This window comes from Schistocerca cancellata, chromosome 2 (genome assembly GCF_023864275.1).
Source record: "Schistocerca cancellata isolate TAMUIC-IGC-003103 chromosome 2, iqSchCanc2.1, whole genome shotgun sequence".
Lineage (NCBI taxonomy): Eukaryota > Metazoa > Arthropoda > Insecta > Orthoptera > Acrididae > Schistocerca > Schistocerca cancellata.
In genome coordinates this window covers 612,937,192-613,009,280 of record NC_064627.1, presented here as the reverse complement: position 1 = coordinate 613,009,280, position 72,089 = coordinate 612,937,192, and the positions used below count along the sequence as shown (strand labels likewise).

Sequence of the window (72,089 nt, the reverse complement as noted above, 5' to 3'; positions counted from 1 at the left end):
CGAGAAAAACTTTCTACTCAGAATTGAACACTTAGTGCAGATGATTTGTGTTATTAGTTCAGCAATGCACACGTTGCCATAAAAAGCGTAAGGAAACGTTGTCCCAGTGCAGATCGTTTTGCGTCTGGAATTTACTGATGGATATAGCCCTTACTTTTCAAATAGTGAATACTATCAACAACTAATCCCATAATTGAATACTTGTACAGGGATGAGGGAGTCAGAATTCCGAGACATGTGAACAACGGACTACACGAACTGACAAAATAGGTTTGACTGATCGCCTTTCCTGGGCTGAGAATATTCTTGATGACAGTGCAGAAGTATCCCAAAATGTGGTGCTATGGACAATAGTAGAGAGTAAGGAAGTAAAGTAAACAGGCCAGTGTCAGAGACAGTTGAGATCTTCCTCATAGTACAGATAGTGGCATTCATCATCTTCACAAGATTTTTATCGTGATACTTACAAGAGGCAATACACGTGAGGCAATACTGACCCTACGACTTATCTTAGAAGCTAGATTAAGGAAAGGCAAACCTACGTTTCTAACATTTGTAGACTTAGAGAAAGCTTTTGACAATGTTGACTGGAATACACGCTTTCAAATTCTGAAGGAGGCAGGGGTTAAGTACAGGGAGCGAAAAGCTATTTACAATTTGTACAGAAACCAGATGTCAGTTATAAGAGTCGAGGGACATGAAAGGGAAGCAGTGGTTGGGAAGGGAGGGAGACAGTGTTGTAGACTCTCCCTGATGTTATTCAGTCTCTATATTGAGCAAGCAGTGAAGGAAACAAATGAACAATGCGGAGTAGGTATTAAAATCCATGGAGAAGAAATAAATATGGTTCACCGATGACATTGTATTTCTGTCAGAGACAGCAACGGACCCGGAAGAGCAGTTGAACGGAATGGACAGTGTCTTGAAAGGAGGGTATAAGATGAACATCAAGAAAAGAAAAACAAGGATAATGGAATGTAGTCGAATTAAGTCGGGTGATGCTGAAGGAATTTGATTTGGAAATGAGACACTTAATGTAGTAAAGGAGTTTTGCTATTTGGGGAGCAAAATAACTGATGATGGTCGAAGTGGGGAGTATTTAAAATGTAGACTGGCAATGGCAAGGAAAGCATTTCTGAAGAAGAGAAATTTCTTAACATCGAGTATAGATTTAAGTGTCAGGAAGTCGTTGCTGAAACTATTTGTATGGAGTGGAGCCATGTATGGATGTGAAACATGGACGATAAATAGTTTGGACAAGAAGAGAATAGAAGCTTTCGAAATGTTGTGCTACAGAAGAATGCTTAAGATTAGATGGGCAGATCACATAACTAATGAGGAGGTATTGAATAGGATTGGGGAGAAGAGGAGTATGTGGCACAACTTGACAAAAAGAAGGGACCAGTTAGTAGGACATGTTTTGAGGCATCAAGGGATCACAAATTTAGCATTAGAGGGCAGCATGGAGGGTAAATATCGTAGAGGGGGACCAAGAGATGAATACACTAAGAAGATTCAGAAGGATGTAGGTTGCAGGAGGTACTGGGACATGAAGAAGCTTGCACAGGGTAGAGTAGCATGGAGGGCTACATCAAACCAGTCTCAGAACTGAAGACCACAACAACAACAACAACTTACAAGAAAGCTTTCCATCTACCCTTAATCCTTCACTGTTTGTTCGACCATCTAGGGACAGCAAAATTTTGCTTTCACATGAGGCCCGTGTCAGAAACTGTACACATTGCTCCTCCTCCTTAGGGAGACACTCGGTGTTCCCTTGCTTCAGGTGCGATTGGAATGATAAGGAACATTAGCATCATCCTCTGCCACACGCAATACAAATCGTCGTTTTTAAATGAGCAGTTTGAAGAAATCAATTGATAGATGGTAATTAGCATCATTTTACTGAAAACATTAAGCGATTATAAAATACCGTGCCACTCTTGCGATAAAGAAAGCGTTATAGGTTTTCGAAGTGACTTGTTACAAACACGCCTGAAATATATGTAAACGACTCGATCATTTGTGGAAGGTATAACTGTCAACAACTTTATAACTTTCTGTTCATTTCAGTTAAGTATATTTATTTTTTTGCAATGTAACTCCTGTAGCAACTGAAGAGAGAAGAAGTACTTTTCTACTCAAAGGCAACAGATGATAGCCAAACCCAGTGAGCAGATGTAGCAAGCCACTTATTTTTAAAATTGTGAAAAACTTACAATTTTGTTGTTCGACTTATCGGGAACAACGTTAAAAGGACAAGAAGAAGAGTAAAAACAAGTATACAGTAGTTCAAGTTGATAAAAGAACATGAATAAAATAGAGTGAAGCAGTGTGCATTAAGTAACACGATCAGCAGATATCCGTCGACAACGTAGCAACTCGGTGGTTAGTTTAGAAATGGCCAGTAGCCCATATACAGCTTGTAAGTCGGCCCGTGGTCTACGCGCTCAGCGAGTCCTCTTCGTCCTCGGCGTCTTCCGGCGTCAGCACAGCAGCCACGCGAAGAGGGCACTTGTCTCTGAGAGCGTCCCGGCACAAGCTCATGTCCACCTGCGTCAGGCCTGCAACACCGCCGTACCGAAAGTGACATCTCCTACAAGCAAATTACACAACAGCGTGCCGTATCTCTTACTGTACTTCGTATCATTTATGTATGCTGTTAACTGATTTGACAAGAGGAGGACATTGCAATGTGTACAGTCCACGAGAACACAATGATAATAAAACAGTAGCTATGGCTCAAATGGCTCTGAGCACTATGGGACTCAACTGCTGTGGTCATTAGTCCCCTAGAACGTAGAAGTACTTATACCTAACTAACTTAATGACATCACACACACCCATGCCCGAGGCAGGATTCGAACCTGCGACCGTAGCAGCAGCGCGGCTCCGGACTGGAGCGCCTAGAAACGAACGGCCACCGCGGCCGGCTAACAGTAGCTATAATAATAGTAATAATAATGATAATAATAATGGAGTGTAATAAATTTATGTCTTCTTAAAACTGTGATAAACTATTTCTTCATTACGATTTTGTTAAATGTGAGGTAATTAATGCCTACTAACGGAAATGAATGGCAGCAATACGAAATAAATCAAATTGTATACGGTGACTGGACGGATGATGAACGAGAAATAGTGGGAGATAATTAGCAGACGAAATGGAAAGCGGAATCTGGAAAAGGACAGGAATAAGAAAAGTATGTACAGTGTTGACAATGTGGTAGAGATATAGATTGACTGTGACAGACAGAAGGAAAATCATTGGATAAGCCGAGTGGGGAACTAGGCCAATAAAGCTTTAATCTACTGTTGAGTGCAATGTGGGTTTGGATAGGGTGAACGTTATCGGGTAGTTTGTTCCAAGTTGTGTGGTTCAAAAGGCCCAGGAGATGAAGGAAGGTTTTATGTTATGCAAAAGTACATCCAAGATACTGGACGTATCCGACTTGATGTTCTAGTATTGAAATAAAAATAGATATTCAATGAACTGAAGGTGAAGTCCAACCAACAGGCATTACATGCATTGATCATAAATGGTAGTGCATTGAGAATAGCTAGTTTCTAGCTGAAATCTAGATCTGCCAATAAAATTTAAAAAGCACGACTGATATCTGAAATTTATTATTTACAAGTCAATATAACAGTCGCTGCGTGCAACAGCCTTCTGAATGGAACCTAAACTGATGGAGATATTTAACATTTAGGAGAGGTTTGAGGACGCTAGCGGCTAGGAAAGTGATGGAGAAAACAGTTACTGTTGTTTCTCCTGCTGTGCTCTTCAGTATGGTTTGACGCGGTTCTTTCCTTAGCGTATCGTGTGCAGTTCTCTTCATCTCTGCTCTACTACTGCAACACTCATGCCCTCTAAAATTTATAATCCTCTCCACCATATAGTAACTCCGCCATTAGGAAACTGACAATTCCTTGACGTCTAACGAAGTGTCCTATCAACGAATCCATATTGATCAATACGTTCTTCCCTATGCACATTCAATGTGTCCTCATTGGCGATCGCTTCCATAACCGAGTGGTTACCGTCACTGTCTCAGTTGTGGACACAATGGAGTTCGATTACCGTTACCTGGAGTTATTTTTCTCAGGCTGGGAGATCTCCATTGGGCTCCTCTCAGCACCGTGAGACCAAATGTGGGCTGCTCAGATGGATCGACAACACCCACATACAGGCATAAGCTGGAGATGACATGCTGATCACAGGCCCAACGACCATACATTGCCCGTCATACCGTCTTGTAGGCACCAGGTGGGAAACTGGAAGAGGGCTAAGGCCTGATACGTATGTTTACGTTTATCTCCTCGTTCGGTGTACCCAGCAAGCACTCTTCTGCTGACCCTTCTTTCCAAGGTTTCTCTTCATGTCTAAATTGTTTATTATTCACATTTCACTTCTGCACGAGGGTAAGTTCGAAATAAATATCTTCAGAAAACACTTCCATTCATCGAAGTTTATATTCCATTTTATCAAACTTTACGTTTCAATAAATGCTCGTCTACTATCTACAGTTGTCTCATTTCCTAGTCTAATTTCATCAGCATCTCCTGATTTAATTCGGAAATCTTTGATTACCTTGTTTCACGTTTGTCGATGTTCAACTCTTTTTTCAGTACAGTGCCAATCCCGTTCAGCTGATCATCCAGTTCTTTTTCCATTCCTGACATAATAACAGTGCGACATCAAATCTCATACACTATTTTTGTTCCTCTTGATTTCCTTTACTGCATGCTTAATGTACAGGTTGGATAATATCGGGAATAGGCTAGAGGCTTGTCTCGTTCACTTCTCACTTACTGCTTCTCTGTCGTGAGCTTCGACTGTTATAACTACAGTATGGTTTCTCTACAAGTTTTGAATAACCATTGGCTCCCTCTATCATCTCCCCGCTAGCTTCAGCATGTCGATGAATGTTTTACAGTTAGCATTGTCGAAAGCATCCTCTAATTATACGAATGCAATAATTGCGGGTTTGTCATTTTCTGGAATCCTAATAGATTTGCTTCGCTCTCGGTCTCTACCAGTCCTTTTTAATATATTTTGTGTGGGATCTAAGATTTAAAAACCTCTCTCACACCGGCCTGATTTAGCTTCACTGATCAGGATAGTAAAAACATGCGTATATTAAGGGAATTTTCATTGACAAAGCAGGCTTATCACATTCACACAGTTCAATACTGTTCTATCCTGATTAAATTGAGCTTAACTTAAATTCCATAAGGCAGTGAAGCCATTTCGAAGTCTCGGTGCGACGAAAATTGTCAGTCGATCTCCTGGAAACATTTGTAATAATTATTAACTTTCGGTGATCACATGGGGAAGGCCGGAGATCTACTGGTAAGACCGTGTTAGCCTATTTATTTGAAGTAACTGGATATCTTGAGCATACAAAACGGAAGGTTCGTCCAGTGTAAATCAGACGTTCCCCACGCAACACACTCAATAATAATCAGTTAAATAATACGCGAACACACTTACTTTAGTCTAGTTCATGTATTAAATTCCTTCTCATACAGAATCTCATCAAGATGGCGACTAGCTCAACAATACATACATATACATCCTCCTTCTTTCACGACTTATCGGCAAGAATTCCTTCATTCTTTTCCATAAGAGAAAACATAGATAGCAGAGAAGCTATTCCATGGAGTAAATGGACGCTCCAAGGAATAATTGGGCTGGAAACTACTTTGCATTGATAATCGGTAAGATAAGAAGAGATATTTCGAGATATGTACTGAGTTATATAATTTACAAAATTTCTGAAAATATCGTGGAGAGACCGCTGCAAGAGACATTACACCTTCCATTCTTCTCCAATCAATTTGTGCTCGTATTTTAAATGTGTGAATTATTAAACTAATAGTAATACTGACATCACCTACCGTCTTTGGATTTAAGATTCTTGCAATTTTCTTCAATAATAATTATCCTTTCATATATCCAGCAAAACAGGTAGAACAGTTTTGCAACGGGTCTCTCTCCAAAAAGCCTGAGAAAATCACGTCGGATATCCAGTCGCACCTATCCTAAATGAAGCCCTCCGCCAGCAGAAGTTACGAGACTGAAATTATTCCTGGCGGACATGCGACGGCAGCGCAGTGATCGAGTCGTCGCTCTTCTTACAGGTTTTATGCAGCATATCACGAATTCTTCCCCTGGGTCAACCTTTTCATTTTAGGGTTCCACGCACACATGTTATTTACTGGACGTGTTAAATCTCTGACTCCCCCTACAGTTTTACCCTCTCCAGTTCCCTCTACCATCATGAAGGTTAGTACCTGATGTCTTTACACAAATTCTGTCATTCTGTTCGTTCTTCTTGTCAGGGTTTTCCATACATTACTTTGTCCGCCATTCTGCGGAAACCTCCTCTTTCTTTACCTTACCAGTAATAGAGAGAAACATAACACAAAAATTGGCGGCCACGACGTAGACGAAGTTAAGGAGTTCTGCTACCTTTGAAGGAAAATTACCTACAATGGACTAAGCAAAGAGAACACAAAAAGCAGATTATCCCAGGCAAAAACCGCATTCCTGGCCAAGAGAAGTCTGGCCCAGAATTTTCAACATTCTTCCGTAGCACCACAGCTCAGAAACACCACATTTTAAACGCTTCAGTTCTCTTCTGTTCTGGTTGTACCACTGTCCATGATTCGCTACCATCAAAGCTGTGCTCCAAACGTACATTGTCAGAAATATCTATGTTGTATACCAGCAGACCTCTCTTCGCCACCAATGCCCTCTTTGCTTATGCTAGTCTGCTTATTATATCCTCCTTGTTTGGTCAATCGTGGGCAATTTCCCTACAAAGGTAGCAGAACTTCTTATCTTCCTGTATGTCGTTACTGCCAATTTTCGTGTTAAGTTTGACGCTATTACACATATGTCCTACTTCTCACTACTTCCGTCTTTTTCTGGTTTACTCTGAATCCCTATTGAAGGTAACTTTTATTTCCGTCATTGCCTCTTCGATTTTTCAATTGAACAGTAGCGGCGAATTACTATATCAGTCCGCAGCTCGTGGTCGTGCGGTAGCGTTCTCGCTTCCCACGCCCGGGTCCCCGGGTTCGAATCCCGGCGGGGTCAGGGATTTTCTCTGCCTCGTGATGACTGGGCGTTGTGTGATGTACTTATGTTAGGTAGGTTTAAGTAGTTCTAAGTTCTAGGGGACTGATGACCATAGATGTTAAGTCCCACAGTACTCAGAGCCATTTGAACCATTTGAAAGACTATATCCCTATCTTACACACTTATTTAATCCGAGCACTACGTTCCTGGTCTTCCCTCTTGATTCCTGTATGTACTGTAAAACACCAGTTTTCCACGTGGCTCTCAGAATTCCGACATTTTGCACGATTTAGCAGCGTCGAACGCTTTTCATGGATCGACAAATCCTACGAGGTTACCTCGATTTTTCTTCAATGTATCTCCCATTATCCAGAGCAGTACAGAACTACCTTTATGTGCCTTTACCTCTCCTAAAGGTAGACTGTTCGTCATCCAACAGATCCTAGTTTGCTTTTCCATTCTGCCGCATATTATTCTTGTTAGTAGCTAGGATTTTGCTCACTCTGCGTAGTTCTCGCATCTATCTTCCCTTGCTATCTGTGTACTTGTATGGATGATATTTTTTCGAGTCTGATTGTTCGTCTCATAGATTCCACACACCAACCTGAGTAGTCGTTTCGTTCCATTTCCCTAGTGATGCTAGAAATTCCGACGGAATATTATTCATCTTTTCTGCTTTGTTTGATCTAAAGTCTTCTAGTTCGTTTGTAATTCTGATCTACCCTGAAGCCCCAAAGAAACTGGTATAGGCATGCATATTCAAATGCAAAAGGTATATAAACAGGCAGAATACGGCGCTGCGGCCGGCAACGCCTATGTAAGACAAAAAGTTTCAGCCGCAGTTGTTAAAACGATTACTGCTGAAACAATGCCAGGTTATCAAGATGTTAGTGAGTTTGAACGTGGTGTTATGTAAGACAACAAGTTTCTGGTGCAGTTGTTACAACGGTTACTGCTGAAACAATGGCAGGTTATCAAGATGATAGTTAATTTGAACGTGGTAATATAGTCGGCGCATGAGCGATGGGACACAGCATCTGCGTGGCGGCGATGAAGATGAGATTTTCTCGTACGACCACTTCAAGATTGTACCGTGAATATCAGGCATCCGGTAAAATATAAAAAATCCGACATCGCTGCTGATGGAAAGATCCTGCAAGAACGGGACCAATGACGACTGAAGAGAATCTTTTAACGTGACAGAAGTGCAACCCATGCGCAAATTGCTGCTGATTTCAGTGCTGGTCCATCAAGAAGTGTCAGCGTGCGAACCATTCTACTAAACATCACAGATATGGGCTTTCGCAGCCGAAGGCCCACTCGTGTACTCATGATGACTGCAGGACACAAAGCCTTACGCCTTTCCTGAGCCCGTCAACAACGACATCGGACTGTTGTTGACTGGAAACACGTAGCCTGATCGGGCGAGTCTCGTTTCAGATTTTATCGAGCGGATGAACGTGTACGGCTATGGAGACAACCTCATGAATCCATGGACCCTATATGTCAGCTGGGCACTGTTCAAGCGGTTGGAATGGTATTTTACCACAGACACATTTACTTAAGAGTCTGACAACTGATACGTCTTTAAGCATCCTATGTGATCACATGCATCCATTCATGTGCGTTGTGCATTCCAACGGACTTAGGCAAACCCAGTAGAACAATGTAAAATTCCACACGTTCAGAATTTTTACAGAATGGGTCTTAGAACACTCTTCTGAGTTTAAACTCTTCCACTGGCCACAAAAACCTCCGACAAGAACATTATAGAATATATCTGGAACGCCTTGTAACGTGCTGTTCAGGGAGATCCCCGCACCGCCCCCCGCCCCCCGCCACCGACCGCTCCGGATTTATTGACGGCCGTGCAGGGTTAATGGTGTCAGTTCCCTCCAGCACCACTTCAGACATTAGTCGAGTCCTTGCCACGTCGTTTTACGGCTCTTTTGCGTACGCGTGTAGGCCCTACACAATATTAGGCAGGTGTACCAGTTTCTTAGACTCATCGTTGTATTATAGGGACACCTTTATCTTCCTTATCCACTCCAGCTTTTTAGTCTATCAAGTCTTTCCCCTAACAGCGTCCTTCAATGTATGGTTTCCATCTATCCGCTCTTGTCTTTGCGTTTATCAGAGCTGTTCCCGTTGTTGTCATGATCTTACCACACTCGTTTTTAAATTCACCGAAGGTTGTTTTGACTTTTCTGTATGCTCAGTTAATTCTTCGGACGATTATTTCTTTTTTCACTTCTCCACATTTCTCCCGCTGCCAGTTCGCCTTGGCTGCTCTGCAGGTGCTATTTATATGATTCCTAAATGATTTATACTGCTGAATTCCTGTCTTTCACTGGAAATATTTGTGCTATTTTCTTCCGTCCATCAGCTTAAGTATTTCTTCTATTTCCAAAGGTTGCTTCGCAGTTACCTTTGTTGTCTGACCAACATCCATGAATGCCGTCTTTGGAGATGTCCACCCCTTTTAAACTGAGCTACCTGCTGTAATATTCCTTAATCGCAGTATCCTCAGTGAACTTCAACGTGTACCATCATTCTTCAGTACTTCAGTATCCTACTTCGTCCTACACCGTTTCTTACGTATGATTTTCTTAAACTTCAGCCTACTCTTTATCATTACAAAATTACAATCTGCAGCTATATCTCTTCCTTTGGAATCCAATATTCGATTTCCGAATCTGTTAGAGCGTGATGTAATTTAGTTTGAATCCTCCCGTGTCTCCGTGTCCCTTTCCAAGTATAGCTTCTCCTCTTGGTATTCCTCAACTGTGTAATTGCTGTTACTAACAAAAAATTATTGCAGAATTTAATTAGTTTCATTTCTACTGAAAAGTCCACACTCTCCTGTGACTCTTTCATCTATTTCTTATTTTAGAACCATGTTCTTGTCCAAGATTACTAGATTTTCATCTCCCCTTACATCCTGCATTTCCCTTTTAATATCCTCACACACACTGCCTCTGACTGTTCATTTTCTGCTTGCAACGTCGTCGTGTATATCTGAACCGTCGTTGTCGGCGTTGGTTTGGGCGTTGTTTAGCCGTCGAATCTGATATTCAGAGTAGCTGACTCCTACCATACTTTCCTCCTCATAACGAATACTGTTTTCGTTACACCAGTTTCTGTTGCTGTTCATATTACCCTGTATTCGTCCAGTCAGAAACCATCTTCCCATTTGACTCCACTGTATCTAGCTTGAGCCTTTGCATTTCCCTTTGGGGTTTTCTGTCTCTCCTACTACGTTCAAACTTCTGACATTCCAAGCTCCGGCTCGTAGAACGTTGTTCTATTGTTGATTATTATATTTTTTCTCATTGTCACTTTGCAGGCCCCTCCAGAAGATCCAAATGGGGGCGAATTCGGAGTCTTCTGCCAGTGGAGGGACCACCATGACACTTTTTCAGTTACAGACCACCTGTCTTGTGGATACACATTATGTATCATTAATGCGGTGATCTGCATTGATTTCTGCACCCTTAAGCTGTTGATCATTGCTGATTCTTCCGCCTTTCTATCTCATCCTGAAGGTCGGTCCTCTGGTTCTCCGTCTTTCAAAAGTCCGTCGGCAGAACGTTGGTGACTTATTTTGCCAGAAGACATAGGCCAGCATTGCCGATGTTCCTTTTTCGAAACTTAAACAATATTTGGGTTCGAAAACTGGACCGAGGACAGTTTGATTACCAGAGAAACACGCTACCTTGTTTCTTTATTTGTTTTGTTTGTCGTCGTTCGCGTCATTTAATCCGTTTGGACGTCACATGAAACCTCTTCAAGTTGATCGTTGGGCACTTCACTCGGTATTTCATTACGAATGGTGGCTATCCCTCGGATCGAACACGCTGAGCTATTGTGCCGGCCCTTAGATCACGGGTTCGATTTAAAACTGACGACTGTGAGCAAAACATGTGCGTTCGATGAGATCTGAGCCGGCAGTGTCAAGTTGTGAATGGGGGACTGTAATCAGTTTTAGCTGTTATAAAACTCAATGGAGCAACATCTATAAATCAAGTCTCCAAGAGATTCGCCAGAATGTTTTGAATTGAGCAAAGTTTGTCCCCCACACGTTTGCCCCCCAAAGAAAACCAACGACACTGGAAACCGGCCGTGTCTTAATTGAAAGGCAAAACGAGGACAATTACTTTCAGGAAAGAAATCATCACGGGTGATCAATACGAACCTACCGCGAAAATACAGGGCGCAGAAATTGACATGAAGGATGTGAAAGATTTCATGACATGTTCTTAATCAACATTCCAGTCAATGAGACACGCGAGCTCACCAACATCCATAGACGCTGGACAGTTTCTGCCATTAGGCAAGACTAGGTGGCCGCCTTGGGTGAAAAAATTTCAGGGGTGGCAAAGGGGGCAAGAAAATAATTTCAAGTCAAACGGCGAAAATGTGACCCAATGAGGGCAAAGTATTAAAAAGATGAAAAATTAAAACACCGAACTGTTTTCAAAAGCGTACGTAGCAGTCCCTTAATAAGTTTGACTTACTTTGACGAAAGTAAACGCATTGTGTCTACCTGCCTCGAAACTAATGTAGCTGCTACAAAGCGTGAAACTGAAGCAAATATTACAGTGATGCACCTCTATCGAGCGTTGGAGTTGGGACGTGTGCAGGCTTGCTGCCATGTGGGGGACTCTGTACCGTACCTCACCAGTCCGTCTTTTTGTTTTCATCTCTGCAGATCTCTCAGTTGTATTAATTGTTTCTGTTAATATTTTTAGTTCTACTGTTATTTCCTGTCGATAATCCATAATGTATTCACAAGCACGGTGTTATACTTCCCTTTCTCCATATCTAAAAGGAATAAAAGGTAAATGCAGTTCATCGTACTAATACGTGAAAATGTGTTGGAGTCTCTGTAAGTCCGTATCTGGGTGTCCGAAACTCGCAGTACTAGAAAACCACTGCACCATCTTTTGTCACACAAATTGGCTGGCCTATCCTTAAAACTGAGAACAAAAAATAAGAAACTGGGGGTATTTCTTGTCCTCGATCGGTTTTACAGGAACTGATGACAAAAGCATGGATATTAAGGTTTTTCCGCAAAAATGAGGATTTTTGTTGCCTTAGTTTAATAATGAAACATTTAGAGTATTATCCCGTTGGATGTTGGTAGTGTGGTTGGGTGGAGGGGGGGGGGGCTGGGCTTATCAGGGAGATCTATGGTTGTGAAAAAGAAGGGGAGTAATTTTTCAATTCTCGGCTAGGGTGGCAAAACACCTAACAACGGCCCTGCATAGAAGGACATTTCTGTCAGTTTCAAATGTTTATATGTTCTATGCGTTGTACGCAAATAGAAGGAGACTATGTCGAACGCCTGAAGCAACTCTTAACGATTCTCTATTTCTTAATAGTCCAGTCTCGAGGCGATTTGGCATGATGGGGTAGTTAGGACGATACGACTCACTAGATGCAACAACCGAATGTTATACATATATTTCACGCAACTTTCATGACTTGTTCGAGTCGTCTAGAGTTTCCACTGTTGCATCGGGTTGAATTACTCCACAGAAACACAGATTTTACTTCGGGTAAAAGTTAGTGTGTTATGTATTGTACTGCCAATTGGTTGCAACGAGATTAAACTTTCCCTCATTTCGACATCTAGTAGATGTCTTCATCAGAAAAAGCCAAAGACAATTACGTATAAAAGATTACAAAGCTATTATTATAGAGGAAAAAGAAGGTGGTAGGAGCACTGAACAAATTTATGAGGTAACAGTTGTAAACAAACTTAGGAGCAAAATGCTCTCGTCACGTCAGACAACTTCTTAAAGTCATGCATAGAATCAAATAAAAATTACGGATGTTGAAACAGATATAACAATGGTACAGGGTGCCAATAATTGAACCATATGAAAAAAGCATAAATTAGATACAAACTATTGAGTGTACACACTTTATTCAACGTGTAAACTTCACTACAGTTATTCGGATTTAGGTTACGACATGTTCGATACGTCTACCATCCATGGCAATGATGTGACGTATACGAATATCGAATTCTGCATGATCCGCTGAAAAGCCGGAACATCGATACTGTCGATGACGTCCTGAATGGCTGTTTTCAGCTCAGCAATGGTTTGGAGTTATTGCTGTACACCATGTCTTTAATATAGTCCCATTAAAGGGTGTCGTATATGTTCAGATTCGGAGAATATGGCGGCCAGTCGAGGCCCATGCCAGTGACCTCTGCGTATCTCAGAGATAGAATGCCGACACTAACGTGTTCCTCCAGGACATCACTCTCCTGCTTCGATGGGGTCGAGCTCCGTCTTGCATGAACCACATCTGCTCGAAATCAGGGTCACTTTGGATGACGGGGACGAAATCATCTTCCAAAAGCTTCCTGTACCGTGCGGTAGTCACCGTGCCATGAAGGAATATCGCACTGGCTATTTCGTGACAGGACATTGTACACCACAGTCACCCGTTGAGAATGAAGAGTCTTCTCGATCACGAAATACTGATTCTCAGTCCCCGAAATGTGCCAATGTAGCTTATCGACGAACGCATCCAAATGCCGCTAAACCAAACCCATCAAGCGCATGCTAATTCCCATCATGCCCCGCGGCAAACTCTTCAGTTTGAATGTTCTAACGTTAACCGTTCAGAAGTTGTGACGATTTCATTTTATTTACTTCAATAATTGTCACCGTGTTTTTCCCACTACAAATTAAACCTATATGGCATAGCGCGCTGTATGCCTCTAAGGGCCGTACAGGGAAACATGCACTGGAAATGGCGTCAGACATGGCGGCTGACAGGCCGACGTTGCACAACGTGGGCACAAAACATGTGGCGCCATCTACTGAAAATCGAAGAAATCATTACCAAGACAGCTGATTAAGATGAACCCTCAACCTCCAAAGTTACGTTCTCAGTTTGAATTCTACTTTGTGGACTCCAAAATAGATCCTCCGAGTAGTCCCATTTCGAATAGTATAAAGAGTGCTTGTCAAATCCTAGCGAAGTCTACATGACACGTTTAAAAATCTTACGTTCTTCAAAATAATTATGCATTTTGTAACAATCATTTAGAAAAAATAAATGTAAGTCATTTAGTAAACTAAATGACTCACAATTTAATGAAAATACCAAGCTGCTATCTTTCGATTGTAAAAATTCTTACACGAATTTTACTCTGCAAATAACTTTAAATACAGAAGAAAAAATTTACAGCTGCATAAAAATGTGATTTCTGATAACTAGTTTACTTACTTTATGAATGTAATTCAGACTGTAGCTATTTCGAGTATAATTAACATTGGTATCAACAATCCGGTCGTCTTGCAGTGGGTAGTCCAACAGCTGGTATCCTTACAGACGTATGAAATAAATTCCTTAGAATTTTCTCCTTTTTTATTATTTTTTACCCAGCACTCTAGCCATTCTTTCATAATCTTGATATGTAGATAACATTTTGATTATTTACAGAGGGCACAGTAATATCATTCATGATCTCCTCAAAATACACTCCTGGAAATTGAAATAAGAACACCGTGAATTCATTGTCCCAGGAAAGGGAAACTTTATTGACACATTCCTGGGGTCAGATACATCACATGATCACACTGACAGAACCACAGGCACATAGACACAGGCAACAGAGCATGCACAATGTCGGCACTAGTACAGTGTATATCCACCTTTCGCAGCAATGCAGGCTGCTATTCTCCCATGGAGACGATCGTAGAGATGCTGGATGTAGTCCTGTGGAACGGCTTGCCATGCCATTTCCACCTGGCGCCTCAGTTGGACCAGCGTTCGTGCTGGACGTGCACACCGCGTGAGACGACGCTTCATCCAGTCCCAAACATGCTCAATGGGGGACAGATCCGGAGATCTTGCTGGCCAGGGTAGTTGACTTACACCTTCTAGAGCACGTTGGGTGGCACGGGATACATGGCGGACGTGCATTGTCCTGTTGGAACAGCAAGTTCCCTTTCCGGTCTAGGAATGGTAGAACGATGGGTTCGATGACGATGTACCGTGCACTATTCAGTGTCCCCTCGACGATTACCAGTGGTGTACGGCCAGTGTAGGAGATCGCTCCCCACACCATGATGCCGGGTGTTGGCCCTGTGTGCCTCGGTCGTATGCAGTCCTGATTGTGGCGCTCACCTGCACGGCGCCAAACACGCATACGACCATCATTGGCACCAAGGCAGAAGCGACTCTCATCGCTGAAGACGACACGTCTCCATTCGTCCCTCCATTCACGCCTGTCGCGACACCACTGGAGGCGGGCTGCACGATGTTGGGGCGTGAGCGGAAGACGGCCTAACGGTGTGCGGGACCGTAGCCCAGCTTCATGGAGACGGTTGCGAATGGTCCTCGCCGATACCCCAGGAGCAACAGTGTCCCTAATTTGCTGGGAAGTGGCGGTGCGGTCCCCTACGGCACTGCGTAGGATCCTACGGTCTTGGCGTGCATCCGCGCGTCGCTGCGGTCCGGTGCCAGGTCGACGGGCACATGCACCTTCCACTGACCACTGGCGACAACATCGATGTACTGTGGAGATCTCACGCCCCACGTGTTGAGCAATTCGGCGGTACGTCCACCCGGCCTCCCGCATGCCCACTATACGCCCTCGCTCAAAGTCCGTCAACTGTACATACGGTTCACGTCCACGCTGTCGCGGCATGCTACCAGTGTTAAAGACTGCGATGGAGCTCCGTATGCCACGGCAAACTGGCTGACACTGACGGCGGCGGTGCACAAATGCTGCGCAGCTAGCGCCATTCGACGGCCAACACCGCGGTTCCTGGTGTGTCCGCTGTGCCGTGCGTGTGATCATTGCTTGTACAGCCCTCTCGCAGTGTCCGGAGCAAGTATGGTGGGTCTGACACACCGGTGTCAATGTGTTCTTTTTTCCATTTCCAGGAGTGTATATTCAGTTGGGAAGGGCATACAACAGAATTGTTGAAGCGCCAAAACAAGTCTGCAGACTTTGCTTACATTTAATCTTTTATGCCATATTGGGATCATATTCTGGGCCAATTTGTCAAACCAAGCAAAATATTTTATAGTGAACATGCGTGTAATAAGACGTATTTCTGGTGTAAATTCAAGAACATCATATAAACACCTGTTCGAGGAACTGGGTATTCTAACAACTGATTCTTAGTATACTTATTCCTTAATTAAATTTGTTTCAAATAATATGTCTCTATTTCCAACCAATAGCTCAGTAAATATTATCAGTACTAGGAATATGAACGATCTAAATAAAGACCTAAACTTATTTACTTTGGTCGAAAAGGGTCCAATATTCAGGAACACACATTTTCAACAAATTTTCAGCAAGCATTAAAAGCTTGGTTTCAGATGTGCCACATTTTAAACAGAGTCTGAAAGACGTTTTGGTAGGGAACTCCATCTGCTCTATATCTTAACAGGGACAGTTAGGCCACCTTAAGCAAAAGTGTCTGTTATATTTCACAGTACTTGATTACAACAGTCAAGATTACGTATTTTGTGTCTGATAAAAATATTAAAAGTGCGTAACTATATTTCATTCTGACGTTGCAAGGGGTTCCAGTTTATTGTAACACACACATTATAAAAGGTTTTTCATCACCCCAGTTCCCAGAACTCTTGAAGATAGACATTGACCGTGGATATTGTATCACCGACACAGTCCCTTTGACTGTTCAGAGATGTCATTAAGCCAGCCCAAAGATGTAACGAACCATGCATCAGGAGCGCCTATTAGCTGGGGGGGGGGGGGGGGGGGAGGGCGGTAGACGATCAGTTCCAGTCATTCCACCAGGAAGGAGGTACACGACTCGTGTTGTCTGTAGTTCAACCATGCCTAGACGGTCAATACCGCGGTTCGATTGTGTCCGCATTGTTGCTTTGGGCCAGGAAGAGCTCTCAACAAGGGAAGTGTCCGGGCGTCTCGGAGTGAACCAAAGCGATGTTGTTCGTACATGGAGCACATACAGAGAGACAGGAACTGTCGATGACATGCCTCGCTCAGGCCACCGAAGGGCTACTACTGCAGTGCATGACTGCTACCTATGGATTAGGGCTTGGATGAACCGTGACAGCAACGACACCATTGAATAATGCTTTTCGTGCAGCAACAGGACGTTGTTTTACGACTCAAACTGTGTACAATAGGCTGCAAAATGTGCAACTTCACTCCCGACGTCCATGGCGAGGAGCGTCGTTGCAACCACAACACCATGCAGTGCGTTACAGATGGGCCCAATAACATGCCGAATGGGCCGCTTAGGACTGGCATGGCATTTTCTTCACCGATGAGTGTCGCATATACCTTCAACACGACAATCGTCGGAGACGTATTTGGTGGCAGCCGGTCAGGCTGAACGCCTTAGACACTCTGTCCAGCGAGTACAGCAGGGTAGAGTTCCCCTGCTGTTTGGGGTGGCATTGTGTGGGGCCTACTTACGCCGCTGGTGGTCATGGAAGGCACCGTAATGGCTGTACGACAAGTGAATGGCATCCTGCGACGATAGTGCAATCATATCGGGAGCATTTTGGCGATGCATTCGTATTCAAGGACCACAATTCGAGCCCCCATTGTGCACATCTTGTGAACGACCTCTTTCAGAATAACTACATCGCTCGACTAGAGTTGCCAGCATGTTCTTCAGACATGAACCCTACCGAAAATGCCTGGTATGGATTTAAAAGAGCTGTTTATGGAATATGTGACCCACCAACCACTCTGAGGGATACACGCCGAATCATCATTGAGGATTGCGACAGTATGGACCAACAGTGTTTTGATGAACTTGGTGGATAGTATGCCATGATGAATGCAGGCATGCATTAAAGCAAGAGGACGTGCTACTGGGTGTTAGAGGTGTGTACAGGAGTCTGGACCACCAACTTTGAAGGTCTCGCTGTATGGTGGTAAACATGCAATGTGTGGTTTTCATGAACAACAAAAAGAGCGGAAGTGATGTTTATGTTGACCTCTATTACAATTTTCTGTACAGGTTCCGGAACTCTCGGAACCGAAGCGACGCAAAATATCTTTTGATATGTGTGTATTCAAATATTTTGGTCACGGAAATGAGTATTATATTCAGATGCTCTAAGTTTTGTATGTTATACTTTCTGACGTACTCTTTATTCACGCCAATGATCTCAATTCTGTGTCTATAGAACTAAAACCGAATGTAATCTGCCGGCCGGGGTGGCCGAGCCGCTCTAGGCGCTACAGTCTGGAAGCGCGCGATCGCTACGGTTGCAGGTTCGAATCCTGCCTCGGGCATGGATGTATGTGATGTCCTTAGATTAGTTAGGTTTAAGTAGTTCTAAGTTCTAGGGGACTGATGACCTCAGAAGTTAAGTCCCATAGTGCTCATAGCCATTTGAGCCATTTGAATGTAATCTAATCTGATCTCTAGAGACAGTTTAGCGCGAAAAGGGTGAGATGTCGCCCTGAAGCTCTGTCTGCACTTTCGCTCTCTTTGACAAGGTCATTGGCAGAACGAGGGTGACTCCTTATAATAGAAGTCTTCGGTCGCCATTGGTAATGAATTTTATTCAAAATGTAAGCAGTTTCTTGTTTTATAATCGGGGAACCATGAAGTTTTAATTACAGTGAAGTCGATACGGAAGTTACGACGAGATACTTGTTTGTAGAACGTTCGTTATTTGAAATACCTTTACAAACAATCAATGACTTCTTGATGAGCAACTGAAGAACATAACCTATATTATAAATAGTGTCTGAATATATGGGTTCGGATTGGTTCCAGAAATAGTTTCCGCACAGATGACGTAACAGCATAGCTGAATATAAACGAAAAGATCTAACACTATGAAAAATCGTTAAAATCAATAAATATTGCCCACTGATATGCTAGACTAAAGCTGCATACGAATGTGGCAAGTGATGATGCAGATTCTCAATTTACAGCTTAGCTGATTACAAGAATAAATACTTCACAATGGGACTGAGACCATAAAACTAGTCGTGAACAATGAAATATAAATAAATGAGATAAAAAACATAAAGTATAATTACGGACATGCTACCAGTAAAAATCCTTTGTCGGCTATAGACCCGACAGTAAAATTCTCCTCCTAGCTGTTCGCTGCATGTGCCTCGCAAGCTCGAACGACAGATGTAACACAAGTGACCTCCAAAACAAGCACAACTAACTGGTCATTTCCTTAAAATGTAAATCTATTAAAAATTAATGAATATTTGAGAATATTGAACTCCTGAAAAAGTTGAGAATTAACTCACTCGGTTTTGATAGAAGCTTTTGAAATGCATAAAAAGATCACGTCAACAGAAAAGAAACTAACCCGAAACAAAATTCCTGTCAGACACTGCCAATAGAAGAGACTTTATTGTGCCACATACATCGACTGTAAATGCAAAAATTGTCAACCTACATACTACAACCGTCAACGCTCAGAAAAAAGCATTAGTTTCGTAGCGAAACTTAAGTAATACCGTGTTTAACTAGTGTTAGAAAATGATTAACTCTGGCATCAGGCTCAACGTTGAAAGTGGAAAGAATACAAACCAGACGGAATCCGCTAAAAGTTTCTTGAGATTGGAAGAGCCTCATTTTAAATCTAATGTCCTATACAGAAAATACTGGAGTACGTACTACGAACTTGAAACGAGTGCTATATTTGAGAAATGGTAACATGGACTGTGGGAAAACCGGAACAGAAGAGAATCGAAGCATTTGAGATGTGGTGCTATAGACGAATGTTGAAAATTAGGTGGACTGATAAGGTAAGGAATGAGGAGGTTCTACGCAGAATCGGAGAGGAAAGGAATATGTGGAAAACACTGATAAGCAGAAGGGACAGGATGATAGGTCGTCTGCTAAGACATGAGGGAATAACTTCCATGGTACTAGAGGGAGCTGTAGAGGGCAAAAACTGTAGAGGAAGACAGATCTTGGAATACGTCAGGCAAATAATTGAGGTCGTAGGTTGCAAGTGCTACTCTGAGATGAAGAGGTTAGCACAGGAAAGGAATTCGTGGCGGGCCGCATCAAACCAGTCAGTAGACTGATGACCAAAAAAAAAAAAAAATAACATTCTCAAAAAATAATCAGTGACTAAGTCTATTCATAACGAAGAGTTGTCTGAGATTTAAATTATTCCTACTCGAAATGACTCCTGTATTATTCACGGATTCACAGTTTCTTATCTTCAGGGAGGCGTTTTAACCGTGTCAAGCAAAACTCAGCAACAAATGTCACAGGGTACTAACTCTCTATGGAGAAAAGAGTAAAAGTAATAGGTAAACAACGACGTGATGCTTTAATATAAAAAGTTACTCAATACACTACAAGTACCACGTTTCTAGAGGGAAACCCATCATAAATTTGGTCGTCCGCACACTGAAAGAAAACCATATACCCAACAACAATTGTCGCTGTAAACCCATCTGCATTTTCGTCCGAAGCTAAAGTTCTCATTGTATTTCATTTGGCCGGTCTTGTTCATACTACTGAGAATGAAAGGCTTACCCATAAGCATTGTGACATTTTCGTCTCGAAAGAATAATGCTTCAGGGAAGTAGAAACTGTAAGCAAGGAATCCGTAATACATGCTCTCAAACAAGAATGATCCTAACTGAAATGTTTCAGCACTGTGTTGCATGTGAAAATGAAAGAACTTATTTGAATAGAACGATCCATTGAGTGCCTCTTTGTAAGTTCAGAAGTTTGTGATGCAGGCAGCCTACATTAGACAATGTGTGGTCGTCATTTCAGTTGTTTATGTTACGCTAAATGCTTACGCATTCTGTTAAAACGCGACATGGGTGTCAATGTGACTTTTGTGATGACTGGATGATGTGCCCGAGAAGAATATAAATCTTCAATTGTAATTAGTGTATTGCATTGTTCGTCTGAGTGTAACTCTTCGAAGTGCTCTGTTGTCAAAGACAGCACTATTTGTACTTACCAGCCCAATTTTGGTAAAATTAATTTTTCGCAAAAGTTATTTTCCGTTGTGAGATATGGCCTCCCTAAATATTTTGAACAATAGCTTCTCACTGAAGCAAATGTTATCATAAAATGATTCCACATTTTAAATAATTGATCCTAAAAATGCGTGTTTATCAGTTACCAATTATTATAGTGCGATGTGTATTGTTAAACAAGCCGAGATGCTTTTACTCCGTACAGTGCCCACAAAATTGCTGTCTTATCTGGTTACTAGATGGCTAGTTATAGGAGAGAGCGGCACTTTCTCACCGCAACTTACTTGCGATGAGCAGTAGGCCGAGCTTCATGGCGCCTGGAAGTCAATATTAACTTTCCGCACGGCGGTTAGATGGCGCTATTGGCTTTTATGACGTTGGCGCGACACTAATACGCGATGTCGTTTCAGCACGTGGGTTGTAGATAACCTTCTAGTATCACTGATTCATTTCAGTACGAGCTGACTGCCTCGTGCCGTCAAATACAAGTGCGGACGCACATGTAAATCCCAGAAAAGACGATGTCTCGGTAGGACTGTGCTGTAAGATTCCTTTGAAATCAAACGATCTCTGACGAAACGATAAACTAAGCCCCTTTTAATAATAGCGTTTAATAAAATGGTTTGTTGTGTTCGTCGCTGGTCTGCAGGCTTTCAATTACAATGTGTTCAAAATTCTGGTAGTCCTGGGGCAATGACTTTGTAGCCAGCCAGTATTTATAGGGGACAAACGATTTAATTAACTGGACCCCGATAAATAATTGTGGATACCCGAATTGCAGAACGTGTCTAACACAAGTAACTAATTGTGATGAGAATTTCGCACTCAGTTAATCATTGCAAGGAACAACTCAAAATAGCTGGGACGACATACTGTATTGTTAAAATTGCGCACAATTCAAAAGCACTCTTCATCAACACTGAGACAACTCAAGACAGCGTCAGCAAATCGGCAGTTGACAATTACTTTCATTTTCATTGACATACCATTCATACACCTGATTATTATCATGACACTTACTGACAAATGTGATACTTTCAGCAGCTTTTACTGAAAGAACAGTTGTACATCGGTGTCACGTACACATGAATTAAACACTACATCTGAAGCTGTACTGCTTGAAGTCGTGCACGAAATAAACAATTTAATTGTCTATACAATGTAATTGATGGATATGAATCACGAAAAATGCAAACGTTACAGAGTGATTCCGTTTGCAGAACGGAAAGGAAAATGTTATACATACTGTATCGTAAGGGTAATACCTGTTTGACAACCCACACCTCACACTCTTTCAGCAAAAAGTCTGCGTGAGATGAAAGAGCAGTTTTGTGAATAATATTTGCCTTAAGCCAGATTTGAGCCCTCCGAACATTTCCGGAGGGACAACATTGCATGTTACATTATGTATAGATTAAACTGTACTGAGCTTTCAAACACAATAAAACTTCCAAGGAAAATTATGAAGAGATGATTCTAATGAAGGTTCTTTAAGGTGTTGTTTGACAGGGTTTACCATAAACGTTTCTAGTTAACGGTGCGATATAGTTTGCGTAACATACCCCATTGCGCGGTGCACAGGGAATATCCTCACAGCGCAGAAACCAGTTGCCCAGGATTACCCTGTATGACAGAGCAGCAAGATGAGGTACGTTTTTGAAATAGAACTAGAACAGTTTTGAATTTCATTAAGCCGACAGTTTTATAGTGTCTAAATTGATAGAAGAGTACCAGCCAGTTGAACGTGAGTCCAATGTCGATGGTTATGATGAACTGCTACGAGTAGTTTAGCTGTATTTTGCCGTCCTCATGTAAGAATCCATGATGCTCACATTAATAGCACACACAATCTCCATGCTTTATGCTTCTAGAGCAATTGTTTGAATACATTATAGCAGCAATAGTTCTCCCTCACTCTCTCTCCTCTGTTCCCGAGTAAGCTTTTACGGAACGACAGCACTTTCCTATAACAGACAAAGAACAGGCAAACTTACAGCGGTTTACGTAATATCAGTAAAATTGTTCAACATCAGTAAAATTGTTTGTGGCTGAGTTCAGATTTTAGTTTGTGAATAGCGAAAAAGAGTACGAAAACCAACCAAAATTAGATAGTAAATCTTTCTGAGTTGTAACATTACTTCAAATTCCCCTATAAACGTCTAGACATTCGTCTGGTGCCCTCAGGTGGCGGAACACTGAAATACCTATTCACAAATAATTTTGCTTTATGCCATGCGAATCGTTTGAAGATTTAATCCCACATCTTCAGGTGCAATTGGTCTACATAAAGTCTTTGGCCTTTGCTTTCTACCTGGCTAATGCTAGCGTGAACAGATTGAAAGACTTGAAAACCTGTCAATTTTGAAACGTGTTGTACGTTAGCTGTAAATTCACTTGTGGGTGATTGTGGATTTCAGTTTGTTTAATATGCTATTGTAGGCAATCTCCTTAACCTCAGATAACTGCTTTTGAAAGTAAATTGTCATGTTTAGACGGTTGTTATCCATTTCACACACAATTTTGTTACACAATATTATTCAAATCCAGATATAATATTTTCATTTCCTATAGTTATTTAGTGAATGGACATGTTTCTGTATTTTTATCTGTGTACGTTAGTTTCTTTAGGATTAATTTTGTATTAATGATTTGTCAGTTTCCTTCCAGACAGATCCCGCTATAGCGCTCTCCTCCCATTCTCCACAATGAGGCTGTTGGCAGGAGCTTCCGGGACAGTTTTATACCGTTGGGTCTTATATGAATGTGTCAAGGGATGTAAATGGTTGACAGCAAGTTACGTGACTTTTTCTTCTCGGTGCGGCAATGTTCGTTTACGTTTGATGTGACACTCGCATTCGGGGTGATCCATATTGCTCAAATAAACGTTGTCAAAGAGTGCGGAATTATAACAGACGTTTCACATTGAAACGTCGCTGCGTTTTGCAGTTATGCTTCTAGTGTACGTTTCTCCATTGTGCTGATATATTTGATAGAAAGACTCAAGCGAATCTTGTGCTTCCTCTTGAAGATAACGCATTCCATGTGCACTCGAAGTTTTAAATTAAAAATTTTCCCATTGCAATGAAGCCAATGCCCGGTGATGCAATATTCCAGTTGTAACTAGGCGTCCGTCTTTTCTGGTTCTTTGGAACGATGGTAGACCCACGAATCGAACATTTGATATTTTTCGTGTTTTGTTTCACCCTTCCACACATGGTTCTTCCGTCACCTTAGCGGTTTATTATTTTTTAGTTTGCGCGTAGTTTTTGACACGTTCAAGTTGAGTGTCCATTTTGAATGAAGTTCGGCAATTGTTAGTGGATTTATCTGTAAACAAAACTGAAAGACTGTTCATTTCTATCATGAACTTTCTGCCAAAAAATTTCAAATAACATACAGTATATGAATGTATCTTAAATACATTTAAAAATGTTTAAATTTACCTTCAGTTCTACATTCTCATTGATTTACCCAAGATTTTCATAAGACTGGATTGTATTGTTCTTGTTTCATAAACTGTATCCAATTTCTCACATAGTTCATTACACTAGTACATTGCGCCATTTATTTCTTCCATTGTTTCAGGGCTCGCTGTGTCACATTCGATTACTATATCGGCAGATTCTGCCGTAATACACTCTTCCTCAAGATCAATTTGCAAGGTGGACTTTGCAGGCTTGGTTTCGTTATTTTTTGTTTTAACTTTTAACTTCTTTGATAATTGTTCACTTTGAGAACTAGCTCGGAAATGATGTGTTTCCTTACTGACACCCTCACGGGGTCACTGGTACAAAACCAGCTCGGCAGGTCAGAATCGGTTAGATAGAGGGCCCTATTGCAACCTTCAAGGAAAAACAGATATATCTGCTGGCTGACCCCACCTCTCGGGAAGAAATCCACAACACTACGAAAGACATGCTACAGGGATGCCACCGAAAATAATTTAAAGTAAGTGACGCAGTCGTTTATTGCTTTACACATTCGGGTAGTAATCTTCTACAGATAAAGGTACATAAATGAAAACAAAATAGTAAATAAATAAAGTAATAGGGTTTTGAAGACGGGGCGCAAAAGTGAGAACCTGTGATGCCACTATAGTTCCGCTTACTACGTCCCGAAAGGCAAATAAACGACCTCGAAAACTTGGAGCGCCGTTTATCTCAGAAACGGTCGAGTGTCTACTGATTAACTTAGACACATGTTCGCTTGTTTTAACCCCTCTTTAACTGAGCGCATGTTCTGGGAAATCGGAATGTGACAGTTGCCATGTTCTCCTCGTCAGTGAACGTCCATTTGCAACATTAACGTACAAATTCCAACCATCGTTACCGACGAGCAGCAGGCGGCATAAGTGCATGAACCAGGAACTTTCTGCAAGGGCCCATATGAGCGAAGTTTGCTGAACGGTAGTTGAGGAGACGCTGTTGATAGTCCTTGGTTCATCTGTGCACTCAGTTACTCAACACTCGCACGTCTATTCGTCCGTACACACTCTGCAGCAGCCGTTCAACCCTGCCATCTATGCCCCCGTGGTGCATCACAACTGCATTACTGCCGTACGCGGAATACTTAAAGCATGGTGGCACGCAAATAGTCTGTAAACTTAGACGTTTCGGCAAGGCTTCCACACTTGGCCCGAAAGCCAATTATTATGCCTATTCGGACTTATTGCGGCAACCACTGCACTCTCTCGCGCACCCCCGACACCCTTTATCTAACCAACCCCCCCTCCACACACACACATACACACAAACACTCTGTTAGTGCTGGCGCCTGCCGCTTCACAACTGCCGTGTGTGAGTGGTTATTGCACGTTGACGTCGAACATAGGCGGTGGTCAGATTATTGTGACTGGACCGTGTATTATGGTGGACCTACGCATTATTGAGACTTATATTTGCATTACTGAGACGAGAATTATATGTTAAAAAAGAACAAAATTGTTAACTCCCCATTTAATACATGTTTACGTATTATAAAAAAGTAATATATGTAAACTTTCCAGCATTTTTTGCATGAATGCTGAAGCTATTTGATAATTTTATCGAACTATTAATAAAAGAATACGTTATTAGTGTTATCACACGTAAGAAAATCTGTTTCGTACATTAGTCTGCACAGAACGAAATTCGAGATTTAATTTTAGAAATGTAAACGGGAACACGTAACTCCTTAATAGTACCTCGATCTTTGAATTACGTAGTCGTAAGTCAGGTGTGAAATTGCTTGCAGTTGTATGTATCTAAGTAATTAATCACTAAAGTGCCGCAACATTCTATGAATTAAATGTTGCTTTTTGGGGCAATACACAATGTTTTAACCGATGGAGTGATAAATTTTACATACACTCCATACACTGTTGTACGGTACATTGTCTGGAAGAAGATTACATCTAAAAACACTATTCATATTAGTCCGCATGCTCGAATCCTGCCTCGGGCATGGATGTGTGTGATGTCCTTAGGTTAGTTAGGGTTAAGTAGTTCTAACTTCTAGGGGACTGATGACCTCACATGTTAAGTCCCATACTGCTGAGAGCCATTTGAACCATTTGAACCATATTAGGCGTAATCAGCATAACGTGTCAGCGCCAAATTATGAATGACAATACCAGTATATCTAAACAATTGCAAGGTACATCCATCACCACGATTCTCGCCTATCAGGGAAGATGAACATACCTTCGTCAACAACAGAAGCATCAGCATGATACATAGTGGAAGAGTGAACAATATGACCGTACTTGATTTCTAAAATAATGTTACGAACGAACGTTTGTGCCTATTAGAAAACTACCTACATAAAAATGAAAGTTCCTTTTCATAAGGTATCACGCAGTGACAATGCTTTTGCGGTGGAAGGAAAAATGTGACACTTTAAAGTCTCAGTATTCCCTGTCGTATGTGGATGTGCACAATCAACAAAATGTGCGTCTAACTTTCTTTAGAACATAATAAATTTTACACCTAGACAATTTTAGTGTTTGAGATTTCTTTACTTTGCTGTTTCCCATGTAATATACACTACATGATCAAAAGTATCCGGTCACCCCCAAAAACATACGTTTTCATATTAGGTGCATTGTGCTGCCGGGTACTACATATCAGCGACCTAGTAGTCATTATACATCGTGAGAGAGCAGACTGGGACGCTCCGAGGAACTCAGGAACTTCGAACGTGGTCATGTGATTGGGTATCACTTGTATCATCTGTCTGTACGGGATATTTCCACACTCCTAAATATCCCTAGCTCCACTGCTTCGGTTGTGATAGTGAAGTGGAAACGTGAAAGGACACGTAAAACACAATAGCGTACTGGCTGACCTCGTCCATTGACTAACAGAGACCGCCGAGAGTTGAAGAGGGTCGTAATGTGTAATAGGCACTCATCTATCCAGACCATCACACAGGAATTCCATACTGCATCAGGATCCACGGCAAGTACTATGTCAGTTAGGGGGGAGGCGAGAAAACTTGGATTTCATAATCGAGTGGCTGCTCATAAGCCACACATCTCGCCAGTAAATGCCAAACGACGCACTCGCTTGGTGTAAGAGGCGTAAACATTGGACGATTGAACAGTGGAAAAACATTGTGTCGAGTTACGAATCACGGTACACAACGTGGATATCCGATGGCATGGTGTGGGTATGGCAAGTTCCCGGTGAACGACATCTGCCAGCGTGTGTAGTGCCAACAGTAAAATTCGGAGGCGGTGGTGTTATGGTGTCGTCGCATTTTTCATGGTGTAGAGGGGGGGGGGGTGGAGAGGTGTGGGGGTTGCGCCCCTTGTTGTTTTGCGTGGCACTATCACAACACAGGCCTACACTGATGTTTTAAGCACCTTCTTGCTTTCCACCGTTGAAGAGCAATTCGGGGATGGTGATTGCATCTTTCAACACGATAGAGCACCTGTTCATAATGCACGGCCTGTAGCGGAGTGGTTACACGACGATAACATCCTTGTAATGGAGTGGTCTGCACTGAGTCCTGACCTGAATCCTATAGAAAATCGTTGGTATGTTCTGGAATGCCGACTTCGTGCCAGGGCTCACCGACCGACATCGATACCCGTTCTCAGTGCAGCACTCCGTGAAGAATGCGCTGCCATTCCCCAACACACCTTCCAGCACCTGATTGAACGTATGCCTGCAAGAGTGGAAGATGTCACCAAGGCTAAGGGTGGGCCAACACCATACTGAATTCCAGAATTACTGATGGAGGGTGCCTCGAACTTGTAAGTCGTTTTCTAAAGGAATTTACTGATGAGGTCGTAAAGTATTTGGCACAAAGATTTAAAGTGAAGTATAAAACAGGTGTCAGTGCGGCGGCGCAGTGCGATTCTGCTGCGTAAAAAGTTCCAGTCACTTTGTAGTGAATCTCTTCTCATACGTACGCATCCTTGAAGTTTCTGAAATGCAGTTCTCAAATGGAAAAACCTGTATAAAAGAAAACAGCTGTATACCTTGTAACCCTAAGTCGCACTAAAAATTGCTTTGTCAGTGGAAGGAATAGTTGAATGAAACTATATATGGGCGTAAAATTTCACTCTATTGCGCTATGCTTGCATACATCAGTTACTGCCGAACCTTACTCTAAGCTGTACAAAGCCTGAAAAGTCCACACGCACACATCATTCATAACCAAATCCTATTTATGGTAATTACTAGTTACACTACATAGAAAGTTTACGAAAAGATGGTTTCTTTTAGAAATGTTAGCTCAAACGTTGCTGTAATTAGTCTCACATTAAAAAAATGCACACCTTCGCGAGTAAGCAACACGTCACGTAGAGTTTAGTTATTTCAAAAGACACCAGAATTCTGAATTTCTCACCGAGCGTTAAATCGAACTCTCTTCCACACTTTAGACAGTTTCTCAAACATCTTGGTACCGAAATATCTCAATATTAATAATTTTCATCGGAGCGTCTATCAATAAATCTGATTACTGTGAGATACAAGCCCCTACTCTCCTTGAGCGCAAAAAAAAAAAAAAAAAAAAAAAAATGGTTTCTAGTTCCTAAGGCGTGGGACTATGCTAATCTCTGATTGGGAGAGAAACATTACAGATAATCGGAAAGCAGCTTCAAGCCCGCTCAATCCCGCGCATACATACAGAACCAATGAAAACTTTTCACGCAATCAGTATAGTAAAATAACATAAACAAATTTCTAAAACCCACAAATATAAAATTAACTCCCTCAACGAAAGATCTGTACCTATATCATTTCCCTAGTATCATGAGCTGACGAAACTAGAATGAGATTTTCACTGTGCAGCGGAGTGTGCGCTGATATGAAACATCCTGGAGATTAAAACTGTGTGCCAGACCGAGACTCGAACTCGGGACCTTTGCCTTTCGCGGGCAAGTGCTCTACCAACTGAGCTACCCAAGCATGACTCACGCCCCGACCTCACAGCTTTACTTCTGCCCGTACCTCGCCTCCTACCTTCCAACCTTTACAGAAGCTCTCCTGCAAACCTTGCAGAACTAGCGCTCCTGAAAGAAAGGATATTGCGGAGACATGGCTTAGCCACAGCCTGGGGGAAGTTTCCAGAATGAGATTTTCACTCTGCAGCGGAGTGTGCGCTGATATGAAACTTCCTGGAGATTAAAACTGTGTGCCGGACCGAGACTCGAACTCGGAACCTTTGCCTTTCGCGGGCAACTGCTCTACCAACTGAGCTACCCAAGCATGACTCACGCCCCGTCCTCACAGCTTTACTTCTGCCAGTACCTCGCCTCCTACCTTCCAACCTTTACAGAAACTCTCCTGCGATCCTTGCAGAACTAGCACTCCTGAAATAAAGGATATTGCGGAGACATGGCTTAGCCACAGCCTGGGGGAAGTTTGCAGAATGAGATTTTCACTCTGCAGCGGAGTGTGCGCTGATATGAAACTTCCTGGCAGATTAAAACTGTGTGCCGGACCGAGACTCGAACTCGGGACCTTTGCGCTTCGCGGACAAGTGCTCTACCAACTGAGCTACCCAAGCACGACTCACGCCCCGTCCTCACAGCTTTACTTCTGCCCGTACCTCGCCTCCTACCTTCCAACCTTTACAGAAGCTCTCCTGCAAACCTTGCAGAACTAGCGCTCCGGAAAGAAGGGATATTGCGGAGACATGGCTTAGCCACAGCCTGGGGGATGTTTCCAGAATGAGATTTTCACTCTGCAGCGGAGTGTGCGCTGATATGAAACTTCCTGGCAGATTAAAACTGTGTGCCGGACCGAGACTCGAACTCGTGACCTTTCGCGCACAAGTGCTCTACCAAATGAGCTACCCAAGCACGACTCAGGCCCCGTCGTCACAGCTTTACTTCTGTCAGTACCTCGCCTCCTACCTTCCAACCTTTACAGAAGCTCTCCTGCGATCCTTGCAGAACTAGCACTCCTGAAAGAAAGGATATTGCGGAGACATGGCTTAGACACAGCCTGAGGGAAGTTCGCAGAATGAGATTTTCACTCTGCAGCGGAGTGTGCGCTGATATGAAACCTCCTGGCAGATTAAAACTGTGTGCCGGACCGAGATTCAAACTCGGGACCTTTGCCTTTCGCGGACGAGTGCTCTATCAACTGAGCTACCCAAGCACGACTCACGCCACGTCCTCACAGCTTTACTTCTGCCCGTACCTCGCCTCCTACCTTCCAACCTTTACAGAAGCTCTCCTGCAAACCTTGCAGAACTAGCGCTCCTGAAAGAAAGGATATTGCGGAGACATGGCTTAGCCACAGCCTGGGGGATGTTTCCAGAATGAGATTTTCACTCTGCAGCGGAGTGTGCGCTGATATGAAACTTCCTGGCAGATTAAAACTGTGTGCCGGACCGAGACTCGAACTCGGGACCTTTGCATTTCGCGGACAAGTGCTCTACCAACTGAGCTACCCACGCACGACTTACGCCCCGTCCTCACAGCTTTACTTCTGCCAGTACCTCGCCTCCTACCTTTCAAACTTTACAGAAGCTCACGGGGCGTGTGTCGTGCTTGGGTAGCTGTGAGTTTTCCACATTTGTATTATTTACTAAAGATTCAACCTCTTCAGCATATTTCTTCCTGTTGAGGCGTAAAGTCCTACTTTTGCCTATTGAAATCGTAAGAGCAATGAGCAATGTAAGCAAAGCATGCAAGAATCAGCATAGCCATACCACTTAGGCGTACAAAGTTGGGAGTCTATGCTCTGCAGAACTTAACGATAGAGACCCGCTAGTAGTAATGTCGGCATATGGAAATCTGAATCCGTTCCCTGTGCCCTTAGCAACATTAGATACAATTACACGGCAGCCATAGATACGGTCGTTATTACAGTCCGAAGAGAACACGTACCACAAACAGTTATCAGCTGATAACAGAGACTGAGTGTAACGCAACGATTATGCAAGCAGCTGATGTGATATTATAGCACACTTTGGCCCATGCCACCACGATAACCCTGTCGATTGTAGATCCACAGTGCGAAGTCAATCTCAGCACTTTTTCCAAATATATGTAGTGCTCAATAGGAGTTATGATTAGCTGTCGTGATTTGCTGTTGTTACACTTGTGGGCTAACGTTATGAAGGTCTCTTTGACCCTCGTCACAGGTAAATATTCAGCAAAAGTTGACATGTTCAATGACGAAGCTGCAAAGCAATGTGAGTAGCGAAATGAAGAGCGGTGTGTGCACGATGATTAGTTCACAACTGTAAGATGTTACGCTACCAAGGAAATCACATGAAGCTATGAGTTACTTTGTACCACTTTTAGATGTCACAGAAGCTACACGAGACGACGAGGATTAGCTTTCCTCATTAAGATTTTGTGTCGTCTTTTTGAAGATTTCTCTGTCAAAAACGACCTGGAGACGACCACGTACCAGAAACGAAATGCTGTGCTGCACTTGGAGTAAGATATTCGCACAGAACTGGCTGATTGTAAGTGCTTTAATGAATGCTGATGGTAACGTACAGTCTTACTGAGTCTGGATGTCCGAAGTTCACGAACGCTAGAGTCAGGCTTGGTAAGCAGGTGTTCCTGTGGTTCCGATGGAAACCAAATCGTGAAGTCACGCATTATACCATAAAGTTCGCTGGTTCTTACCCAACTGCACACTGTGGCTGATTACGCTCGGAGCCAACGAAACAGTTTTTGGAGCTGTGTTGTTGGTTACTGGTTGTGATTCCTGTGGTAGCTTTCGCTACAATACACTTGCTCTTCCACTTCAGCTGGGGACCACCGACTGCGTCTCACTGAACTAACGGGGACTATGATTTGTTTTGCGGAATATTGCATGACGCATTAGTAACATTTTCGTGAAGTTGGAGATCTATAGGTAATAGCTATGCACTGTGATGTTGGCTATCTTCGCGACGCGACGGACCTGTTAGTTATACCTTCAGACTTTAGTGAAGTGGTGAACTAAGGTATATAACGAAACAAATAGTAATCTTTAGTAACTCGCCGGCATAGGTAATTCACGCTTAAATTATTCTTATTTTGGAACAAAGTATCGTAGTTTTGCAGCCGTAATGTATTTTGCAGTTTGTATATGCCTGTACTTTTTGTAATTTAGATGCACATGCCAATAGTAAATGATAGATCTGTATCATAAAGATGTTAGTTAAGGAGACCCAGTAGTGTAAAAGTTAACCATTTAGAGTTTGTATAAAAATTAATCAATTAGAGACCAGAAGCATATTTCGCACCTTACAAGGAGAAACGTCAAGTCTTCTATAATTATCATTACTATTTCCTAAACAACACTGACGTATGTTACAGAGAAAGATAAAAGCTACAATGAGATACTGAATAATGATATGCGATTATGTAGTCATAACAAAGGAGTAATTCTAGTAATGTGTGCGAGCACATTAGGATTTTCAGTATGTAATTAATTACATGACCTCAAATAGGAAATTTACATGCCTTTAGAGAAAATGTAAAACAAACCCTTCTGTTTCGTATATCTTTGTTTCTTTAACAACTGCCAGTGTGCAAAAGATTCGGAGCGTTTAAGAGAGAGACTAGTAATTGCTTTGGAGCATAAATTATCTCTCTGAACTTCACTGGCTTAAAATCAGTGAAAGTTTTATCTCCATTCTGTCTTTGAAACTTTAAAGAATAATAACAGTGACGAAACCGGTAAAAATATGTCGTATGGGACTTATGGACAGGTCTTGTTCCTACATCACCAACTTATGATCTGCTCCATATCTTGTAGTAATTGATTAGCTATAATTCACTAGATATCTGACATACAGTTAGGTTAGTTTATCTGTTAGTGCTCAGTTCACGCTTTCTAATATGCCAAAGTGCAATTTACTATGAAACAAATGAACTCCGCTATGAAAATCCAGATTCCGTAAAGCAGATGATGATGTACGTTTTGACACAGCCTGTCCTTCTAGCAGACAGATAGTAGTCTATGAAGTCTGCAGTATAATACCACGGATGGTTTCGGACAGTTAGCGGCATTTCATGCGTAAGCACTGAGAAACTCACCCGTAGCTTATATAATCTGATTATACTGAGTATAGTACTCTGCATGAATATACATAATTTTGTACGCTTACTTGATAACTATTTGTTAGGTGAGCCTACTAATTTTCCGGGATCAGTTTATGTATCACAGCGGGTGTGTAACGTAATCGTTGCACGCGTGAATTACGCAGGCAGCTGAAAATGTAATACAGGCTAGCATTGTAAGGTCTCAGCCACCTATATTGCCGGAAATTATATCTGTCTCGAGCTCTCGTTAGAGAGAAGTAATTGTTAGAAACGACAATTCTGAGAGTAGACTCATCAATTACCAACTGTATAGTTAACAGGTCGTGCTGAATGGCATAGTACACTTGTTTTGGTACCACATCGATTCGCGACAGTAATCAGTTCCGAAATACCGAAACGAGGATGAGTACTTCAGAGTACAGAACATGAGGCGAGAACCGACCTGAAATGGGTATTGTGATATTGCACAGTGTTCGAGATACTGCACTCCCATTATAAAAGAACAGGGTTTACATTGCCACTGCACTATCGACGTTTGGGTGTACTTATTCCCTCTCACGGTTCAAAAGACCACCGTCGATTTCTTGTCGCTACAATGTCCACGTCAAACTCATACTTCATCCCTAAACACCTTGTGGGTGACGGAATATATAACGCGAGCTATTTTAACGGTTTTGTTGCCTTAGACATGTATATATTAATGCAAATAGTGAGACGTCACAGGACCATTAAGTTAACAAAATGACACATACGTTTGCACTTTTCCTGCACGTTTGTGTGAGAATACACAGATTGTCCTGGTTAAACATTTAGTAGTAAAGAATGTAATTACTCGAGACGTAAATGAGATATTTATTGTCGATTTGCTCCTACAGGTATCGTAACTCAAAAAGTTTTCTGTGCTTACTTGCGGCAGCTGGTACCGCGTGCGCCTGTATGTAACTGCTTTGTTCACGTAAACGCGCAATAGCCACGTGGATTTCATGGCAGAAAGTTTTGCATGCGCTTTCTCTGGCGGAAAGGGCCACAATTTCCTCATGACGTTATCCACTAACAAGATGGCGAACCACGTAAGTTTGCGAACACTGTGAAGGATTTGTTGGGTAATGATCTCCCAGATCGCTCTGGATTGCCGCACTGGAAGCCCGGTTACTATGCCATTTGCTTTCCTTCTGCTCGGGTTTATCAAGAATCAAGTATACTAGACACCAGATAATGATCTACCAGATCCGCGTCATAGCATTCGTGAAGCTACCACAAATGTTACGCCTGCAGTGCTGCAAAACTCTTGGAAAGAAGTGGAATGCAGATTAAAGGTCTGTTACGCCACGAACGTGGGCATGTCGAGATGTAGTAAGTGTGTGAAAGATTATTTTGAGTTTCCAAGCGTATAGAAACGTACTGTACCTAAATATCTCAGTTACTTCTCAACGTATTACGTATTTATGTTGACCCCAGACACCCTGTATTAAAATTTAGTATAATTACAACAATTATTATTACTTCATAGGAAGGTGGAAGGACTATATAGAGGATCTATACAAGGGCGATGTACTTGAGGACAATATTATGGAAATGGAAGAGGATGTAGATGAAGATTAAATGGGAGATACGATACTGCGAGAAGAGTTTGACAGAGCACTGAAAGACCTGCTGCGAAACAAGGCTCCGGCAGTAGGCAACGTTCCATTAAAACTACTGACGGCCTTGGGAGAGCCAGTCCTGACAAAACTCTACCATCTGGTGAGCAAGATGTATGAGACAGGCGAAATACCCTCAAACTTCAAGAAGAATGTAATAATTCCAATCCCAAAGAGAGCAGGTGTTGACAGATATGAAAAGTACCGAACTATCGATTTAATAAGTCACAGCTGCAAAGTACTAACGCCAATTCTTAACAGACGAATGGAAAAACTGGTAGAAGCAGACCTTGGGGAAGATCAGTTTGGATTCCGTAGAAATATTGGAACACGTGAGGCAATACTGACCTTACGACTCACTTTAGAAGAAAGATTACGGAAAGGCAAACCTATGTTCCTAGCATTTGTAGATTTAGAGAAAGCTTTTGACAATGTTGACTGGAATTCTCTCTCTCAAATTCTGAAGGTGGCAGGGGCCAAATACAGGGAGCGAAAGGCTATTTACAATTTGTACAGAAATCAGATGGCCGTTATAAGAGTCGAGGGACATGAAAGGGAAGCAGTGGTTGGGAAGGGAGTGAGACAGGGTTGTAGCCTCTCCCCGACGTTATTCAATCTGTATATTGAGCAAGCAGTGAAGGAAAGAAAAGAAAAATTTGGAATAGGTATTAAAATATACGGAGAAGAAAAAAAAAACTTTGAGGTTCGCGGGTGACATTGTAATTCTGTCAGAGACAGCGAAGGACTTGGAAGAGCAGTTGAACGGAATGGACAGTGTCTTGATAGGAGGATATAAGATGAACATCAACAAAAGCAAAACGAGGATAATGGGAAGTAGTCAAATTAAGTCGGGTGATATTGAGGGAATTAGATTAGGAAATGAGACACTTAAAGTAGTAAAGGAGTTTTGCTATTTGGGGAGCAAAATAGCTGATGATGGTCGACGTAGAGAGGATATAAAATGTATACTTGCAATGGCAAGGAACGAGTTTCTGAAGGAGAGAAATTTTTTAACGTCGAGTATAGATATAAGTGTCTGGAAGCCGTTTCTGAAAGTATTTGTGTGAAGTGTAGCCATGTATGGAAGTGAAACATGGACGATAAATAGTTTATACAAGAAGAGAATAGAAGCTTTCGAAATGTGGTGCTTAAGAAGGATGCTTAAGATTAGACGGGTAGGTCACATAACTAATGAGGAAGTACTGAATAGGATTGGGGAGAAGAGGAGTTTGTGACACAACTTGACTAGAAGCAGGGATCGGCAGGTAGGACATGTTGGTTGGTTGGTTTTGAGGAAGGAGACCAGACAGCGAGGCATCGGTCTCATCGGATTAGGGAAGGACGGGGAAAGAAGTCGGCCGTGCCCTTTTAAAGGAACCATCCCGGCATTTGCCTGGAGTGATTTAGGGAAATCACGGAAAACCTATATCAGGATGGCCGGACGCGGGATTGAACCGTCGTCCTCCCGAATGCGAGTCCAGTGTCTAACCACTGCGCCACCTCGCTCGGTGTAGGACATGTTCTGAGGCGTCAAGGGATCACCAATTTAGCATTGGAAGGCAGCGTGGAGGGTAAAAATCGTAGAGGGAGACCAAGAGATGAATACACTAAGCAGATTCAGAAGGATGTAGGTTGCAGTAGGTACTGGTAGGTGAAGAAGCTTGCACAGGATAGAGTAGCATGGAGAGCTGCATCAAACCTGTCTCAGAACCGAAGACCACAACAACAACAAGGGCCAATCAAGATAACGTTAAGGCTTATTGCTATCTTTTACTTCCAAAAGAGCCTCATTTAGTGTGCACGCATCCATTTGCGTTCCTGTTACTATGGGTATCTCGTTGTCAGGATGTGCATTTCGATTTATATTGTTTGGGCATTACAGCTGTTGCAGAGAAGTCTTTGCCTAAGACACCTTCGAGCTAGATTCTTAATGTTTGGAGGCCTCTTTTGATGCCTACGGAGCAGTGAAAGAGAAATCATTAACCTTTTTAAAGTGTATACTTTATGTCAGAAAGTTAGAAGCTAACGGCATATTTCACGTAAGGATTTGTGTGCATATGTGCCGCACCAACGCCGTTACATTGTGTTCTGTATGCAGCGCTTGCCCTGCTGGCGACTACGTGTCATTCACGACCCAGTGACGAGGAGTACTGCCCAGAGAGCTGCCCCCCGCTGATTCTTCACGTCTGCAGGCAGCACGTGTTTAGCCGCAAGTACTACAAGTTCAGCCACCCGTGTCGTTTGAGGCAGTGCGAGTGCAAGAATGACACACGTAAGTACATAACAAAGAATGTAAAAAATTATAGTATGGTATTCAGCAGACGCGCGGGATTAGCAGAGCGGTCTGGGCGCTGCAGTCATGGACTGTGCGGCTGGTCTCGGCGGAGGTTCGAGTCCTCCCTCGGGCCTGGGTGTGTGTGTTTGTCGTTAGGATAATTTAGGTTAAGTAGTGTGTAAGCTTAGCGACTGATGACGTTAGCAGCTAAGTCCCATAAAATTTCACACACATTTGCAAATTTATTTTGTTTTGTATTCAGCATACGTAAAAGGAGTTCGAGAAACAGGTAATAATGGTACACACACATCAAGGCGTAAAGCCACCTCTGACATTAAAAGAAACCCCATAATTCTGTTCGGCATAAATATATGACAGTTCTGAAAGGAGATAAATGAACTTTTGTTCCATGTATTGTAAGGAAAAAGCCCGCATCTCGTGGTCGTGCGGTAGCGTTCTCGCTTCCCACGCCCGGGTTCCCGGGTTCGATTCCCGGCGGGGTCAGGGATTTTCTCTGCCTCGTGATGGCTGGGTGTTGTGTGCTGTCCTTAGGTTAGTTAGGTTTAAGTAGTTCTAAGTTCTAGGGGACTTATGACCACAGCAGTTGACTCCCATAGTGCTCAGAGCCATTTTTATTGTAAGGAAACAGCTCCAATTTCTTCAAAGGATCTGAAAAGGAGTAAGTACCCTTTAATTTCTAGTAACAACGACCGCCACGGTTGAATATCCATTTTCGGCGACGGAACGTTCTGGAAAAACTCACGTTTGGTGTTCGTCACACCCACCATGAACACTTATATCCGCGTAAGAATGTTCCTCATCAACGTTTAAAAAGCTATTGGCGAATCTGAACAAAACCTTTTACTGGAAATCAGCTCACAACACCCACTCGTTACCCTGTGGTTCAATCCGATGGTCAGGTCGTTAAAGAACATCACTTAAACTTGCACATCTGATTTGTTACAAACAAATTGACGCTGGTAATTATAATAAACGATTTCTACACTTTAATAACGACTAAAACAGATTTTACAAACGATTCGTCACTTAGATATTAGTTAGCACGCAATTTTTCAGTTTATAACCGCTGTTTAAGAAAGAATGTGTTGTACACATTCTGTTTTCTATAGTAGATCATAACTGTTTGCATCTTTCGATCTGTTTACGTTCCGTTTCCAGCGGTCACCTTTTGTACATATCTGTTCAGTATAAACTCGATAGCAGACGTTAACTGTTTTTGTTGATGTCGTGATGTGTTTATGCGTCCGCTGTTGGAGAGAAGCATGGGAGGTTGCAACAGTTTTGTAGGTCGTCAGTATACTAAAGAAGATAGGTCGAGACTGGCGGTTTCGCGATGTCTGCAGTGCATAGGATAATAAGGAGAGAGGAAGGGACACATTCTTAGATCATCCCATTAACAGGATAAAATATGGAGGTGTGACTGAGTTATGTAGAATGTGATGGAGGAACGACATTATTAGGCACACCTTGTCGACTCGAAACACATAGGCTAAGGAAAACATGAATTTTATTTTATGTTCTGTATTTGACGGGAGAGGTGTACGACTTGGCCGTCTACGCAGTAGTTAGCACGGATGCAACGTGTAGGGAATAGGTAGGTGTGGCACCAGCTATAGCTGGTTTCACTGGGTGATGTTGGCTTTGAGGTTTAAATGTGAGGCCAAGACGAGGCCTGAGAATGCGTTTTGTAAGGTTTTAGGAAGAGTGGTACCTCTTTTCCACTTGCCCTGTTGATAAATTGTGTTACGGTTGTTACTGTCAGGGATAGAAATGGTTTCGTGGTAGATGATTGGAGGACTTCTTTTTTCAGCCTCCGTTCGGTCAAGAAATTAAAACTAGCGAAAATCCAGTGAAGCTTTCCACAGATGTGTTGTGCAGTGTCTCTACTATGCCTGCGTATCGCTCCACCCCACACACAGTGAACACACAAAATTGGCGAGATGGGTAGTGCCCCTCGCCAAGCGGCCGGTGCCTGTTGAGGTGTTCCGCATGATTTGATGCATCCCACATAACGTAACTGTCATAGGTTTCCTCCTTCATGAAAATTTCCGCCTGAAAACTGCGTGGGAATAGAAAAAACTTCTGCAGCGTTATCGATGGGAAGTGTTTGATAACCCATCATACAGCACTGACGTTGCTCCCATTGATTTTCGTCTCTTCACTCACATAAACCGCTGGTTATGATAACATAATTTGGGCACAGAGACTGTGGGGCGGCGAGTGAGTTGTAAAAATATATATTGCTGCTGTGTATCTGCTTGCAATTCAAAATGTTTGAATCAGTTTCAGGCTTTTAAAATGTTGTTAATGCTGTCTTTCGCCGTTCTCAACACTGGCTCTCTATTTACCTTTTAGCACCCAGAAAGTGATTTAATAAAACGTGGAGCCTGTAAAGAGAGTTCCTAGTGCCCACTTCATCTGAGAATACCATTATAGCTGCAGCTTATAGCTCTGAGGAATTAGGAGATTGTTCGGGATTTCTAATCAAAACGATTTTCCAAAATAGTTGAGTATATTCTGAAATTCACTGATAACAAACACAAGTATCCCTACAACCTAACCAACAGAGCAGTTCAGAGTCTAATGAGCTGATGCAACTATAAATGTCCGAATTAAATGTTAAAAGAATGCTCGCCAAGATTTGATGAGAATATTTCATCAAACGCCACGCTATAATAATTGGTAGAATGTCTGTCCCGCGACGGCACGTGAAAATACGACAATACGCAAACTGAAGCTAGATAATGCAAATCATCTCAGAATTAATCCTTTACTTGAAATGCTTTCACGGTTCCGCGTATCTCTAATAACTTAATACGGCACCCGAGGCTGTTTGTAGCAGTGCTTCCGAGCGAAGCGACTCCCGACACAGCTGACGTGCTATTCAGCGTCTGGAGAGAGCTGGGGCCTTGCTTCCTCTTGTTTTTTTTTTTTTTTTTTTTCCTTTATTGAATTTCAATTCCCCCCAAAGGGGGCGGGCTGGCAGCAGCTTAGGACGCCGCTCTGCAGCCTACAGATTTTCGGACAAAGAGCAGGAGAAATAATAATAAAAAACAGGCGATAAAATCGGGGACTTAGTGAGTAACAAGGTGAAAAGAAAATGGGGAAATTAAAACAAACAACACAGGGATGACGAAGCGAATAAAAATACATACGGAGCAGACAGGGAAACAATAGACAATTAAAAAAAACACGGCGACAGTCTGGATTCTGTTCGCAAAGTATTTTTTTTTTTTTTTTTTCTTGCTTCCTCGCGCAGCGCTCTTATATATATATAGCCGCGGTGCGGACGACTAAGAGAACGCCTGTTCAAATCGGCTCTCCCGACTAGCCGCTGGGCTAATAACGCACCACTTCAAGTTACATAATAATTTATAGCTTCTTTTGCTGATGGCCGATGAAGCTCTTAATTTCAACGTGCATTCAGCACGCAGGTAAGTATTGATAATAAAATTTTGACGTGGCTAAGTTAACTATTTTGGGCGAGAGAATTAATTAAATTACGCTGCACGCAGCAGATGAGCTCTGAACTGACCCTTTTGAGATCCGCTATCGCTATAATTTTATAGGTATTCAAAAGAAACTTTTCACATCTTCACAGTCATAGCGGACCTCCAACCTATTTAAATCTAAACATCCTAGCCTTATGTATTAGCCTACTTAATCTATCTTGCTTCCTTCAGTTTTGAGACGAAAACCAGAAAATCATGAATTTCCACTAAAGTCTTAATCTGTGAAATCCAAAGTACTGTTTTTATTAAATCATTATGAAAGATGAATCTAAATATAAATTTTGAAGTCTCTAGCTCTTTTCTGTTGCGCCAATGATTTTTTCAGAAAAACGTCCAGATTTCAAAAATGGCTGACGTTATCGAACTGATACTTAACACACATTAATTTAGTATTATTCCTCACATGATAGAAAAGTTTTAAGTCATTTGCTTGATGTTTAAGGTATTGCGCAACATTTATGACGTCAGAGCTAGTTACAGCAGACTGGCTGGCACACAATGGAAACTGATGTGAATTTACTACAGCGTGAGTAGGCTGCTTCCCTACAAGACCAAGCTGCAGACCAGCGTTGGAAATTGTGGAAATCACGGTGGTTTCCGTCTGTTATGAGAGTACTGGAAAGCTGGTACTACGAATAATTCGAAGCAGGAGTGACAACTACGTAGAGCCTAGCTGGAAGGTGAACCCATAGGTTACAAATAAAACAGTTTTGAAATTCGATGTGGTTTCAATAAGGAGACCGATGAGAGATAAAAAAATAAAAAAAAAAACATAGCTCCCGTTCTATGAAATTGTGTTGTGACCTGGTGTAATGTTTGACTTCCTGGCCAGTTCTTACGTTATGTCTTCTGCTATTATAGGTCCATTTAGTCCTATTTGTTCAGTGCTGTGTAAGTACTGAGAGTTCCATGTGATTCTAGGCGCTATAGTCTGGAACCACACGACCGTTGTGGTCGCAGGTTCGAATCCTGCCTCGGGCATGGATGTGTGTGATGTCCTTAGGTTAGTTAGTTTTAAGTAGTTCTAAGTTCAATGGGACTGATGACCTCAGAAGTTAAGTCCCATAGTGCTCAGAACCATTTGAAATTCCATGTGAGAGATGGAATATCTGTCTTTCTGCTTGGATACATACTATTTGATTAAAGGTAACTGGACAAGTGCTAGAGAATATGCCTGAATGCTGGAGCCACTATTTGTGTCTCTTTCTTCCTCAAGAGCCGAACCAAATAAGGTAGCGATGTTGGACTCTGAGGTCTGAAACGAAGGTGACGTGTTATCTCTTCCTAAATGTGTTCTATTCAGCTCAGGTGGAATGTCTGGGAAGACTAGCTCATTTCAAAGATGGTATCGTCCACAAGCAATTGCAGCACAGATACTGCTTTGTGATACAGTGCATTGCCATTCCGAAACAGTTATCGTCTCCAACTGTTGGTTTACTGTTCGCAGTACACAATATTGTAAAAAATGCTCAAGTTCAATAATGGGACCTCACTATAAACATTATTTTGTCATTCTGATACAATCATGGTCTCCGAAATTTTAGTCTACTCTGTACAGTAGTGTAAAAACTTTTAATATCATTGTGCATTTTACGTTTTCTGAAGTGAAATAAAGGGATCACACTGTAAACTCCTCTATCATAACACCCCACCCCTTCTATATTTCGTTTTGGCACTACACTTCATGGCAGGTAACGTTCTCCAGACATTCACAAATCCAAATCCGTCCGATTGGCACAGGGTATAGCGTGATTCATGACTCCAGGTCATTCGTTTTCAGTCATTCACAGCTCAGTGACGACCCCCTTTAAACCACTTACAGCGTTGCTTAGCACTAGCTACAGAATGTGTGGCTTATGAGGAGCTCAGAATTGTTAAATATTTCGTAGCCACTTGCTGACAAATTACCTTTTGGATTCTTTACCGGGTTCTTCGGCTGACGTTTGTTTGACGATTTCCTTGACGTTTCGCCAGCACGAGTAGCTTACATTATAAAAGCTTCATTCTCCATTGCTGGTGGCGTTGCTCGAGCTTCGTACCCTACTTTGTTTTCAACATGCGCACAGACATTGTGCTAACAGGACTGTTGGTAGCCCTCTGGATTCATTTCAGGCGATATTTTCTGCTTCCTCACACAATTCTTGATGGCCCTTTTCCGGTAGCACATTATATCTGCCTGGTCTTGGTTTATCTGCGGTTGTTCCTCGTGTTTCCAGTTCACAATCACATCACCAACAGTCGATCTGGATAGCTGTAGGAGGATTGAAAGATCCCTGGAGTTATCACTCCGGCTACGTCCCGCGACTAGTCCATGTACAATACTCCACATCTTCATTTAAACTGGCCGGTCCGTCTCTGGTGACATCTAGCGGTCAATTTCGATTTACGTAATTGTGTCCGATTACTTTTGATCAGACAGAGTACGTCGAGATCCACGGGGTTATCAAATTCGAGGTCACGTGAGACAGAGCATTTGCCTTTCAGGTATAATGCAATGTGAGGTTGAGGGGTACTGGAGAGTAGGGTATGATATGGAATTGGAGAGGTGGGTTCACTTTGTGAAAGGTTTTGAGTTTATCAGTGTTTCGTTCTCTTTAGTGCGCGTATATTCCACTCCCGACATACTTTTGCTTCTAAGTAATTATTAGTTCGTTGTTAGAGCAGTCCGTGTAGTGGGAGGGTGGAATGCTCTCTACACAGAAGGAGAAAGAGGGAGAGAGAGGAAGTGAGAGGGCTAGAGCATGTGTAACACGGGTATATTAGATGGGTCAAGTGGGAATAGGTTTGGTCATTGTATGTGTAATGCTCTTTTGTAGGAAGTAAGTCTTACTCTGTTTGTCCGCATAATGATGGTCGTTATAGTTCTGGCTTTCGAAATTAATACTGATTAGGGCTCTGTAGGATACCATTCTGCGTAGGACTGACGTGCCGTAAGTCTTGCTGAGTAGTTGGACGGATAACGGGCGTCGTTGGGTCTGTGGTAGCAGATCTGCAGAAGGACGGGTAGGTGATTATTCACACTTGGACGTTGAATTTATGCTGTAGTTCACCTGTGTTGTGAGGAGCCAATGATGAAGTCACTGATAGTAACCGTGTCAGGATGGATGTGGGTAGGTAGCCATTTATGGTGTCAACTGTTGTTTACCTTAATACAGTTACATACATTAATCGCCCTTAGAATTGCTACACCACGAAGATTACGTGCTACAGACGCGAAAATTAACCGACAGGAAGAAGATGCTCTGATATGCAAATGATTAGCTTTTCAGAGCATTCACAGAAAGTTTTCTCCGGTGGCGACTCCTGCAACTTGCTGACATGAGGAAAGTTTCCCACCGATTTCTCATACACAAACAGTTGAAAGGCGTTGCCTGCTAAAACGTTGTTGTGATGCCTCGTGTAAGGAGGAGAAATTCGTACTATCACGTTTCCGACTTTGATAAAGATCGGATTGTAGCCTATCGCAATTGCGGTTTGTCGTATCGCGACATTGCTGCTCGCGTTGGTCGAGATTCAATGACTGTTAGCAGAATACGGAATCGGTGGGTTCAGGAGGGTAGTACGAAACGCCGTGCTGGATCCCAACGGCCTCGCAACACTAGCAGTCCAGATAACAGGCATCTTATCCACATGAGTGTAACGGATCGTGCAGCCACGTCTCGATCCCTTAGTCAACAGATAGGGACGTTCGCAAGACAAGAACCATCTGCACGAACAGTTCGACGACGTTTGCAGCAGCATGGACTATCAGCTCGGAGACCATGGCTGCGGTTACCCTTGACGCTGCATCACAGACAGGAGCGCCTGCGATGGTGTACTCAACAACGAACCTGGGTGCACGAATGGCAAAACGTCATTTTCGCGGATGAATCCAGGTTCTGTTTACAGCATCATGATGGTCGCATCCGTGATTGGTGACATCGCGGTGAACGCACATTGAAAGCGTGTATTCCTCTTCGCCATACCCGGCGTGATGGTAGGGGATGCTACTGGTTACACGTCTCTGTCACCTCTTGTTCGCATTGACGGCGCTTTCAACAGTGGACGTTACATTTCAGATGTGTTACGCCCCGTGTCTCTACCCTTCATTCGATCCCTGCGAAAACCTACATTTCAGCAGGATAATGCACGACCGTGTGTTGCAGGTCCTGTACGGGGCTTTGTGGATACATAAAATGTTCGACTGCTGCCCTGGCCAGCCCATTCTTCAGATCTCTCCCCAACTGAAAACGTCCGGTGAATGGTGGCCGAGGAACTGGGTCGTCACATTACGCCAATCACTACTCTTGATGAACTGTGGTATCGTGTTGAAGCTGCATGGGCAGCTGTACCTGTACACGCCATCCAAACTCTGTTTGACTCAATGCCCAGTCCTATCAAGGTCGATAATACGGCCAGAGGTGGTTGTTTTGAGTACTGATTGTGCACCCAAATTGCGTGAAAATGTAAACACATGTCAGTTCTAGTATAATATATTTGTCCAATGAATACCTGTTTATCATCTGCATTTCTTCTTGGTGTAGCAATTTTAATGGCCAGTAGTGTATGTAGTTTATTAATAGGTACTGTCATAGACTTTCGATACGTTCAACAGATGTAAGGCCCTAGTAAGTGGAAAGAACCACCCTGACAAATTTAGGTGAATCAGTTCAAAACTAGAATGAGTGTAGCAAATTGTATGAGCCACAACTAATTAAAATTTTAGAGACAGCACGTACAAATATGACCAGCAGTGTCGTTTCTTGAGGACTTTCAGAAACAACATACAACTTCCATGACCACAAAGACACCGTTAATAACGTGTTGAATGGGGAAGCCATGCCTATTAAATCGGACGAACACCAGGTGCAACATTCTATCAGTTCCAACAAAATGAGGTGAATGAGAACACCCAAATGGCGCAACGGAGATTTTAAGCTCAACGTACTGGGGATATTCAGCAAAAGCTCTATTCCATAAAGCAGCAGACGCGTTGAGGAATTTTCAGCAATTCTTCGTAAAATGACAGACGTTAGTAGCCTGCACCTTTGCTTGAAATGTTGCTCCTGGAACCGATGGGACATGTACTTCAATGACGGGGCTCACGCTTTGATTGAGGAAGCATCTATGTCGGCCGTCGCCTCAGCAGAGTCAAGCAAAGGAAACCTAAAAACTTGGATGGCCAGGCGGAATATTGAAATAAAGCCCCCTAAAATGGGGCCAAGTGTATTATCTGAATCATCTTGCACGTTCGTTCATCGTTTTAAGTGTGTTCGTCACTGTGTTGCAACAGCTAATGCTGATCTTTGGTGGATTCGCAAAAGAAAAAAAGAAAAAAACTGACACAGAGGCAGAATACATAGGAACATATCCATGATTTCTCTGATTACATGCCGGAACAGTTACAGAATCTTACTGCAGCGGTTGCTCTGAATATAAGATATCATTTGCAGGGCATTTCAAGATATTTGCATCAAACATGTAGGGACGGTAAATCGCGACCCGTGGAACGACTTTTGCGAGAGACTAAATGTTAGCTGACGGTTGATACAAATACTTTTAAATAACCTGTGCATTTGGGTGACATTAATCTTTCGTGTGTTTCCATGTACACAATCTGTTTATGCCACAGAAAGTTGTTGATGTTCTAGTTGTACAAACTCTAGCATAATTATTTCTTAGAGCCAATTGTATGGTAGCTGGCTACATATTGTACTTACTGGCATTGTTACTCAGCATCAGTCATTGAAAATGGCACTCTTATTCTTCTTGTTTTAGCTTTCTATTCGGTGGACCTTCACCACTGCAACGGCCTTTCGCTAGACTACTGTCCACCACGCAACGACTGGGACACAGTGAGCTCCGAGAGCTCCGAGTGACACAAGAAGAGAACAATAAGCCAACAATCGACTGTCTACTGCCTTTTCGTTTCACAGACAATGTCTCGACTAACTAAGCGGACTTGTATAGTTAATTTCTAAGAAAAGTTAGTAAAATGTTAAGTACACTTGACTGAAATCTCACTGTTCTCAGTCTTTATTCTTTATAGAACAAATATTTACAAGAGTGGAGGATAATTCACTCTCTGAGGTACAGCATTCAGAATTAGCATACATGTTGAATGACCGTGCCATCCGACGAAGAGTGTGTTCGACTCTAAGACTTGAGATGACAGCAGATGTCTTATGTATATGATTTGTCTGTCACAACAAATGCAAAAATAGCTCTCGTCTGAATGGACTGATAATTTTATATCTTCATGAGACTTTTATTTAGTAATATAAAACTATTTCAAATCTTAAAGTGAAGTCAGTGAAATAAGGTATGATGTAAATGGCAATTACTGCAAAGGGAAATATAGTGTCAATTATCTATTTACTTGTCAGAACCAAAATGTTTAGCTCATAAAAGGTAGTGACCAATCTGAGAGAGGAATAACTTATTTTGGAGCCAAGCCATACGTCGGAACATCATCTTCTACATTCAGAATAGCATTTAATAATACTTGGTGCCGGCCCCTGTGGCCAAGCGGTTCTAGGTGCTTCAGTCCGGAACCGCGCTGCTGCTGCCTCGTGCATGGATGTGTGTGATGTCCTTAGGTTAGTTAGGTTTAAGTAGTTCTAAGTCTAGGGGACTGATGACCTCAGATGTTAAGTCACATAGTTCTTAGAACCATTTAAACCATTTGAATGCTTGGTAAACAGACGTTAATTACCTCTTAAAATTCAGAAGTCACTTTGTGGCTGTCTAATTACGTGATGAATATATTCATATATAATTCATCAGGAGCTTCATTACTACGAGGTGTTAAATATTCATCATGCGTCTTTTTCTATGTCTTTGCTTCATGGTTGACGACAGATAATTTTACTTCGTTTAACAGATACAGCTTTATACCTCTTCAGAAGGGAAATGAACTAGGATACGTAGAGCAGGGACTACGACTGACAGTAATCGATCCCGTTCGCTGTCCATAATAATCTGTAAATCGCTGCTGAGAGACACAAAACTTATAGATCGCGTTCAAAAGCGAGTAAATAAAATTTTTCTCTGTATCACTAAACTTGGTATTCACCAATAAGTCTTTAGCCTTTTTTCGTGCGGGGCAAAAGTGCCTTACCAGGCTCCAGCGTGTGGAAACAATTTATAATATTGATTTAGTTTATGTCTTCTCCATACAATTCAATATACTCAAATCCAGAGCATTTGTGTATTAGAAGCCTTACACATTAGAATTAACAAGACAATTTCGTGAAGATTTCAAACCATTAAAACCAATTACAATATGGAACCTCACTAAAAATTACGACAGAAATCTCACAGAGGAAACAGGGCAATATGTGTCCGGTTCTCCGAGGGACGATTGTGGGCTATAGGTGTTCTTGGAGATGTGACCAAATATTCCAAAGGGTGGCTCCATTTAAAAGGCGTCACACGTTCTCCCCGTGAGCAAAGGTTACATAAAAAGAGAGAAAATACGCCAAAATACGCTATCTGTAGGCACATAACAATCACACATTTTAACATATAAAATAACTTACAAAAGGGTTTGTACATTCATGGGATCGGTTATCACAGGCAGCGTGTGTCACCGACATTTCGTCGCGTCCGCCGCTCGTGGTCTCGCGGTAGCGTTCTCGCTTCCCGAGCACGGGGTCCCGGGTTCGATTCCCGGCGGGGTCAGGGATTTTCACCTGCCTCGAGATGACTGGGTGTTTGTGTTGTCCTCATCATTTCATCATCATCCAGGACAGTGGTGAAATTGGACTGAGCAACGATTGGGTAATTGTACGGGCGCTGATAACCACGCAGTTGAGCGCCCCACAAACCAAACATCATCATCATCATCATGACATTTCGTCGCAGTACAATTACTGAACATAGTTTCCTCTGCAGTTTTGTAAGGCAATGATATTAGCCTGAACGACTTGTCGGTGTATAAGAGCAGCTTCGACCTTAATTTGAATATAGCACATAGAACAGCTGAAATGTAATTCCGAGCAGGATAAGCCTAAGACTCAACACCTGCGAAGGGAAACACGCATAAGGTAAGTGATCACGTGACACGGCAGAGTTCTGATATATGATGAACCAATGAAGTCTTCACCCTTAGCCTTAGAGAGTGAGTACATAAATCCAATACTTTTTCACTGTGTGAAGCAAGAAGACTCATTTGACTGTAGGTCATGTGTAGGAGAGAAGAGAGTTTTCACATTTTGGCTATTTGATCATCAAGCAGATGAAGTGTTTCAAGATATGGAATATCAGGCACTTGTTTTGCCGTGCCAGGGACTTGTTTTTCTTGACAATAATGTTCTTTTTTCTATGTACGCATGGGAATTAGAAAAGGAAGATCCCCTCCGCTGAAGTATTCAAGCGATGCTGAATTTGTGTGAACTAGGGTTTAAGGTACCGTTGACGACGAATTCGTTATGGACAGAGCTTGTAACCTCCCCCTCACTTATCGACCTTAATGACCGTGAAAAATGAAACCGCGTGTACCTAATGGGAATTTTGGAAAAGCAATCGTCACCGAAGTTAATCTGTCGGTAAAGAGGGAGGAAAGGGTTACATCTAAATGAAAGGAAAAATGCTAATGAAACAGGTGGAAATTAATTTTGAAAAGGGGTAAAGTTAATAAAGAAAGTAAATGTGCCACCGTTACGTTAACAATTAACTAGCGTTAATTAGATATTTGAGATTTGGGGGAAATTACGGTCGCCAGTCCTAAGGACAATTACTATAGTAACTGAAAAAGAAAGGTTATTACACATATAATTAGCACTAGAAGTGTAGCAACTGAAGGTTGACACATGTAGTGTGAAAACTGAAAGTTAGTCAGAAGTAATAAATTTCGCTACACTCTGACTTAATTTAGCAAAAGAATTAATAAAACAGGAAAATCGAAAGTTAATTTAGTGACTGAAGTTAATAGTGAGCTTTCTTCCTGAAGCACATCGAAATTCAGTAAAATACGGTTAGTCTTGGACTACCTCAACAATCATTTCAAAAGCTACTTGAATCTCTCTCAATTTAGAAATAAGAGGTTTAACTTTGAACTTGAATTAAATGATTCTGAACAATTAACAATAGTAAAATGTAGTACGTACCAAGCTGAGCTGCAGTCACAGGTAAGCTAAAATACGGTAACAAAGCTCGCACTCTTAATTCGTGCTTGTGTAATCTGAATATTGTAGCCAGCTATGAATGCCATAACTGAACTTTGAAATTAAAGCAGTGAAATCGAATTTGAATTTCAACGACACTCGGGTTCATTCCGAAAAAGGAAGGGACCCTGCTTGGTAATGCAATTGGGACAATGAGCAACAAAGGTTCATGCTAGGTTGCTGTAATTCTGATGCAACAATTTTAAAAGTTTGAAAAGCTGAGGTCTGCCATACAGTTCTAAAACTTTACGTGCTTCCAGTCTTCCTTGTTGGTTGATTGAAGGTTTGAAGCCGTCGATCGCGGAGGTGGCGACAGTCACTCATTTTCGGCCGTCGCTGTTGCAGAAGCTGGATGTTGGCGCGCCTTCTTCTCGACTTGGTCACCAGACGAAACGGGCTCTTGTTGTGCGCCAGCTAATGCTTCCCGTCCGCGACACCATGTCAGAAACTATCATCGGAAGTCGAGCGCAATTACATGCTGCCAAACCCCGAAAGCGCGGCAACTCGCGGGGGCGTCACACAACACACCTGCTCCACTCGCCACTCCAGCCGTAAAACAATTACAATATATAAAGAGACAGAAATGTCATGTCTTGAGGTAACAAAACAAGGAAAAAAATTATAGTACAATAGATGGAAATAGGAGAATATGCATTTCCGGCGTTACACGTGCCCCACATTGTCTGAGGATGTTCGTGTAACGTAAACAGACTCAGAAAATGTCCCAAAAAAGAAACAGCGGAAATGCATATGCTCAAAACATAACAAAATTTAACATTCGTCTAATTAACCGTAAACCAATTTTGAGACGATAATAATTGAGTGGAGACACTCCTAATCTTATTCCACTCTGTCATCTTGCACAAAATAAAACAGGTTGACAACATATCAAAATTCATAGAAAACATAGAAATTGGTTTAGCTATTCCAAAATCATTAAAATTCATAACACCATAAGAAATGGAATACTATTTGCAAAATTAATCAGAGTACATGGTCATAAGAAACATGTATATCAAAATACGCAAACTAATGATTAATTACATGGAATACACATTTTATGTAACCTTTTCATAATTAATTTTCTCGTCATGTCCAATTAACGCTAAACAAGAAAATAATATACAGCAGATCGAAAAAAACATAAATATTGACAGCAGAATTCTTTCACATCAGCTGTCCGGGAAGAAAAGCAACTGCACATTCCGTACTCGCGAGTACAAAGAATGCCGACAGCGGCACAAGATCCGACAGCGACACAAGAGCCGACAGCGGCTCAGCCTTGCCAGTATTGTTGCGCTCGCCTGTGCGGCACACTTGATCTCACTTACCCTTGTAACGGCGTTTCCAGAACGTCCGTTTCACTGAATTCTTTCGGAAAAACTCACTCCCGAGTAATCTCAAGGAGTCCATAAACACTATCACAGTGGATAACTCAACACTGTCCATCATCACACTCATGTACTAGCCTGAAACTTAAAACAGCGTCTAAGTACATCGGCAGTGACTAATAAAAACACACATTCATGAAATATTACAGCAAGTTACAAAATCATATTTACATTCCTTAATCTACTGTGACTCAGCTGAAAACTTAAACTAGCAGCTTGGATTTTTCAGAGGATTACTGATCAGTTACTCTTAAATCATTTAGTCAAAATTAATTACTTATTAATTACAACTTCTTTAATGACCTCTAGGTCAGGCAAAAGCATCGTAACGTGGCACATCCTTAAATCTTACACTCTATATTTACATACTGTACAAATTACCCATTGTGTGGTATTAATCGATCCTAGGTTGGTACAATTTCAAGTCTACAATATTCCTTATACCTAATCGTTTTCCAGAGCTTGGATACTCTAAGCAATAAGCATTTGTGTGAGGTATACCAATGACTTTATATGGTCCATTATAAACAAACTTAAATTTAGAGATTTCATTGTCTATCTCTCTCGATTTCTCGTGAGCTTTTACAAGTACTAAGTCTCCGATTGCAAACTTAGCAAAACGCGCTTTAGTGTCATGACGACGTATGCGACCATCGGTTCTTATCTTCATTATTTCTGGCAAACGATCTTTTTTCACACCAATACTAATGTCAATCCGTGGAGGGAATTTGATTATCTATTCCATTTCACTTTCTACACTTTTGTCAATGCCGAGATTCTTCACGTTACGGCAGTTCAAATTCATTCCTACGTCAATGTCATCCGGCCAGTTAACAATGTGTATAGGCTGGTATTGCCTATGCACACCGTCTCCTGCCTCGTCAAAACTAACTACTATTGTTTTATCTTGTGACGTACATGTCAAAGTTTTGCTTTCGCAATTAATCACTGCACGGCAATTTAATAGCCAATCTAACCCGATAATTACTTCCGTAGTCAAGTCTGGCACGACGACAAACTCTTATTCAAATCGTGCCCCACATATCTCGAAGTTGACAAAAATCTGTTTTGTGACCGGTTTACTGGCCTTCCCAGTAGCACCGATAATTTTCACTCCCGTTACTGGCATAACTACGATGCCGGGTCTGTCTTTCAGTAACTCAAATATTTTCCCAGATACAGCACTCAATTCTGCACCGGTGTCAATCAACACGTTTAGTTGTAGGTCATGCATATTAACAGACACTACTATCTGTCTACACTTGTCCTCGACTGTTTCTTTATTTTCCCACCGTAAATCCTCGTCTATATCCAGGTCACTCCAGAAAAAACCATCCGGCTTTGATCCTAAATCCGGCTTATCTGGCGGCTTTTTCAGCCTCTGTTCACATACAGTGTTAATTTCAACACGTTTGTCCTGAGGCTTAGTCTGTAGCTTCGCCTCCAATACCGAAACCTTTTCCTTTAACTCGTCACCTAGTGAGTGTTACCCTGCTATCATTTCACTAATTGTCACCTTCGTTGATTCCTCTTTGGCCAGATTGATCTCATCCGCCAATCTACCTAGAGGAATGTGCCCAGTAATTTCTGCAATTACTTCCGCTAGATCTGCGCAACCCACACTGCTATCGTCTGACCGTATAATGTCAGCTCTAACCTCATACACGCTGTAATCTATGTGCTTTTCTACCAATCGTGTCCGTCTATCACTAAAATTTTCGCAATCTTTCTCCTTAATACTCTCGCAATGTTTAAACTGGAGGTTTGCGTCGGATGGGTCAGTTACTTCTACCACTGAAACATTCGGTAAGGTCTGCCGGTTAGGGCCAGAACTTTCCGTTACTACTTCAACATCTAACTCCTGCGGGACGAAACACGACGAATCTTGCTCGTGCTCCTCCTTAACATCAACTATTTCTAGTAAAGTCTGCCGGTTAGGGCCAGAACTTTCTATCATTTCACAAACATCATCTTCCTGCGGGACGAGACGCGGAAAATCCTGCACGCGCTCCCCATAAACACTTCTTCCATACAGGCCCCTATAATCTCTTAGTTCGTCGTGTAAGCGACCGAACTGCCTTAACCAGACCCCATCCCTCTCTGCATCCCCTCGCTCGATGACGGACGTTTTATCCGACATCTGATAGTCTCTCAACACTTGTGAATCATTATTAAACTCAATCTCCAGTTCCGCTGTAGATATTACAGCTGCCACTTCATAATCGATTTCCGGAACACTACTTAAATTGTTCTCACTGACAGTGAATGTATTTTCTACTGCTGTGTACACAGCTGATCTACTACTTGTGGGCGCACTCCTTTCTCTTAACACTGGCACACTCTCCCGCCGTTGATTATTCCATACGGAATTTTCATAACGGCGACACCTGGGTTTTCTATTGTTATTGGGCTTCCAAAATTTCTCCACGCCCGGTCGGCCCCTCACCGGCGCGGCTAATGGTTTCCCTATCTCGTCCCAGCAGAAACGCTCCCCGGATGCTGCTGAGGCGGCTGATCTCACCCTCTGGCGTTATTACTATTCTGCGAAGCCCGTATCACGCTAGTATGATACTGGTTTCCGTCATTCCTGTTATTATTTGCATTGTACCGATTGTCATTACGGCCCGAACCACTATTGTTATTGCTGCCATGGTTGCGGTATGCATTATTCCCATGGTTATCGTTGTTGTGGTTCCCGTTGTTGTTACCACGGCCTCTACCACTGTCGCGATAATAGCGCCAATTGTCCTCGTCCTCAACTCTTTCCAGAAAATCATTGATTGTCTTGTAATTGCTTCCTACGTAGCGTTTTGTATCATCTGGAAGCTTCTTGTAGAGTTCCCAGACTATTTCGGATTCCGTGCGGCGATCACGCAAATATTCCAACTTGCGGATCCAGCCCTCACAAAACTCCTTCATCGAACCGCGCGAACTCGCATCGAAAGGCCTCGATATGACAAATTCGCGCCAGACACTTCGCTGTTTTTGCTCTGACCAGTATTCAGCCAGAAACAAATTTTTAAACTCGTCAAAAGTCAGGTTCGTAATGTTGAGGTTTAAGCCCCAACGCTTGGCATCACCAGCCAGCACAGCAATAACCGCATTAATTTTTCTCTCATTAGTCCATGATCTGGGTAAAACTCTTTCACAATTCTTAATGAAATCCGTCGCGTATATACCGCCTTTTTTCAAGGGGTCGAACCGCTCCTCTTTCGTCAACAATTCCGAACTATGTGCACAGATTGGCACATAGCTCTGTTTTTCGTCAAGTTTCTTTTCTAATTCCGACACTCTCGTAATTACTTGGCAAGTGGTTGTCGCAAGCGTTTCTACTTCCCTTTTTTTCTCTTCGCAGGTATTAGCCTGCTTCGTCAATTTGGTATCTACTTCGGATACTAACGCCTTTAAAGTTTCCACCTTCTTTTGATCCTCTTTTTTCACTAATTTAATTTGTTCCGTCACCTTATTCTCAATCATCGGGGCAACTGCTTCTCCTACACTTTTCTCGATTCTGCTAATTTCGGAATAAAAACGAGTATTTATGCTCGCAATTTCCGCCTGAACGCCTATCATTTCCTGTTTAAGATTACCGATTTCGGTATTAATTACAACAATATCTTCTTTGATTTTATCAACTTTTGTGCTAACAACTCCAACATTGTTGTTAACAACGTTAATAGCTTTGTTCTGATTGTCTAGCATCCGTTCAATTTTTTCAGACTGAGCTTCTTGCTTGGCAGCCTGAGCTTCTTGCTTGGCAGCCTGATCTTCTTGCTTGGCAGACAGAGCTTTAATTTCTGCCGGTTGACTCTCGATTTCGTTAATCAAAGCATTCAATAAATCAGTTAAATTCCCGGAAACTACCTGTTTTACTTCCGTAGCGGCTTCCTCTTTAGTTGTCCCCCCGTATTCGTCATCAAGGGATTCAGATTTGATTTTCACTTCCGATTCCGAAACATTTTCTAAAGTTTGGAATTCCATTTCTGCTCTTTGTTGCGTTTCGGCGGTCGCGTCTTTCATACTAGCCGCCTGCCCCTGAACAATGGGTACCGCGGTGCGCCTTTCCCACTGTTCGACCGATTGTTCCGTATCAAGTCTACCAAATTTTGACAATTGTTGCCTTCACTCATTTTAATAATTTTCAATACAAAGCCAAATCTCAAATATAATTAGGATTACTCCGACTACTTATTCTCGCTGACGTAACGGCCTGTACGTAACCAGTACTTTGTTACGAGATTTGCACAATGAAAAATTCGTGTCCAGAACAACCTCAAATCCGAAGATTGTCCTGTCACCAGGTCGCCACGTGTAACCTCCCCCTCACTTATCGACCTTAATGACCGTGAAAAATGAAACCGCGTGTACCTAATGGGAATTTTGGAAAAGCAATCGTCACCGAAGTTAATCTGTCGGTAAAGAGGGAGGAAAGGGTTACATCTAAATGAAAGGAAAAATGCTAATGAAACAGGTGGAAATTAATTTTGAAAAGGGGTAAAGTTAATAAAGAAAGTAAATGTGCCGCCGTTACGTTAACAATTAACTAGCGTTAATTAGATATTTGAGATTTGGGGGAAATTACGGTCGCCAGTCCTAAGGACAATTACTATAGTAACTGAAAAAGAAAGGTTATTACACATATAATTAGCACTAGAAGTGTAGCAACTGAAGGTTGACACATGTAGTGTGAAAACTGAAAGTTAGTCAGAAGTAATAAATTTCGCTACACTCTGACTTAATTTAGCAAAAGAATTAATAAAACAGGAAAATCGAAAGTTAATTTAGTGACTGAAGTTAATAGTGAGCTTTCTTCCTGAAGCACATCGAAATTCAGTAAAATACGGTTAGTCTTGGACTACCTCAACAATCATTTCAAAAGCTACTTGAATCTCTCTCAATTTAGAAATAAGAGGTTTAACTTTGAACTTGAATTAAATGATTCTGAACAATTAACAATAGTAAAATGTAGTACATACCAAGCTGAGCTGCAGTCACAGGTAAGCTAAAATACGGTAACAAAGCTCGCACTCTTAATTCGTGCTTGTGTAATCTGAATATTGTAGCCAGCTATGAATGCCATAACTGAACTTTGAAATTAAAGCAGTGAAATCGAATTTGAATTTCAACGACACTCGGGTTCATTCCGAAAAAGGAAGGGACCCTGCTTGGTAATGCAATTGGGACAATGAGCAACAAAGGTTCATGCTAGGTTGCTGTAATTCTGATGCAACAATTTTAAAAGTTTGAAAAGCTGAGGTCTGCCATACAGTTCTAAAACTTTACGTGCTTCCAGTCTTCCTTGTTGGTTGATTGAAGGTTTGAAGCCGTCGATCGAGGAGGTGGCGACAGTCACTCATTTTCGGCCGTCGCTGTTGCAGAAGCGGGATGTTGGCGCGCCTTCTTCTCGACTTGGTCACCAGACGAAACGGGCTCTTGTTGTGCGCCAGCTAATGCTTCCCGTCCGCGACACCATGTCAGAAACTATCATCGGAAGTCGAGCGCAATTACATGCTGCCAAACCCCGAAAGCGCGGCAACTCGCCACTCCAGCCAGGCTCTCCCTCTCTCAGCCCGCGCTCCACGCGGCAGAGTTAACACTACCAAAGATCCTACACACTTTGATTCTTCACACGACCTATCGACGTATTCGTTCGATAGCATAGTTTTCCCTAGGCAAGACCCAGCGTAAAAATACAAATAATATTTACAAAACAACCAATTATACATCGACATAAATGCATAAATATATATATATATATATATATATATATATATATATATATATATATATATATACAAACAGTAAAACAATTACAATATATAAAGAGACAGAAGTGTCATATCTTGAGGTAACAAAACAAGGAAAAAAATTATAGTACATTAGATGGAAATAGGAGAATATGCATTTCCGGCGTTACAAGCTGAAGCTTCGTTTAAGGAGGAATGACAAGGTGAATCAAAGTATTTTTCTCAAATTATCAATCTTGCTAATTACTTTAAGGGAGTCGGGGAAAAACAGGCACCTAAACCACCACCGATGGAGGAAGAATTGTAGTTTTCTCCAGTGCAGGTACATTGTTTTAACTACAGTGCTACTTCGCTCGTTCACAGTACCTCCTTAATATTTTGCTCTAAGTGTGGTTCTAGCATGTTATTCTTTTTCCTGATTTCATTCAAGATGCAGTGTTGTGGAACCATTAAGCTTTACTACTGACACCTTGCAGAAAGGTAAATTTCATCTGCCTGAGCCGTCTGCCACGATTTGTCACCAGGGACTGTGCTTCATCTTTTGTGATATCCTCGAAAGCCATGGGTCTAGCTCGTTGAAATATAATTGAGGCCTTTCATAAAATTCCACGCGAATGTATGAAACGGGAATCGCTTTCTTCATCTTTGGATTCCACAGTACAGCAGTTGCACTATAATCACTCTTTCACATATTCGTAAGTGGTTTGATTCGAACTCTTTGCTCTCTAGCGAAGTACTGGACTGGCTTGATTATATTCACCTGAGGCAAATAGTTGACGACAGTGTAGCATAGGATAGAAATGCGTGACACATAGCGTTCCTTGTGAGCTACTTTTCGAACACTCTAATATCTTTAATACTGAGAGACGTTGTTTATGGACTCTTGCGCAACAGCAGTTATTGAGGTAATAGTGTCTTACATCCAGAAAACATAACTTTCTAATTATTTATGATTGTATACAACATCATTCTTGTTCTCGGTTGCTTATTTTACGATCTGTACAGTGAACAGGAAAGAAAATCGGCGTCTGGTAAGTAACATATACGATTGAGTTTATTATTTGTCTATTTGAAACTTCTGGTAGTTCTCGGATAGGAAGAAATCGTCGTTGCTCTAGTCTTCATTTTGAAGACTGATTTGCCGCAGCTCTCCACGCCACTCCATCTTGTGCAAGCCTTTTGATCTCCTAATAAATAACTGCAACATGCTTGCTGTATTCCTCGCTTGGTCTATTTCTACGATATTTACTACGCCCCCCCCCCCCCCCCATATTCCCCCACATCAGTCCAACTGGTGATCCCATGATATCTCAGAATGTGTTCTTTCAACCGATCCTTTCTTTTCGTCAAATTGTGCCACAAATTTCTATTCTCACCAATCCTATTCTGTATCTCTTGTTTAGTTACACGATCTACTTATCCAATCTTCAGGATTATTCTGTATCATCACGTTTCAAAATCCTCCATTCTTCTCTAAACTGTTTATAGTACGTGTATCACTTCCAGTCACGTGTGGCTACACTCCAGACACATACCTTCGAGAAAACTAACTTACACTTAAAGCTATATTCGATGTTAATGCAAACATTACCAATCTACCTTTTATATCCACCCTATTTCGGCCATCATCAGCTATTTTGCTGCTTCTATAGCAAAACCTTCTACCTCTTTTAGTGTCTAGTTTCCTAATCTAATTCCTTCAGCATCCCCTGATTTAATTCGACTAAATTAGGTTATCGTCGTTTTGCTTTTGTTGATGTTCCCTTCATGACGCTGTCCATTCCGCTTAATTTCTTTACTATGTCCTTTGCTGACTCTGACAGAATTTGCAATGTCATTGAAAAACTCAAATGTTTATTTCTTCTCCGTAAGCTTTCCTACTCTAATAGTTTCTATGGTTTGCTTCACTGCTTGGTCAATGCGTAGATTCAGTAACATCTGTGATAGGCCACAATCCTATATAACTCTCTTCTCACCCACTGATTCCCTTTCGTGTCCGGAATCCCGAGGTCGGCATGTAGAAGTATTTTCAGTCTTCTGCAAAGATTTTGTGTTAGTATTCTGCAACCACGGCAATATTCACACCTGTCAGCACCAGCTTTCTTTGGAATTTGAATTATTTTTTTCTCAGAGGTTGAGGTTAATTCGCCTGTCTCAATAATGAAATGTCGTGTGGCGTGGGCCTCTCGGCTGGTAGAACCGATCGACTGGTGCAAGTCTTTTGAGGTAACGCCACTTCGGCGACTTGCGCATCGATGAGGATGAAACGATGATGATGAAGACGACACAAACACCCAGTCCCTGAGCGGGAGAAAATCTCCAACCCAACCGGGAATCGAACCCCGGCTCCCCGAAATCACAACACGGCGAGCTGTCCAGTCAGCTACGTTAGCGGGCGTCTAAGTAATGATAACGTCTCGAAACAAAGCAGCTGTTTAGCGTTTTCAGACATATGTTAGACAAAATCTTCGTTTGGCGCTATGTAGCTCTGTAAGCAACTTGTCCTCCGGTGTGGCCGATCGGTTCTAGGCGATTCGGTCTGGAACCGCGCGACTGCTACCGTCACAAGTTCGAAACCTGCCTCGGACATGGATGTGTGTGATGTCTTTAGGTTAGTTATGTTTAAGTAGTTCTAAGTTCTAGGGGACTGATGACTTCAGATGTTAAGTCCCATAGTCCTCAGAGCCATTTGAATGATTTTGTAAGTTTCTTAATAAACTTCCGGGCGCAGAAACGAGCTGTTGTAAATCTTTGAGAAACACTGCGAAACTGTTTCAAAAGGCATCTTAAGTGAAACAGAACACATGCTTACGGCAGTAGAAATGTTCACTAATTTTATATCATTAATACTGTGTTAAATTCCAGTAGACAGTCACAGATAAGGCAAAACATTATGACCACTGCCCACCAGGAAAAAGAATTCTATCTGAGGGTGCGCCGGCGCTTAACACTGTAAGAAACGTATATCAGATGTCCCTTCAGAAAGTCGTAATGCATGTTTCATCTGGTGTTTCTGAAGATGTTCGTAGTTTCGTTTTCGCAGTGTGTAGCTGGTGTCAGCGTAAACTATGCTCCCCACGTGTTTCATGCGATGCCGAGCTTCAGAGGAAAGCGTGGTTTTTTTTTCGCGATACAGATGTAACGATTTTTAAAGGGGCATATTACGTGTCCATTCGATAGAATGTTCGCATAGTAATATAGTGCGACATCCGTTTTATCGATATGTGTCAATAGCAACAGTAAAACAGAAATAGTAGCCAGGACTCCAGCAACGACTCGCGCCCTACCTTGGCCCATACTGGCTGCTACCATCATGCGACAGTGCTGTTCAGTCGCTGCGGAAGAACTCGTAATTCATTGTGCTTTACTTTTCATATTAACACGTACTGATATAACGATAATCACTCTAGACTGATTTGAGACCGCTCTATGAAATAGGCGCGTAAAATTCCGTTTTGAAGATCAGTTTATTTTGTAAAGGGGAACATACCGAGGCTTTCCGTCGACGCTGAAAGACGCGAATAGTCGTATTTCTTTGGTTTGGCTCCAGCTACACATTGCAAAAACGTAAATGCTAATATCTGCCGAAGCACCACAGAAAACCCGCCTGACACCCCGTATAAGCAGAGCAGAGGCGAACGGGGAATCGTTCTAACGACTGTATTGGAACCCTATGGGAAATTAAGGTCATAAACAGCTTTGAGAAAAGGCATATTCTTACGACCAGGCGCCTTAGGGGGAGCCTTTCGGAAAAGGCGAAGCAGTTCGCACGCTACTGTCGTGAACATTTACTGAACGTGATTGTAATGGACACAGGATCATCAGGACCGCACCTTAGATGAACAGAAAACTGTCGCCTTGTCAAATAATCGACTTTTCTTGTTACACAAAAGCAGTACTCATTTCCGGATACGCAAATCCCTTCATGTTTCGACGTACCCTATGCTGACGGCACTTTCCAGCAGGGTAACTGTCCACGACACGAGCCAAAGTCATGAGGCATCTTCTGCTGATGGTTTCAGGTAAATTCTTTCACTACAATGAAGGCAAATCTGTATAGTCGGTTTAACGTATTACATTGTGAGACAAAGATTACCGTCTGCTGAGTTCTACGTAGCAGCTCAAGTTGGTGGGCAATTTATGCTAAGGTGTGGAGCCATTTGACAGGATAAATTGTATCTAGAAAACGAATGAAAAGTTTTAGAGGTTGCCTTCTGTTTCTATTGATTAAGATACAAACTCTCTTGTTTGATTGGCGAGCTGTGCTTTAGCGAAGACTTGGCAACATGAGGATGGAAGGGGATTCTGAAGTGTTGCTGGTTTCTTAAAGTTTCAATGTGAGGCACATGATGGCTTGGTAGGTACAGTTCCACTGGAATAAAAACTTGTTTCTCTCTTCTTTTAGATTAAAAGGAAATTCAACTCTGGGTATAGCCTCCCGGCGCGAAATGAATTTTTATAATGTATCCAACATTAAATATAAAGAACATTAGAATATTAAAATGCTAGCAGTTACTGACGGGAGACTTTCATTTCCATGTCACTAGGTACATCCCATAGATTTTATCTTGCTGTAGCATGACCAGTCTGTATCACCAAGGAAATACCGCTATGAAAGATTCTTTAGTTATGAACACCCACCTAAGTTGGTGTTCCAAATTTTCGCCTGAATCGAAGTGTACAAATATTTAAAGGTAGTGGCTAATATTTCATGTTATTATTCGTAATAAAACGATGCTCAATTCTGAGGAGAGGCTTTCAGAAGTAATAAGGCCAGCAATTCGTTTTCCAATACACACAAAACTTGCTATATAATATTGCTATCTGACGACTCTCAATGCTTCTCATATTAGTCTCCGATATTTACAGCATTTTATGTGGAGGTACGATCGTATGAAAAATGCACTCCACTGCTCGAAACAATGCCCACTTCGCTGAATGAACATTGTGATCTGAAATAATTTCATGGAATTTAACACGAATTTTGAATTTGAACACTACTGTGGTACCCACTGATCACTGCATGATGGACGCCAAAACCATCACAACATATGGATGTTTCACTGCTAGTATTGTAGACCGCATCCACTAATGTACATCCAATCTCGCCCAGCGACGGGAAACGATGCAAGCGATGACTCGTTGCCCCACACGTTTTTATTTAATGGTCGCCATTCCAGGTATTGTACTCCTTGCACTGCACAATTCTTCCTGACGTTCATCTGGTTTAGGTGCCAATGAAAGAGAATTCTGTCACAAACTTCTTTCCTAGGGACTAGACTTTACTTTCTCTGTAGCCTGCGTCTATAGCATTCGGAACTTTGGGCTGCATCTGAATCTACTACAGTTTGTGATATAGGCAGTACTACCACCGGAATAATGGACATATGAGTTCGAAAATACGATGTATCGGTTGCTACTTGACATGTGGACTCTGATCTTGCTCGTTTTGGAAGCTCCTGCTGACTTCTTTTGTGTTTGGTAATTAAATTCGAGTTTTTAAATTCCGCATTGTGAAAAACATAATATATTAATTTTTTTATGTATCCAGACATGTTTCGACGCCTACGTTTCACCTTCTGTGGGTCTCTATTTACTTCTGTGCATAAACCATGCTACGTTCATGGTGGTTCTTCTGTTTTCGATTGCTCATCTGGAATTACATCTCAGCTTTCTTTGTGTCTTTTTATAGTTTTAGCAGCATTTCATCTGCTAACTAGTCATGAAAGAATTTGCTTATTTTTGAAATAATTTTTTCATACGTACTGAGCCATTACGCAAAAAAACTAATTCAAAAATAAGCAGTCTTTTCCATGACTACTTTGTAAAGAAAATGCGGCCTAAACGATAAAAATGCACAAATAAAGCCGACCCGTAAACATCCAGTTTTACGAGCAATGTAATTCCAGGTGAGCAATCCAAACAAGTTAACCAAAACGAACGTGTTGTAGATTTTAGGCCTAAAGTTATGATGACTGATACTTAATTTTCTGCATGTGTTCTTCCAGGTCATGCGTAAGAAAGGGCTTTGAGGTCCTAACATGGTCCGAATAAAAATCAATAGATAAATAAATTGTATATAAAGACAACGTCCAGCTTTGTATGATACTTCACAGAAATAAATCGAGATCAACAGGAGATGACGCTTAGGTGTCAAAACGTATCTCTATAGCTAAAGAGAACTACATTGTGTTTTTTGTAAGCCGGAGTTCAAAACAAGAAACCAGAAAATTGTGACTAATTTTGTGAATGCCAAACGTTTTCTTTGTATAGCGTTTGCTGTGCTTGCCACATCCGTATCACTGGACACTGCCGAAGAGAGCTGCTCAGGGAGTTGTCCCGAGGAAACTCTTTATGACTGCAGACAGAATATGGCCACCAGGAAGTACTACAAATTCAGCCATCCATGTCGTTCATGGCAGTGCGGGTGCAAAACTGGGACACGTAAGTGTTTTGCAGGTAGTTTATTTTTGTCTAGAGCATATGAGTTGGCTTTTTCAGTTTACCGACTTTGGAACGAGTAACAGGGTTTATTTATCCTTTAAACATAGTGTAAACCTGATTTTTATGATGCAACTAAACGGTTGCGCTCCAAATCCTCTTTGTGGCATGGATTTTCACGGTCAGCATTTGGCGGGCGATGGGAGGGGAAATGGTGGCAGCAGTGCGATGTGTGTTTACAACACAGTTAAACTGTGCTCCTCAAGTATTTGTAGAAATGATTAAGATGGATTCTTTCTTCCAGATGAATTGTGAGATTCTCAACGAACATAGCATGGTCCCTTATCATAGACAGAGTAAATGCAGAGCTGTCAGTAGCAACACATATTGAAATGGAACTATAGTTCTCCCTGCTGCGACTATAATAGGCCTCTTCGAGACAAATTAAGCAGCATTTCAGCCATAAAAATTCTTTAACGAGTTTTCGGAATAATTGCAATATGTAAAACTTAAGTTCGTCATACAAAATAAGAGTAACGAAATATGTGACTTCGGATAGGGAGGAAACAGTGTGTTATACCGCCACGATACCGATATAAAACAGGTACTGAGGAAATGCTGTCACAAACCAGAGACTTGACGTGCTACTTCTCTACGGATAACGCAAAAAGAACGCAAAGATAACGGTCCAGTTTCACTCACATAGCCGTGTCGAGTAATAGCGTCCAACAAGAATGACGATTCACTGATTGTGCAAAAAAAGTTATTGAAAGGACACTGGAATTTTACGCTGGGGTAAGGAGCAATCCTGCAGCGAGTGGAGCAAGAGAGGCAGTTGTTGCTCATAACCTACATGTTAACCGCAGAGAAATTGCGAGTGCTTCTGGAGCAAGACAGTCCAGATTTTTTCGCGTTTTCAGGGCAAGCACCTTCCATCAGTGTTGTTGCCACTTCAGCAGCGTTCGGTGTTGATGCAACATCAAGACAAAAGTGCCTTACTTCAAAGACCTGTCTTCACCGGTGAAGCTACCTATACAAATCAAAGAAAGCTGGAAGTTTTAAATATACGTTACTGGGACGCCGCTGAGAATCCGACCTGACTGAGACAGCTTCATCATCAAAGGAAATGATGTAAGAACTTTTGGTGCGGGGCTGTTATGAACTATGTAATTGTTCAATACTGCACTGCAAAAAAATTGTTGCCGGCTGGGGAGGCTGAGCGGTTCTAGGCGCTACAGTCTGGATCCGCGCCACCTCTCTGGTCGCAGGTTCGAATCTTGCCTCGGAGACTGATGTGTGTGATGTCCTTAGTTTAGTTAGGTTTAAGTAGTTCTAAGTTATAGGGGACTGATGACCTCAGAAATTAAGTCCCATAGTGCTCAGGGCTATTTGAACCATTTTTGAAAAAAATGTTTACGGGTAGATTGTATGCATAATATTTTACCCAAGTTCTAGCGGTTTCTTTAGAAGAAGTACTACTTACAATATCTAGATGCGTGTGGTACCAAAACAATGGGTGCTCGGCTTAGTAAACACTTTTGGCTAGAAAAGTTTCCAGTCAGCTCTTTCCTGGTGAGCCGATGAGGTGTGAGCCGGCCGCGGTGGCCGAGCGGTTCTAGGCGCTTCAGTCCGGAACCGCGAGACTGCTACGGTCGTAGGTTCGAATCCTGCCTCGGCTATGGATGTGTCTGATGTCCTTATGTTAGTTGGTTTAAGTAGTTCTAACTTCTAGGGGACTGATGACCTCAGATGTTAAGTCCCACAGTGCTCAGAGCTATTTGAACCGTTTGATGAGGCGTAAAGGCGCAATCACGTGGCCTGCACGTTCGCCTGGTTTGGTGCTCTGGAAGGACCAACGAAGGTTTAAAGTATTACATTGTTGCAGCGTATGGAAGGATGTCGAATGGTGCCTCTTCATTCCAAAAGTCCTTGGAAACCTGAATTGCAATAGATTTGGGTTGTCGGTCCAACCACTCGAAGCCTGCTGTGATTGGTAACAATTTTAAATTAAACTTTTCCGCACGGTAATGCTTTGCTCTCCTAGTGGGAATAAACTGGACTGCTCCACCAGTCTGACGCGCCGGTATCATGTACCGACAAGGGCTTCTATGTAAGACTGCAAGTAGTTTCATCTTAGAAACCGATAACTGTCATATTTTAAATTTCGTAATCTCCTGGAACTAACAGTATTTTGAAGAGTCAAACATTGTTGATTTTCCTCAGTTTTGTAATTAATACTAGCAGCAGGAATTACTATATCTCGATTTGGAAAAGGGTAATGTGATACAGATGGGTCTGTAATTAATATGCCTATGCAAATAAACTTTTACGCTCTTTATGTGAAAAGAGAATTACACATGGTAACGGTTCAAGAAAAATGCTAGGTGAACATCTTAGCTGCTTCAACCTGTATAACACCTAGAATGATTAAATACATCAGTGCTTGAACTTATTTAAAACGTTTATTTGCCCAAGATCGCAATGTAGAGAACAGTGATTACTAGTTTACATTACTAAAACGGTCATCTTCAAATCTGGAAATTATTATAAAATGTTGCAAGTGAGTAATATTTTGGTGTACAATAGCATTAACAGAAACCAGGAATACATATCAGGATACAAACAAGCGATGTTTAAATCAAAAGAAGATACTTAGTCATTGCAGTGTTAAAATCCTTCAGAAGATGTCAGTTGTTGGGCAAAAAAGAATAAAACTACATTGGCATAATCCAAAGCCAATTGCAACTAGCTACATACAACAAAACTTCTACTGAAAACAACCTTACAGCCGTATGCAAATCATACGTGACAAGGATATGACATACGGTAAGATAGTAATGTTTGGTCACAGTGTCAGTCAACGTAGCCACATCGAGGTAACAAATAAACTGACTGGCACTGCGTAGATGGGCTCATAAGTGAGCAAAGATGCAACCAGGTGGCCGCATATTATAATGAAGGGAAATGTAGTGCATTACCATAATTAAAGGGGATACTAAATTAGTCATTTACAAAACAAATGAAACATCAAGTAGTTGTAGCTATAAGGTGATGAAAATTTGTACGTAATTAGAAATTTGTGGTAAGGTTTTATGGGACCAAACTGCTGGAGTCATCGGTCCCTAGGCTTACACACTACCTATTCTAACTTAAAGTAACTTAGTCTAAGGACGACACAAACACCCATGGCCGAGGGATTACTCGAACTTACGACGGGGGGAGTCGCGTGGATCGTCAAAAGCTGCCTTACACCGCTCGGCTACCCCGCACGGCAAATGAAGCTGAAGCCTCACGTATATTAACTGATAGGTACTTGAGGGTTTCTCTGTGGCTACTCAGCTTACAGTTTACTGTCTAACGTGTTCAAGTTCATATATTTGTGTACAGAAATTTGATTTCACTACCCTTCCCTTTTTATTTTTTTAACAGATTAATTGGAAATTATTTGGTAATACAATGAAACTGATAATGTTGCCTTCCATGTGAGCTGATTCTGAAATTTTTAATAGTGATAAAAATAACAATGAGTAAATTTGTGCCTAATCTAGTCAGTAGATGACGATATTGTGAAGCACAATTCAGTGGAACGGGACTTTAAATTAATCATTGAAATGTGTGGTGGTTGCAACAGACGAAATATACTGATACACCACCGTCATATAAACGTGCTAAGGTAACAGCGTCGTACAATTCTAGCTGTCTAAGTACTTCTCAAACAGCTATATATTATCTGCGACGAATAAGGAAACATAAGTGGTGGTGTATTTGAATCTAGATAGCATCTACGAATGAATGAACACTTGTTCTTCAATCTCGTTGTTGCAGATTTCAACTCGGTGGATCTTCATCACTGCAACGGTCTTTCGGTAGACTACTGTCCATCTGAAGAGGTCCTGCTCCAGGGAAACTCCAAGAACGGCAGTGAAAGCGCAGAAGCTCGTCTCCTACACACGCAATGATCTTGCAGTGCATTACTTATTTATATCAGTTCATGCACTACTTTCAAGTGGCTCTACACGACATAGCGCACAAAATTTCTGAGAGTAATTACTCAGTTAAAATGTTACCAAAAAAGTGAAACTCTCGTTATATGAAATGGAAACCAACCTCCATGTTACGCACATCTTTCCAATTACATTTTTAAATATTTAGGAGTATATCTACATTTCAAAAACTTTGTAATTAACACCGTATGTTGTTGAGATGTTGTCGGTGATCAGTCTAGTACTACAGAGCTTGCCAAAAACGTTGGGATTTATTCTCTACAAACACAGGAGGTGCATGTGATACGTTTGACTATACTACAACTAAAACTTCGGATGAATAATTTCATACAATTTCTCTCTGAATATATGTCATGCAACGTATACTGTTTACGGGTGTAAAATAAGTGTAAAATAACGGTTTATCTATAAACTTGTTTGACTCAGAAACTAATCAGAAGTTCTTATTGGTCTGCGCCAACACCGATCCAATATATATATATATATATATATATATATATATATATATATATATATATATATATATATATTAAAAATAAGTCGTTGTGGACGCGTTCTTCACAGAATAGAGGCTTTGGTACCTAACAGTGTGTTTGTGCTCGGTCTACCAACGCTGTGCTAGCTAAGACGCAGTGTTCCATTTTCTATTATCAGTGGAGAGGCAGAAGTACGTTTCAGTACTTTACACACTTGTGCTTTTTAAAGATACTCAACAAAAAAATTTCTATACATTCAGCGACCACAAGAAAATAGTCACGAGTCCTTACTGGCCTCGGTTACACAGATGAACCACTGTCATACTGTGCATGGACGGTCTGCCGTGGAGGAACGTAATGCATTAGGATAACGCCATGATAGTCGTACACGAGAATCACCAAAACTTTCACCATACTGTGGCTCTGGAGCATCACCTGCGACCAGCTTTGCGAAAGAAGCGGCGAAACTTTCTGCTAAACCCACCCATCATTTTGCACGACAATGCGCGGGCTCATGCACCGCAAGCTGTGGCTGCTCTATTCGGTCGATGGGACTGGGATGTACTGTACCATCCACCATACTCCATGGACTTAAGTCTTTGTGACTTTGATTTGATTCCGAAGATGAAGGAACCGCTTCGGGGCATTCGCTTCAGAACTGTACCAGAGGCAGTAGACCCCACCATTCGCACCATCAACAGAACAGACTCTACTAACTGTATACTACGCCTTCCACATCGCTGACAACGGGTGGTACACAACGCTGGTGACTACTTTGAAGGACAGTAACAGGTGAAAACATGTAACTCATTTGTATCGGTTGTGAATAAATAATTGCCACTACTTAAGTTCCAACCCTCGTATAAGCAAAATTTAGGAAGTCTGTTAAAAGGTATTGCTATGGTTTAAATAGTACCAGATATTCACGTGATGGTGAAGTGCTATGAGCTGGCTGTGAGTGTTCAGGTCAACAATTTGCTTTGCAGTTCTGCAATACTTTGGGACGACGCCTACGGATATCATGTTGAAATTGAATTGGAATATTATTCTACTTTAAAAGTTTAGGATTTCATCTACAATTGTAGCGCTGATCACACGAGGGGCAAGAATGCGCTACACATGTTGATATAACTCCCACATCATCAAGTACGAACTATTTCTGTTGCGTATAAGCGAACGCTTGCATAGGTAAACCACTATGTTATCGGAGCTGTATTTTTTTATTAGTTCTATGTCTACCTACTTGGCAGGTTCGGTGAGACAATGATGGTCAAAGCTAACTAAAATAGTTCGTACATAGTTAATAGAAAGCTGATGAAATATTTTCTATACAAAAGAATTAATGAGTTATCAAATCACAAAAAATTGAGAGAATACAAATAAATAAGTTCGGGACAACTACGCGTAGCACCTGTATGGAATGAGATGGTGTTACGAGAAAAACTTTCGACTCAGAATTGATCACTTAGGGCTTATGAATCGTGTTTTAGTTCGGAAGTGCACACCTTTTCACAAAATGCGTAAGGAAATGTTATCCTAGTGTATATCGTTTTTGCGTCTGGTGTATAGCGACTGGATGTAGCCCTTTCTATTCAAAGAGTAAATGTTGTGAACAACAAATCCCATGATGTAATATTGGTACAGGGATGACAGAGCCACAATTCCGAGACATCTGAACAACGGGCTACACGAACTGACACAACAGGATCGATTGATCATCTTTTTCTGCGCTGACAATATTCTTGATGGCTGTGCAAAAGTGCCCCAAAATGTGATACTATAGACGATGGTAGAGAGGAAGGAAGCAAGTAAACAGGTCTCTGTGCTTCAGTGTCAGAGACAGTCGAGATCATTCTCATAGTACAGATAGCGGCATTGATCATCTTTACAAGATTTTTAACGTGGTACTTACAAGAAAGCGTTCCTTCTACCCTCAGTCCTTCACTGTTTGTTCGACCATCATAGAACAACAAAATTTTGCTTTTACATGAGTCCTGTGTCAGAAACTGTACACATTGCCTCTCCTGCTTAGGGAGAAACACTGCCGTAACTCTAAGAGCGGCACTTGTTGTTCCCATGCTTCAGCTACGACTGGAATGGTAAGAAACAATAACATTATCCTCTACCAGAAGCAGTACAAAACGTCATCATTAATCGAACAGATTGGAATAATAAATTAATGAAACATTGTAATTAGCATCGTTTGATTGAAAACATTATTATTAAACGTTTTTGAGCCACTCCACAATACCCTGCTACTTTCGTGATAAAGGAAAAGTTACGGGTTTCCGAAGAGAACTATTGCGAATACACCTGAAATATAAGTAAAAGAATCGACTATTTGTGGAAGGTATAACTGTAAACAACTTTATAATTTTCTGTTCGTTTCCATGAAATCTGTTTATTTGTTTTTTGCAATGTAACTCCTGTAGCAACTGAAGAGAGTTGAAGTACTCTTCCATTGGTCCACAGATGATATCCAAACCCAGTGAGCAGATGTAGCAAGCCACATATTTTAAAAATAGTGAAAAACTTACAGTTTTGCTGTTCGACTTATCGGGAACAACGTTAAAGGGGAAAGGAGAAGAGTAAAAAATGTATATAATAGTTCACTGTAGATATACGAAAATGAATAAAATAGAGTGAAGCAGTGTGCATTAAGTAAGACGATCAGCAGATATCCATCGACAACGTAGCAACTCAGTGGTTAGTTTAGAAATGGGCAGTAGGCCATTTACAGCTTGTAAGTCGGCCCGTGGTCTACGCGCTGAGCGAGTCCTCTTCACCCTCGGCGTCTCCCGGCGTCTGCACAGCAGCCACGCGAAGGGGGCACTTGTCTCTGAGAGCGTCCCGGCACAAGCTCATGTCCACCTGCGTCAGGCCTGCAACACCGCCGTACCGAAAGTGACATCTCCTACAAGCAAATTACACAACAGCGTGCCGTATCTCTTACTGTACTTTGTATTATTTATGTATCCTATTAACTGATTTGAATGTGTACAGCACAGGAAAACGCAATGAAAATAAAACAGTAGCAATATTACTAATAGTAATAATAATAATAATGGAGTATAAATAAAAAATTATAACTGGTGTTAGACAAGGTGGCGGTTTATCATCTTTACTGTTTAACTGTGTTCTAGAAAGAAATGTAAGGATCTGGAATTCGGAGCTAAAAAAATCACAATATTGAACAAATAACTCTGGGAAGGAAAACAAATGGAATTAAGGTAAACTGCTTGGCTTTTGCGGATGCTTTCGCAATCCTTTCAGAAAAGCTGACAGAAGCAGTTACTCAAATAAACATTCTGGAAAAATTAGCAAACAGAACTGGTCTCAAAATTTCAGCTGAAAAAACAAAATTCATGACAAATATAAAAAAAATCACCAAAATACATAGAAACACATATAGGTAAAATAGAGCGAGTAAATAAATTTCAATATCTTGGAGAAACTATACAACAGAATGGACTAGAAAAATCTGCAATAGATATAAGAATTAACAAAATGGAAAGAGCATATGGTTTGACCAAAAATATTTACAACAAGAAATGAATATCTAGAAAAACAAAACTAAAACACTACACAACAGTGGTACGACCAGAATGTTTATATGGATCTGAATGCCTAACGATGAACTATAAGATGGACCAACTGGAGGTACTGGAAAGAAGGATTATTAGAAAAATAATGGGTGCAATGAAAACTGCAGATGGTTGGAAAATAAGAAGTAATGAGGAGATCTACAAAAATATAGAGAAAATGTCTGAAGTAATGGCCAAACGAAGATTAAACTTTTTTGGACATCTCTGCCGAATGGATGGAAATAGACTAACAAAACAAATACTCCTATATTTCTGGAAGAAGAAATCGACAATAGCATGAAT

General features: G+C 41.7%; 2 protein-coding genes across 2 annotated transcripts; both read left to right on the top strand.

Moving 5' to 3' along the window:
- The first annotated feature begins 31,572 nt into the window (after positions 1-31,572).
- LOC126147358 (uncharacterized) lies at positions 31,573-47,321 on the top strand. Its single transcript, XM_049915689.1, has 3 exons — positions 31,573-31,646; positions 37,288-37,461; positions 46,755-47,321. Exons 1-3 carry the CDS (start codon positions 31,619-31,621, stop codon positions 46,853-46,855), a joined length of 303 nt encoding a protein of 100 aa, XP_049771646.1. The 5' UTR covers positions 31,573-31,618; the 3' UTR covers positions 46,856-47,321.
- A 13,948-nt stretch (positions 47,322-61,269) lies between these two features.
- Positions 61,270-68,106, top strand: LOC126147342 (uncharacterized). The gene is made up of 3 exons (XM_049915688.1): positions 61,270-61,303; positions 63,555-63,725; positions 67,548-68,106. Exons 1-3 carry the CDS (start codon positions 61,276-61,278, stop codon positions 67,679-67,681), a joined length of 333 nt encoding a protein of 110 aa, XP_049771645.1. The 5' UTR covers positions 61,270-61,275; the 3' UTR covers positions 67,682-68,106.
- Positions 68,107-72,089: the final 3,983 nt, after the last annotated feature.

Excerpts from the sequence above, each read along its gene's own strand:
- LOC126147358 (XM_049915689.1), top strand. The coding sequence starts at position 31,619 with ATGAAGGTCTCTTTGACCCTCGTCACAG. Across the intron at positions 31,647-37,287 it reads CTCTTTGACCCTCGTCACAG|CGCTTGCCCTGCTGGCGACT; the intron begins GTAAATATTCAG and ends TTCTGTATGCAG. Across the intron at positions 37,462-46,754 it reads CGAGTGCAAGAATGACACAC|CTTTCTATTCGGTGGACCTT; the intron begins GTAAGTACATAA and ends TTCTTGTTTTAG.
- LOC126147342 (XM_049915688.1), top strand. The coding sequence starts at position 61,276 with ATGAGGCATCTTCTGCTGATGGTTTCAG. Across the intron at positions 61,304-63,554 it reads TCTTCTGCTGATGGTTTCAG|CGTTTGCTGTGCTTGCCACA; the intron begins GTAAATTCTTTC and ends TTCTTTGTATAG. Across the intron at positions 63,726-67,547 it reads CGGGTGCAAAACTGGGACAC|ATTTCAACTCGGTGGATCTT; the intron begins GTAAGTGTTTTG and ends TCGTTGTTGCAG.